This window comes from Henckelia pumila, chromosome 4 (assembly GCF_033568475.1).
Source record: "Henckelia pumila isolate YLH828 chromosome 4, ASM3356847v2, whole genome shotgun sequence".
In the NCBI taxonomy this organism is placed as follows: Eukaryota; Viridiplantae; Streptophyta; class Magnoliopsida; order Lamiales; family Gesneriaceae; genus Henckelia; species Henckelia pumila.
In genome coordinates, this window is record NC_133123.1 from 41567487 (window position 1) to 41639575 (window position 72089).

A 72089-nucleotide genomic window follows, 5' to 3' on the forward strand; every position below is an offset into this window, starting at 1 on the left:
TTTCTTTTCTAGAACCCGAAGTGTGTTCTAGATTTATGATTTTATTTTGAAGATCTTTTAGGTTTTCAAAAATTTCTTCTTGTTTCTTAAGGATTTTTTCAATTTGTCGAGGTATTTCATACAGCTGATTGCTGTAATATTGTACCGTATTTTGAATTTCTCTAAGATCTCCGGAGAGTTTAGAGGAATCTGGGGTAATCTCTAAAAATTCAGAGTTAGAAATCATTTTTTCTTTATCTCTTCAAAATTAAGAGCATTAATCACAACCTGTTGTAAGTAATCTTCTGTGAATAGATTAACTTGTTTATAGGAAATTTGAATAAAATCCTCTTGATTCAAACCTTCGTTTGAAGTCATCTTTTGAAAAAAATCTTATTCTCAACAAAGAAAATCATGAATTAACGAATAATATTATGTTTGAATAATTAACCTAAGGCTTTGATATCATTTTTACGGATAATTCTTTGTACCATGAATAAGCACAAAATCTTCAGATTTTAGCGTAAAGTCTTTAGATTTTAAGCATAAAAAAGCATAAATCCAGCACAAGAATTAAACAATTAAATATTCAAGTTTTGTGGTCCTAGGGAGCTATTGCAAAGAATCTTATGAGTAGGGAGATAGGGCAAAGTCAAGTTTGGGTTTAGGGATTTATCACCAATTTGCTCTTGTTTCTTTATGAATTAAAAAAAAATAAACAAATATTTTCCTGATAAAAACTGAAAATAATTTTAAGTTTTGTTTGGAAATTTAAAGCAAATTTGTCCCCGAGGATAAATTTTCAAGAAATAAAGTTCCAACGATGATCGATTTTGACGAATCACATGTAGCGACAAACTCTATGATTACGATCGAGTTGGGACAAGCCATGAAAATCAACGTCTATATCTAATGACCATTCCGCGCGCCTAATATTACAGTAAATATTAATGCCCCCAATTCCAAGTGAGACTTCATTTGCAATTGGGAAATGTGAGAAAATACTCATTACAAGACCAATTGAAGTTATAATAACGTTAGACATTTCTTGAAATAGACAGATAACAATGAATAAATGTGAATTCTAAATGCCTAAAAAATAAAATAAAATAATAATAATAATAAATTTGGAAAGAAGAGCCACTGCAGATGTCTGCTAATAAACTTGTTCTGATCAGAAGCCACCAACCTTCCCTTTTATCCTTTCGCCTATCTGCTCTTATCCACCATTCTTTCATGTTCCCCAAACACTGCCTTATTTTATTCTACAGCCATGCAAACTGCAAATGGGGATTTATAAATTATTATTATTATGAAATCTGACAGCTATTAAAGTTCCAAATGTAAAATGACAAATTTTTTTTTACATCCATTGATTCCATAAGCTATTCACATGGTCATGTTAGGCCCTTTTTGCACCATGTGATTCCAGATTAAGATTCTTCTTCTTAGCACATGATCATATACAAATATTATAAATATATTTAGAGAGTATTTTGATATGGTAAACACCAGCCGTAGTTATCTATGTGATTATCGATTGGAGTACTGTCCATCTATTGGATGTACATGACGTCACTTCAACGGATACTCATCATAGGTATGTGTACGTGTGTGTAAACTTGCAATACCTAAATGTAAATACACCTTTTGAAATGTGTTTTGGACGTACATATGAGCCAAATTATGATATTTAGATATGAATCTTGAAAATATTATGATTGGCCACACAAATTAGTTGATTTTTACCTGCATTAGGAGGAGGAATAGATGTGGGCTTGGACATGAGAGGTATTGGGCCTGATGCTGTCTGTGAAAACATATGGGCCGGAAGGCCCAATGTGTGTGATTGCTGGAAATGGTAGAGAGGGTACATGGGCATATATGTGTTCCCACCAATCATGGCCTGACCTGCTGGATACACTTGAGAGAATTGCCCATTCATGTAGGTCCCACCATGGAATCCTAATTTCTGCACCCAAAAATAATAATAAAAACAAACATCAAACAATAAATAAATAATATTAATAAATAAGAACAACTATATAGTATATGTTGATGAGATTGAGATATTTGACATCCATTATTCCATATTCATTTGCACCGTCTATACACTACATAATAAAAATATATTAGAAATTACCATGGATATATAAATACGCTAATGCGAGTGTACGTGATAAACTTGAAATTGTTCTATATAAACTAACTTATTCTTCGATCCAAATGCAATCTCAACAAATTTGCATGTACAATATTTGTAAATATGCATGTAGAAATTTAGCGGTTGAATTTTGAATTGTTCTTTTAAGAATTTTGAGATAAATACATTATGTGTACATACACATATACTTACATGGTTGTAGTTGTAATCGGCGGTTGCGACGTAGGTCGGGGTGTAGCCATAGTAAGGGATGGCTTGGTGCTGGTGCGAAAATGGCGAAGCCATGGCTTGGGCCCTTGTGGGATAGTACCATTGCACCTGATTTCCTTGTGCATATGGTACCGTGACTCTCGATCCAATGTTTGGTCCTTCAAAATTAACTAAAACAGAAAAAGCAAAATTAATAATAATAACTATATAATAAATAATCTTGCTGTTTTTATTTAATGCAAAATATTTTTATTGATTAATTTACCCAAAGAAATTTATTAAATGAGTCAATATTTCACAATTGAAGATTTTAATTATTGAGTGTGCATGTGACGTAATAAAATACCCAAGATATACAAATCCAATTTACTGTGCGATTAATATATAATTATCGTTATGACAACTCACCTTATGGTGGCAAATCCCATTAAATATGATATTCTCTTCTTAAAGTTGCTATTTTGGCATGACACATAGTTTTGAAATAAATTTTTTTAAATAAAAAACAATAATCAATACAGTAAAATGTATGATTTATTTAGATTTAAAAACATCTATATTGACAAATCGTTTAAAAACTTAATGAATTGTATACGTATCCGTAGGGCTGACATACCGGATCAAAATACCGAGTTTTTGGCATACCGTACCGACATTTTTTCGATATACCTATTTTTTTTTTTCAATATCTATACGATATCAATATGAATTTTTTCCGTACCAAAATTTTAGAATTTCTGTATCGGTATCGGTATGAATTTTTTTCATATCAATATTTTTGATACGATATATCGAAAAATCACGCCTATACGTATGTGTACGTGTATTTATGAAATCAACATATGGCATTGTTTACCAGCTTGTTGAGGCGGAGGAGGAGGGGGAGGAGGATTCGTGGCGGCGGCGGCGGCGTTGGTGGCCGACTTGGGACGCTTGGCGCCGAGCGCAGCCAGGTTGCAGTTGGCTCGCCGCCCGTTGATGATCGGCGCGGCGTCTTCGCAGGCCTTCCGAGCCGCCTCCGCATCCTTAAAAGTCACCTATATACACATTTGCACGACACAAAACGTGAGCATTAATTTTACGTAGAAACACTTTGTAATAATTAAATAGGATCATATATATATATATATATATATATATTGGAGGGGTACGTACGAAGCCGTAGCCTTTGGATCTGCCGGTGAGCTTGTCGGAGATGATGACGGCTTCAAGAATCTCCCCATACTTGTGGAAGTGATCTCTCATGGCTTCTTTGGGAGTCTCCCACGCCAGCCCTCCGACGAAAACTTTAGTCAACGTCGTATCAACGACGTTGCCGTTGTTGATGTTGTTGTTGTTAACGACCATCATCATCGTCATCGCCGTCGTGTCGTCTCAGGAAACAACCGGATTTATTGGAAGTGTAGGAATGAGAAAGATAAGTGTATGGAAAATGGATAGATATAAGGGTATAGATATATATGTATGTAATGTGGGGATTTATGTTTTTTAAGGGAATATAATAAAGGGTGACAGAAGGGCAGACAGATGGATTCTGTTCAATCTGGGGTTGAGGCCAACATCTAACCCCAACGTGCTACCTTAATGCTTTCTTTTCTTTTCTATTTTCTATTTTTATTTTTTTTAAATGTGCCAACAAATTAATTAATTAATACTAAATATGTACATGTAGTTGGGTTGATACAAAAAGTTTAGTCGGTGTTTGGGTTAAGTTAAGTTGTAGTGTCAATTTAAGTGGTTCGTTGTGGTAGAAATTTGACTTATCGGGTACGGTTCGGATTCAAGAATCCGTTTTAGAGTTATTTGTTTGAAAGAATATTATGGATTTTAAATGATTATCATAATAAATGCTTTGAAACGATTTATATATCGGGAAAAGATATTAATTGGGTCCATGATTCGTAAATTATTCAAAACTACAATTTGAACGGATTTATATTAATTATTTAAGGATTCGATATTTTAACTACAATTTTACATAAACATTGTGGGAAAATAATAATAAAAGTGTTTCAGCAGCACATATTAGTAATATCACGCATCAGTTTTTACGGTAAAACTTATAATTTTATTGTAAATGAGATAAATCGTCCATTACATGGTTACCAAACCAAAACAGAAAATTCTCTAACTCTCAAAAAAGGAAGAAACGGAAGAAAGGGCAAAAAAAAAATAAACAATATTAATGTGCGCGATCATATTCGTCGTTCTTCTATTATGTGTTAGCTTTATGCTTGAGCGGCCTGCAATAAGGGTCTTGACTTCTTCAGCTAAGGCTCTAATGTAGCTAAAATTCTCTCCTGATTTGGCGACTGTTTGCACCGTCAAAAAAGAATCAGAATGTGTTTTGATCAAATAATTGTTACTTTGTGATTTCGATCTTTTATGTTTTCACATTTCAGTTTTAGTATTTCATCTTGTGATTTTTGGCAGTCTTTTTCATCGACAATGTTGATGTAACAATATATGTACGTCCGCTAGCTCCGCATCAACGCTACATTTGTACTTTATTAATGTCACGTCGAAAAAAAAGATTAAAATATCAAACAAAAAACATAACCAATTAAAATTGAAATATTATAACATAAAAAACCGAAATCGCAAATTGACAAACATACGAAATCAAAAAAGCAATTTTCCCCAATATTTATGTAAAATGCATGTAAAAAATATTTATGTAAAATAAATAAATAATTACATGTGTTAAGAAAATAATTTTTCTTCTACTCATTGGAGTAGGTTTCCGTTTTTAATAATTTTTAAATCAAGTTGATTTGTGTTTTCAAGTATCAGTTTCTTAACTGAGAATAACTTTTCGCCTTATTTTTTAAAAATAAAATTAATAATAACTTGTTGTTTATTTTCATGTGTTTACATTTTTTATTTTTTGTAACTTTATGAGTAACAAGTTTGTTCGGGTAAATAACATTTAGCATCAATAAAAAAAAAACCAAACAAACACGTTATTTTAACACAAAATGTCTCACGAAGTTATCTAACGGGTCAATTTTTAAAGACGGATATCTTATTTTAACTTAATTTTAAAAAAAATATTAATTTTTATGTCAAAAATATCATTTTTATTGTAAATAAATGTGGTATCACCTCGTCCAACGAAAATATCCACTCTCTTTCTTTATATAAAAGTAACGATATTGTGTTTAAAAAAAAAAGGATATTTTAAAAGCAAACTTTTTAAAATTGGTTAATAACTGATCACATGATGGTAGCTAGAGTCTAGTTATTATGATGATGATGATGATATTATGATGACGAAGACGACTGACTTGGTGCCTGGTGGTCTAATATGAAATACAATTATGGGTCTGGGCCTTAAATGTGTCAATGATACCAAGTTCCCAGCCCATTAACTAAACTAAATAAAAAATAATAATATAGTTTTTTTAAAATTTTTATATAAAATTCCACCCTCCCTCTAATTATTTATTATTAATATCTTATTATAAAATTTTATTCTGACATAAATAATACTACTGGTGTAAGGGGTAGCCTGCTTTTTGATCCTCCATGCTTTGTCTCCTTTTTTTTTATCCCTCCGGAATGTAACGTGGCCAGCTGTTTCCCAAGCAGTGGCAATCTTGTCAATTCACCACACCCCACTTTGACCGTTGACCAGGGTTATAATTTTACTCCAACAATGTGTAATAAATTCAATAATCATGCAAAGGTTCTTGTCTGTCATTAGACATATGCGTGGGTGTTAGCTGGAAACCCTCCTGGCTTAGGTTGGCAAACACTAAAGTGATCGAGGTTTTACAAAGGTCATGTGTTCTTGCATATTGATTTCGATTCCGCTATCTCTCGCTGACATGCATAGACCCCGAACGCTTCGAAAAAATCAGTTCTCATGATTTCCGGCATGTCGAAATACAACGATATCAAATTCTTTTTTAAGGGATCATCAAAATTCAAGAGGCATGACAGAAACACCATGCGCAGTTCATCCGAAAATTAGAAGAGGGGAGATTGGATTATTTTGTGCAGATCATATATTATCGATCTAAAAGTCTATACCTTTTCATTTTGCTCATTTAAACTATAGTTTTTGCTATGTTATTAAATTTTTAATTTTATAAGACACCATTTTGGCTCATAGATGAATGATGAACGATGTATAATATATGGATGATAATCAATATACTTAATTAGATGAGATAATGATGTATGTTTGAATCTTTTTGTAAAACTAGAACCAATAATTAGTACAAAATAATGATAATTAATCAATTAGTGTCTTATCTTTCACACCAAGCGGTGCGTCAATGTATTATAATATCATGACTTATAACTCATAGCTTATCGATTTTAGTTTATATTATTGATTTATATTTGATTGCATATCCACAAATTTAGTTTTGTAAATTATGCTTTCATGGGGGAAAAAATGAATACAACCTATTGTTTGGCCCGAAAATTTTTTAAATTTGAACTCAGACCCAAAAAAATTTGTGATAAACGGTCATGCGACTCATGCTTATGTATAATCGTGCATCTATCATATCGTATATATGTAAATTAAATTTCTCTTTTATTTTTCGTAATCAGTCATTTAATTATTTGGAATTTCTGATAAATATTACATATTTACATATGAGTGCAGCATTCTGCATGCATGTAACGTGGAATTACATATGAGAGAGACGAAATAGTACTATATATATTTTAATAAATTATATGACGTTCCATAAATTTGAAAAAAAAAAATTTAATAATAATTGAAAACAATATTTTATGAAAATTTATATCTATTTTTTCTAAAAAAATATTTATCATAAAATGTAAAGATAAAAGGAAGGAGAGCTCGTGCGGGCAAGAAATGATGGGAAGGACGTGAGAATGCGTGTTGTACAACTGTACATATATATCTTTGTATCCTCAAATCATGCCTCCCTCTCACATTGCCACGTGACTCACCGTAGATACACACGTGATTTCCACGTTGGCATATCATGCAAATTGACTTCTTTTTTTCAATTTAAACCAAAATTGATATAATTTAGAAGAAAAGTTTGTTACACGAATTTATAATATGTAATTATTTTGTTGATAAAATATTAAAGTTTGTGAATATCTCGTGAACTATCAAACAAAATAATTTGAGATTGAGTTTGATTTGAATAAAATTCTAACATACGAGTTTTTTCGACTTGAATTCGATGATTTCAAATGCAAACTATGTATATATCGAAACGGTTCAATTACTTTATACACAGTCTAAATGAATTTAATTAGAATTAAAGATTTCATCTACTAGTATAAGTTGCAAATGGTATCTAGAGATGCTTGATATAGAGGTTGTTGAAATCTTGTTTAAGATCAACTATGACCCAAACGAAATTGAATGCACTAGTACTGATGATTTCGATTGAGAATGAGTTTCTAGACAATTTTTTAATTATGGAAGATTGATTGATGATTTGGAGTTAAAAATGTAACATGATCAGTTTTTTTATAGTTAATTGTAATTGAAGTTATTTTCTATTTTTATGATATAATGATACATTGATACTGACTATTAACAATGTGAAATATAATGTTTTTCATTTATATATATATATATATATATATATATATATATATATCAGTTTATATGTTCAATCAATAAAATTATCTTTATTATATCGATTTTGTTTTATTTTTATATGAATATAAAGGGAAAGGAAACCAATCGTTGAAGCACATAGCAGGCCATTTACCCAAAACATAAATGGATATCGCTTAGGCCATGTGTGTGATATAGTCCAAAGTAGGCCTAATTAATAATGATAAGGTCCAATATGAATGAACTCCGTGATTTAATTGCTCTCGCTTAGATTGAAAATTTAATTCCAAAATTGGGTTTAGAAGGAAAATTTTCTAATTATTCAAGTGTTAACGGAAAATTTCCGTTTTTAATGGTCATGTAAATTGATCTGTTTTAAATTTTAGTCATGTAATTTATCTAAATTTGGATAAATTAATTTTGTTTTAGTTTGGTTATTTTTAAAAAATGAATAGGCGTGAAAAACATTGTGTTCAATCAAAATAATAGAACACAAATTTTCAACTGGTTTATAAATTCAAATTTCAAAAGCGCTTGATAAATGATATAATGGAGAGAGTTCAAATTTACGTTATGTTTTTCGTTTTATAATGGAAAATTTGTCCATCTTTAATTCATCTATAAAATGTAAAAGAATGATGAATGATATACACAAATTTATTGTTTGTTTATCTATCATGTACAATTTCAAATTCCATTCAAATTAAACAATCAAAATTTGAACATGTAAATTGATTTGTATGAAAAGTAGTAATAAGACAGTGTGCGAAGGTGATTGTGTATTTTTCCTTCACAAATCGTAAATGGATTGCAAGTCACATTTAAAAAAAAATGAAAATCGATTTTTAAATTGTTTCTTTAGATAATTAATATTATGTCAAAAACAATATTTGGTGTACAAATTGATCACTGAAATTGATATGGTATATCAGCTCGAATGTTTGATCTGATTCTTGGCTTGAATAAAGAATACGCACTACAAGAAAAATGCACTAACACAACACCTAAAAGACAACGCTTTTAGTAAAAAGTGTTGTAATTTTTTGAAATTTGTCGTTATATGTTTTTCATTTATGAAAGACAACGCTTTATTTACAAAGCGTTGTGCAATAGACTTTTTTTGGGGTCAAAGACAACGCTTTAAAAAGCGTTGTCTATTAGCGTTTTTTTTCCATGTATAACAACACTTTTTAAATAGTGTTGTAGAAAATCTATTATTTTTATTTAAAATAAATCATAAAATAAATAATATTACCCAAATCCCCAAATCAAACCCTTCCCGATTCCTTCTCTTCTCGCATCTGATCCCTAGCCTTTCTCCTTTCTCTCTTTCAATTGAAAATCCCATGTCGATTTTTGCTCGATTCTTAGACGAATTTTGAAGTGATCTCCGACAAGCCTTCTCCAAGAGCTTCTTCTTACCCTTCCTTCCTCGAAACTATTCTCGCTTGGCCGTCCGTCGGGATACCGAAATATGCTTTCTAGGACTTGAATATAGAGAAAAGCTTCTAGCAATCGATTTCCTCGGCTTCTTTTATTTTTTGAGGGAACAACCACCAGTGGAAGAGCTCTAATTTTCTTCCAAATTGGGTTTATATGCGTATACCCTCAAGGGACTCACCTCCAAGAGTCGCGAATCCTACGCAAGTGCTGGTATAATCGCCGAGCAGGTAAATGCTTTCACAAGTTACTAAGCTTTTAAATGGGGTGAAATGTATTTTTCGATTCTTTTGGCATCGCAGCTGCTTTGCTAACTTAACGCATGTGCAGTCGATTGCGCAAATTAGGACGGTTTATTCTTATGTGGGTGAGACGAAGGCCTTGAGTTCGTATTCAGATTTGATACAAAATACATTCATCCCGGGTTTTACTGTGCAACCAGTCGTAGTCCGTTATCCCCATGTACACTTTGATCAGTCCTGGTATTAATATTCCTTGTCCTTTTGCAGTATCATTCTCTGGTTGTGTCTTGTTTCTCACAGTCCATACATGAACAAGATGTTTCATTTTTGTTCAGGGGAAATATTACACTTGCAAAATTAATGTTCAGAATGTTTACGCAGTTCGAGAATTTCATGGAGGTATGCTTGAAGAGTATCCCTCTGTACCCTCTTCATTTATTCAAACTTCTTATACAATATGAGATATGCTATATACGAGGTGGGGCTGTTCTGGCTTTTTGTACACTAACATGCTGAGCTTCGTTGCAAATTTCCTGTGTTGAGACTCTCTGAAACAAAATCTGGTTTAAACTTACTATTCTGCCTGTAATATTTTCATCACAGAACTCAGAAGTTTACTAAGCCCCAGCCCTCTATTACCTTTTATTTGTGGATGAAATTCTTAATCTTTGGCACACAAGATCTACGGATATCTTGTTTAAAATGCATGAAGACATCTTGTGCTTTTTACTTATTGGTTAAATCATAAAAGTCTCTGGCGTAAATTACTCTTGCAAAGCAGTGAGATAAATTCTATTTGTGTTTAAAATTTGCACTTACAGCCGACTTGCCCATAAAGATGTTCTTTGTATCTATGTGTTTAATTTGTCAATGCATGAAATTATCTAAAAATTTTAGCAATATAAGTAAAACATATCAGATTTAATTTATGATAAATATGTGATCATGTATATTTTCTTCCTTAATTTTTGTACAACCTCGTAAAAAATTTTAAACTCTCAAGTTGCTTTAAATATATTAAATATAACTGTACCACAAAAAGCGTATTGGTGGGTGTTATGGCTATGAATGTTAGAACACTGTTTGATTGACTAATCCTTCGAATTAGAAAGGGTGAAGGGTCAAATGGCTTGGAATTCAGATTTGGGTTCATCCTTGAAATCAGTTTAATTTGATTTTTAAGGCATTCATAAGATGTCTTGAGTTTTTATTAACTCCAATTCTTCATCCGATTTGTACTTTTTCTTGATATCGATATTATTTCGATAGCCAATGGCCGGTGAACATAATTTCCTTATCGGAGATTCATCTTTAATTTCATCACTCATCAGTTAGGTTTTGTACCTTCCTTCTAATTAAATTTTTTTTTGCATGAAAACGAGATTTATGGTTTTGGATTAGGTATTCTGCACAGCACCATCGTTGGATTACAATCTTAGGTCTATCGTTTAATTTCATCACTCATCAGTTAGGTCTAATCATTGCACAGCACCATCGTTCTATAAAATACATAAATCTAATTACAATCCTTAATTAGTGTGTCTAATCCTGTGCTAACAAAATCTCTTGCATTCTAGGGAAATATTGGAACCTTTCCTATTCTAAGTATGCAGATTCGCTGAGGTTAGAGCGCTTCAAACTATCTTGGCTACTCAAAAGTATTGCTTGACTTCTGTTGCTGGTAACCCAAACTTTTTTTTTCTTTTCTCCCCCTCCAAGTTCAATTTTTTTTTTCTGATTTGGATTTATTAATTAGGTTCTGAGATTTGGTTTAATTTTTACTTTTGAACTTCTGCGGTGTGCTTGTTGTGTGATTCCGTTCATTAAAGGTCTCAAAGTCTAGGCTTCCACTTCCTATATTTCCCTTTTTCAGTATTTGTTGTGTTCTCGATATATATATGGCATCGGAATCTTTTTAATTGTGGAACCATTTTTGTTAAGAGTTTGATTTTACTGTTTTGCACTAGTTTGATGTGTTGCTGGTTACTCCCTACTTCTTTTTTTTTTTCGTCTGAGTTAAATCTAAGACTCGGATTTCTCTTTGTCTCCTTCTCAAAATTTTTCTGGAGGTTAACTCAAAACTTGTACACCTTATTTACATGTTATAACGTACTTGAATGAGTTTTTATCACTTCAGAGAACAAATTCAAGGGATCTGAATAGGAAAGGCTGTCCAGTGTAATTTATGCCTTTGGCTGTTCATCTGGAAGGAAAATTTTGGTTTATTTATTTATTCATAAAGTATTAATTCAGATAATTATTTACTGTGTCTTCCTTGCTTTAAAAATAAGTCTAGCTCTAACTTATGTGTTTAGTAGTTCAAGGGTCCAGTAATCCTCAATGATCACTGATTGGTAAGTGCATTGTGCATAGTTTTCTCAAAGCATGGAATGTTAAATGATTTCCACAAAGTTAAATTTTTACGTTCAAGTTTCGAGGCTGGTCACTGCATATTAGTTAATGGTTTGCTTGGATTTAACAAAGAATTTTCTAGATATACATTACTTTACCAGCTGTGAGTTGTCAAGCTGTTGATTATCATCAGCTTGAAAATATACATATTAACATTATATATTTTATTCTCTCTAGTGTTACTTACTAAAAGAATGGACAAAGAATGGATGTCAAATTCTCGGTTATCAAGTGAATATGAGCATGGAGTAGAGTCTTTCTTGCAATTTGCAATAAAAAATGCGGAGGATCGGGAAGCAATATCTTGTCCATGTACAAAATGTGGTAATCTGAAGAAGAAAAATGTAGAGACTATAAGGGCACACATGTATTCTAATGGTATAGATTTGACATATCATACTTGGATATGGCATGGTGAAAGGTCTGCGATGAAGAACTCAAAGAATGATCGTGATCAAGAAAGGGAAGATGTACCAAAGTTTGACACCGAGGAACCAATAGATATGGTACATGCTGCATTTGATAGTTATGCTGATAATCCAACCACATTCAAAAATCTACTTGAAGATGCTGAGAAACCTTATATCCTGGATGCAGTAAATTTACAAGGTTATCTGCAGTTGTGAAATTATTCAACTTGAAAGCCAAATATAGTTGGAGTGACAAAAGTTTCACCGACCTACTCAATTTGTTAGGAGAAATGCTTCCAGATGACAACGAATTGCCTTTATATTTCTACGATGCAAAGAAAAACTTGTGTGCATTAGGGATTACTTATGAGAAAATCCATGCTTGCCCTAATGATTGCATCTTATACCGGAAGGAGTATGAGGATTTTAACAGTTGTCCTACTTGTGGGATGTCAAGGTGGAAGATGGGCCAAAAAGATACGATAAAGGAAGGAGTTCCTGCAAAGGTTCTATGGTACTTCCCTCCAATTCCGAGATTTATACGAATGTTTCGGAATAAGGAGTTTTCCAAGGAGCTGACTTGGCATGCTGATAAAAGAGTTAATGACGGATACTTACGCCATCCAACTGATGCACCTTCTTGGAAATTAGTAGATCACAAGTGGCCAAATTTTGCTGCTGATTCAAGAAATCTTAGATTGGCCATTTCAGCTGACGGGATCAATCCCCATGGTATGATGAGTTCTACATATAGTTGTTGGTCAGTTTTAATGATCACTTACAATCTTCCCCCGTGGTTGTGTATGAAGAGAAAATTTATGATGCTCACAATGTTGATTTCTGGTCCCAAACAACCAGGAAATGATATCGATGTTTACTTAGCACCTCTAATCGATGACTTGAAATTCCTATGGGATACAGGTGTTGAAGCATATGATGCATATAAACAAGAAACCTTCTCACTCAGAGCTGTCTTGCTGTGGACCATCAATGACTTTCCTGCATATGGAAACATGTCAGGATGTATTGTGAAAGGATATCACGTATGTCCAATTTGTGGTGAAGAAACATATTCAACAAGGTTGAAACATAGCAGGAAAATGTCGTACACAGGCCATAGAAGGTTTCTACCTGCAAATCATCCTTATCGAAGGCAAAGAAAGGCATTTAATGGGGACCAAGAGTTCAACCCTGCACCCAAACCATTGAGTGGCGATGAAGTGTTAAAAAAAGTCGATGGAATTCATTGTCATTGGGGAAAAATGAGAAAGAAGATTCAGTCCACGAAAGATGATGTAAAACCATCCTTCAAAAAGAAATCAATTTTCTTTGAACTTGAGTATTGGAAACATCTATATGTTAGACATGTTCTTGATGTGATGCATATAGAAAAGAACGTCTGTGAAAGTCTTCTCGGTATGTTGCTTGACATTTCGGGAAAAACAAAGGATGGAATTGCAGCTAGATTAGACCTTGCTGAAATGAATTTGAGGACAGATTTGGCTCCAGTGATGGGGGAGAAGAAATATTTTCTGCCAGCAGCATGTTATACACTTACAAAAGATGAGAAAAGAAAGATTTTGAATTCTTTGTCTGGAATTCAATTACCTACATGTTACTCATCCAACGTTAAAAATTTTGTTTCGATTACGACTTGAAACTTGTTGGCCTTAAGTCACACGACTACCACACTTTAATGCAGCAATTACTTCCAGTGGCCATACGTGGTGTCTTGCCCAAACATGTCAGAGACTCTATCACTCGTTTGTGCTTCTTCTTCAATGAGCTATGTAATAAAGTGATGGATCCCTCAAAGTTGGATGAGCTGCAGAGAGAGATTGTGATCATATTGTGTTTACTTGAAAAGTATTTTCCACCTTCGTTTTTTGACATAATGATTCATTTAACAGTTCATCTTGTGCGAGAGGAGAAATTATGTGGCCCAGTTTGGTATAGGTACATGTATCCCTTTGAAAGATACATGAAGATTTTGAAAGGTTATGTGCGAAATCGCAATAGATCGACCGGAAGGTTGCATGGCTGAATGTTATATTGCTGAAGAGGCGGTTGAATTTTGCTCAGACTATCTTGGTAGTTTGCACACAATTGGGATCCCTACAATTCATCGACAAATAGAAATTACTAAACCTTTGTCGGCTGCAGTTGTGCAATCCATTACTGAGGATGAGTTGCAACAAGCACATCGTTATGTATTGGAAAATGATGTTGACACTGATCGCTATATCGAGTAATTTCTTCCACTTACTAATATGTTCATTAAGTTTTCTTAAATCTACATGTTAGCTTACTCTTAATAATAATTTGAATAGGGAACACATGTCATATTTGAATGCAAGATTTCCACAAAGGGCTAAGTCCAAGAGGTGGTTACAGGATGAGCATAACCGAACGTTTAGTACCTGGTTTCTTGATCGTGTGAGTTCATTTATTATCACAATTGGCGTACATTTATTATCATGACTGTGCATAAATAATAAGTTATCACATAAATAATATAGGTTGCACGTGTAGATGATCATTCCACTTATCAAGTATCCGAAAGATTAAAGTGGATGGCGCGTGGACCTTCCAAGCAAGTCTTAAAGTACTCTAGTTATTTGATTGATGGGGTTACTTATGCTACAAGAGAGCGTGATGATATGCGAGTTGTTCAAAACTCCGGAGTCAGCTTAGTTGCAAAGACAATGCAAGTTTCTAGTGCAAAGGATAAACATCCTATCGTGTTAGATAAGGTTTTTTATGGAGTAATACAAGAAATATTGGTGGTTGATTACCACAAATTTCAAATTCCGATGTTTAAATGTAATTGGGTGGAGAATAGTAATGGTATCAAGGTAGATGATCTTGGATTCACGTTGGTCAACCTCCATAGAATTGGATACTAATCTGATTCATTTATTTTAGCGAGCCAAGCGAAGCAAGTTTTTTACATTGAAGCTCCTGAAGATCCTTTATGGAGTGTTGTACTTGCGACTCCAAGTAGGGAGTACTTTGAATACACAAAGGGTGAAGAGTTGGAAGAAACTGCAATGCATTATCAGTCTTCTAGCAGAGGGTTAGCACCAATGGATGTTGATGTTGCAGATGACAATGAACCATGCATTCGTGAAGACTGTGATGGGATTTGGGTTGAAAATAATTAAGTACTTAAGTTTCACGTTTGAGATGAGTTTGTAAAAAATTTACATTGATATGTTATTTACGCTTTGAAGATGCTTGTTTGACATTGTTAGTTATGATCAGATATTTTTTGACATTCAGTAATCGAACAATGACAAATTAGTAGTTCTTGGATATTGAGAGTACTTCTATCTTACATGAATTGTTCTTGTTTTTTGTTGTTGCCTATATTTCTTTCTTATTTTTAGACAATGCATTTATTTGTGATTACATAATGAATCTAAAAGTTTACAGGATAGAGTTCGACAACTAGCGAATACTTATCATTGCTTGTATTTGCTGTAGGTTTTGGCTTCTGAAAAGCTGTTGGAGAACAAATATAAAGCTGCCCAACCTTCCAAAGCAGTTCCTGATTAGCGTCTGCTGTTTCAAGGTTTTTTCTGCTTTTTTGGGGCTAAATCTGGTTTGAACTGTAAAGCTTACAGCTTACATTTTGTTCTGAACTTTTTAATACTTTGAAGCAAGCTTTGGTAGATGATCTCAATCCCGTTGGAACTGCTTTCATTTTCCTTGTTTCGGATCATCTTGAGTTGATAAAATGCTTACTTTGTTGGTTTTTGGAATTCTGAACCCGATTCTGTGATTTTTTTCCCGTTTTTAGGTCTATTTCTCGTCTGTTTTATGTATATGTTAATTCGAAAGGATATTTATTTCTTGAGTATGAGAAATTTTTAGGATTTTGCTTTTTAATTTTGTCTTTCTTGTGTTTGATTTGCGTAAACACCTGGGCTTAAGCGATGATCGATTCAGGGAGATGCTTTTGTGAAGCGGTGATTTAGATTTTAGCCTGTCCTATAAATTTGGCTGCAGGTTTCCATACTACTGGCATTCTGTTTTTTAAGTTATGTACACCTTCATGAAAACATGAATAAGTTATGACACAAAGTAGAACTTGTATAATAGTATAATACCTCTTGATGCAGGTTTTTGGCTGTGAACATCTAACGGTGTTCACGAGGCAGACGAGATGATCGTTATAAGTATAATTCAACATACAATTTTGGTATTGGTGGTATTATACTGTTATACAAGTTCTACTTGTTAACTTCAGTCTTGTTAAAACTTTTTGTTAGAATCACTCACTTTGCTAATGGCAGATTAAATTTTTTCCAGAATCAGATTAGTGAAGTTGGTTCTGCCCTCTACAATTACAAACAATAAATATTAGTGAAAGAAGCAAAAATGGGAAAGGGTAAAGAGAAAGTAGAATATACTGCCACTATAGAAGACGCAAAGTTGGGCAAGGGTAAAGAAAAAGTAGAATATGCTGCCACTAGAGAGAGTTGGTGTGGTAACACAGGGTTTGATTCTGCTGACACCGACACCACTAGAACTCCTAGAGGTCGCACAAAAATGGATAGTCTTGCAATACAAAGAGTTAAAGGAATTAAAAAGGATGTTGCATTCAACAAACTGGGACAGCCAGTTGGAGAAGTTGCTATTGGAATGCAGAGTTACATTGGCGTGGTTGCACGGGAAAAGGTCAAGATTTCTTACAAGACATGGAAGCAAGTTCCAATAGATGTTAAAGAATTGATATGGGATTCTGTTAATGTAAGTAATTTATCGTGTATTAAAATATAGGATATATTTAATATTATTATGTTATTAAATCTTTCTAATGTATTCTCGCTTTTGTTATTTGTAGTTGTCATATAATGTTGACGCAAAGTGGAAGAAGGACTGTTTGAGATCAGCAAATAGTAAGTGGCGTCAATACAAAGCCCATCTTACGCAGACGTTTATTTTAGGCAAGCTTGATAAACCTGAGGAGTTGTATGAGCCACCTGCTGGTCATGGTATACCAAAAGATGATTGAAGTGCGTTTGTCATCAGTCGTATGTCTGGAGACTTCATTGTAAAATTCTTTATTATTTATAATTTTTACATAATCAACCAAAAGTCATTCTTTAACTATTATTCAAATTTGATTTGTCGCATATTTGAAATGACTAGAAACTAAGTGGGCAACAAAAAGATAGAAGAAAACAAAACGTATATCCTCATCGGCTTTCACGCAAGGGATAAGCACGATTTGCATCTGAAATAGTAAGTATTTCTTTACAAACCATCCAAATTATTCACATACAATTTATTCACATGTGTTATTGTATTTTTCTTGCTTGTAGGCGGCTGAATTAGGTGACGATGATGACATTAACAGGGCTATTATGTGGAAGAAAGGACGAGCCAACAAAGCAGGAGACTTTGAAGGGGAGGATTTGACGCAAAGAGTACAAAAGATTGTAAGTGAATTCACATTTTAGAAAATCAGCATGCTTTTTGAAATGACAATTGTTTTAGTAATTATTCTTTTAATTTGCATGACAGGATGATTATATCCAACAAAAAAGAGATGGTGTGCTGAGAATTGAAGGGACAAAAGAGGATATCCTTACAAAAGCACTTGAGACCAAAGAATATGATGGGTGTGTGAGGGGGATTGGAGGTCATGTCACTCCAACCTTATATTTCAATGCTGGCAGAACATTGAAGAGCAGTGGAGTTCCCACAGATGTACTCGAGGAGCATGAAAGGAAGTTGATGGAAGCAAATAGAATAATTTCAGAACAAGGTGCACGTTTACAAAGACTTGAGGAAATGATGCATAACATGGGGTGCACACGACATTTTAATGGATGAAAAAGGCAGTTGCTCAGTGAAAAATCAAGTTAACCAAGCCAAGATGGAAGACAATGATTATGAAGATGTGCTGATTTTGAGCAAAGCCGATGCTTTACAGGTATGACAGTAGTTTGAGTCATATTAAATAGATGTAATAAAACTTATTGACATGTCTATTTGTCTTTTTTAGGGTAAATCGGCTGCATTAACTTTGGAATCTAGCACAAATATTGTTGTTTATGGTACAATTATTTGTGTTGATCCTCAAAAGTTGCTTCATGGGGTTCCATTACCAAATAATTGCTACCGAGTCTCTATTGATGTAGTAGTTGATAAATCAGCGCCTTTGCCATTTCCTATTGCAAATGAATGTGAAGTAGTGGGTGATGCTCTTGGAACCCATGTGGCTTGGCCACAACACTTGATAGTGGAGCAAGATAAGGTATATGTGATATTGTAACTTTATTCATTATTCAACCTATCTAACTTGTATGTATTTACAATTAATAGAAGCCTCGAAAGAAGGATTTGGCACCACCCAAAGAGAAACATGTTGCGTCACCTTCTGTCCCAATGTCACTACATATGATGTATTGTTATAGCAAGCATGCTTTGGGTGAAGGAAGATTTATATCACTGCGTTTAGATCGTGAGGTGTTCGATGATGATTGTGTAATTCTTTTGCACTGTGAGGACATTGATGGTTTGTATCATGTTGGGCCAATATCACGCAATTGTGTAATTGCCTATATATGGTAAGTTTTTTGGTTTTAAGCTAAGTAATACATCAACTTCATATTTTTGCTTACATTCATTTTTATTTTATTATATTTACAATGAAAGGTATCTTTACAAAAAAATGTTGGGAGATAACAAGGAAGAAAAATTCAGATTTGTGAATCCACACAGAATCTCGGATATGGGAGAAACTACACACGACAAAAAGAGTAAGCTTGAAAGGTTGAACCAAAGGGCGAGTGCTTTAGCAGATAGACTGAGTGGTGCATCGGTTGATCAACTAGTTTTGGCGTCATGTAATATCGGGTAAGTAAAAATTTAAATATCAATTTGGTTGCTTTATTTTGATTATTTATTGAATTAGAAGCACTAATTATGTTTTTTTTGCGTAGCTATCATTGGATTCTCACTGTTATTCAACCATACAAGGATGTTATTTATGTGTTGGATTCCTTAAGTCACCGCATTCGTGATGATGATTGGAAATATGTAGTGGAAATGTGAGTTCATATTTATTTATTTTTATCAAATATTTATTTCACTCATACAAAAACTCATATATCAAGTGTATTGAAGGGTCTTGCGATTGTTTAACTCAAACAAAGGAAGGAAGGGTAGAAAGAATGCTATGTGGGTAGTAGTACAGGTATGCATAATTTATGTTTAATATATTATGTTTAAATATCTAAATTTGTCACCAAAATTTTTTCTCTACTACCATAGGGTCCTTGGCAGCCAGATGCAAAACAATGTGGTCTTTATGTGATGAGATATATGAGACAAATTATTCAAGAAGTTGAGAATATCGAGAACGTTTCACTACGATCAATAGTAATATTTCTTAACTCAAATAATTACAACTAAATTGTTTTAAATTTGAAAAGTTATTGTTATATGATTTTTTATTAACATAATATATGTGACAGTTCTCAAAAGGTGAGTACTCGTTAGAAGAAATTAAAGAGGTGCTTTCAGAGTTGACAGAATGTATACAAGAACACGTTTATGAATAGGTATGCACATGTATTTTGTGTCCTGAATAATGCAACCGCTATCATAATGCATGGATGCATTGAATTAATTAAAGCCTCGAGTGCATGGAGTACATGCGTGAATTTGATGGTTTGGGCCTTGCAACTACTGTCCATATTTTTTTTTCGAGCAGACAGTAGGCGAGGCCTTCTGAAACTGGTTCGAATGTGTGTTGTTTACGTTATTTTCATGCTTCTTTTTACTTTGCGTCTGTGATTCCCTTAGCGGTTCCTAGTGCGATATACTCCCAGTTCAAATGCTTCCTAGATTTCTCCTCAGAGGTGAATAAAAACTTGTCTAAAGAACTGTTTCTCATAAACTCATATACTAATAGCCTATGCCTCCCTTCTGAGCAGAATCCTATCAATCTCATCAGATTCAAATGGTGGGTGCTACTGATCGTCGCCACCTCCATTCTGAACTGTTTCTCACCTTGCTCGATCCCGTCCAACTGCTTGACTGCCACAACAGTTCTATTAGCAAGAACCCCTGCTATCCATTTGATCGATTAAGTAAAAATTCTGTGAAGGGCAACCACATACAGGGGATGAATCATTGTAACTGCATATCCCCATATTTCCACAGAATCCAAAAACTTGACACTGATCACTCACAGCAGCCCACCTCATAGTTGAAGTTCCACTACCTTTTAGGTTTATTCCCCTTAAAAAGAAGGTTAACTGACTTAATTCATCTTCTCATTGTCTCATGTTGCGTTCTAGATTGCATCTGCATGATTCAAAATTGTTAAAAATCGATGCATATCATGAATCCGAATAGTCAAAATGATCTGGATCTACTGACTTAATTCTGTTCCAGAAATTAAAGTTAAGACTTCAAGTTGAGATTGTTTGTGTAAACACCTTGCGGAGTGCTGGAAAAAGTATTCGTAGTATGGAACAAGATAATGCGTTGGCACATTAATTACTGAAATTTTCTAGCTGTCTTTATCACAAGGTGAGTGACAGTGACCTCTTTGATAGTATCTTTAAATGATAATGGGTTTGGTTGCAAGCGGATTTAAGTTTCTGGAAATTGAAATTTTCTGTCATTATGAGGTTTACATTTGTTAGTCTATTTTCTGTTTCATGATGTTTGATATGCTTCCACTGTGTTATCATTTATAAATTTATGGTTAGATTTATGGTTTGATATGATGTGTTATATTTAACATGTGTTATCTAATGTTGTATTTCAGAAGTCTGGTTCTTACTGGTGGCGGAGATCGTCTGGTTCTTGCTGATGGAGGAGATCGTCGCTAACTGTGGTCGCATTCAGAAAAATTACATTGTTAGGAACAATTTTCTTTCAATATTGCAGCACCATCTTTGTGGGGATAGCTAGCGTTAAATGCTTGTTGATACCTTGCAATTTCAATATATTGCAGCACAATGACTCTATACTTTTTTATGAGAATATTTTGCCACAGATTTGCAATTTCATGTATTTTAATAGTATTATTTATATAGAAATTTAAATTTGAAAAAAAAAATAAAAAACAACGTTCTTAACGACAACGTTTTTTATTGGTTATTTTGGCACAAATTAACAACAAAGCACAATGATTTTTTATGCAACCTCTTCCAAGCACAATGCTTTTTTACACGGAGAAAGTGTTGTCGTAGCTTCAATCCACAACGTTTTATATGCATTGTGATTTCTACAAACAACAACGCTTTTGCAGCGTTGTCTTTTATACAATCTACAACGCTTTTAAGCGTTGTGGTATACTAGAAAATACAACGCTTAAAAGCGTTGTAGATTGTATAAAAGACAACGCTGCAAAAGCGTTGTTGTTTGTAGAAATCACAACGCATATAAAGCGTTGTGGATTGAAGCTATGACAACGCTTCCTTAGTGTACTAAAGCGTTGTAATTTCAAAATACCACAACGCTTTTAATAGATACGACAACGATACCACAACGCTTTTTAAGCGTTGTTTTTTTCGAAAACCACAACGCTTTTTCCGCGTTGTGATTGAGCGTGGTTTTTTACAACACTGGCTACGACACCGCTTTTTCAGGGGCATTAACAACGCGGAAAAAGCGTTGTCTTTGGCCTTTTTTCTTGTAGCGACGAAAGCTTTGAGAACACATGTATATATGCTTAGAATGATTATTCAAAACTTCCATGAGGTTAGGCATGTAACTGCGTACTCTTCGAGTATTTATAAGAGAGAATGTGCCACGTTATAAAATTTATCCGGAGCATAATTGTACCAAATATATCCGACAATCTAACAAAATGCGCGTGCCACGTGTCTTTGTTTTTTTTTCCAAATTTAGTACTGACGGCGCGGGGCAATTGGAACAAAGCTAGATACGGAATTAATGTATTTATTCTCTTTTTATTTTCTCCAACAAACTAGATTGATCTTGAATTGATAGTGTAAGTTGTTCTGATAAGGAATTGATCTGGTCCGGATGATTTCAACTAGTTTGGTAACAAAGATTGATCCGAAAAGTCATACTAATTTCTTTTTAGCAAAACTTGGTCCAATTGAAATGCTAATCTGATAAGAGGTTCCTTATGATAAGTGTATTTTATACACTTAATTTATATATGATTTTAATTGTTAATTATTTGTTTCTAGCAGATTTATGTGAGTGTTTTGTTGTTTTTGTGGTTGTAGGAATTTATGGAAGTTATGTGGAAAAAAAAGAGGAAAATAAGAATTTAGAAGAGAGTTGAGGAAGAAAAGAAAATAAAGAGAAAATAATAAAATAAAGGAAAAAGAAAAGAAGGAAATAAACGTACAGAGAAGAAAAGAGAAGAAAAGAAGAGAAGGAACAGTGATGGGCTTTCAAATTGGGCCAAATTTTAGCGCTTCTTTTTAGCGCTCAATTAAGCGTTATCGCGCTGCTGCTGTGTGTGAAGAATTGGAATTGCGAATTGAAGGCGCGCCCGCGCCGTTCCTAGCGCGCCCGCTCCGTTGCTGTTTGGAATGTTTTTATTATTTCGGGCAATTATTCTACTGGGATTTTGAGTGGGCTTTTTCATGCGATATAAAAGGATTTCTTATCAGACCAATTTAGGGGAGCCGCCACACATCACGTGCATATCAGAGAAAGATTTTGATCGTGATTTCTGAAAGAGGAATTTTGGAGCTTTAACTTGAAGAACGAAAACGGAGTTCGATAGACCGGACACGGCGTCGACGACGGATTTGATTTCTTACTTTTATTTTATTCTGAATATGTTTGGATTTTTGAACATGTTTTGTGTTGGGATCGGTTCAGAGGGTAGAGGGGGGTGAATACACTATGAAACTTTTCTTCTTTCTTTTCAAAATGATCAAGTGAAGTTTAGTTCACTTAATCTGTTTTCTCAACTTCTAAAACGGTTTGAACAACTTAAATAGTGCGGAAATAGTTCAGAGGTTTTAGTGATGCAAAGATTATAACACGATGTATGAGCAATATGTAAGATAAGTAGCAGTAAAGACTAAGGCACGATTTATGAAAGTTCGAAGGCTTAATCCTTCTACGTCTCCCCTTCTTCCACTTAGGAAGGAATTCACTAGAAGACTTTGGTTATTACAACGTCTTGCAATACACCCACTTCAGACTTAGGACTTATCCAATGCCTAATCCGAAACTCCTAGATTTACACAGATAAGATTCTCAGTTCTTATCAGACTGGTGGAAGCTTTCAGAGTAGCTTCAAGTCTCTTCAATAATGAGTACAGTCCGGTTGAGCTTCTCAAACTGCAGAGCGGTCGAGAGGCTTGGAAACCCTAGGATGATCCTTGAAGATCAGATATGTAAACTGTAGGCGAGGGTTTATTTGAGCAGCAAGTGAATGATCTTGTAAGTGTGCTCAAGTATTGCTTCAGTATATCAGATAAGGACTTCTGATAGTATTCAAGTGATTGAGTTGATTGAAATTTTTCGTGTTGCTTGTCTGCTCTTCACTTCTTGAGCAATCTTCCCTTTATATAGGTCAATCATCAACGTCTTTATTTTTAACGTTCTGATGCTGCATTGAATGCACATTTAATGCTTCATAAATGCATTGATGATTCTGCATGAAGATCGTACACTTCTTTAAATGCAGACAACTTCCAGGATCCAAAACTGGTATAAACGGTCGAATGCTTTATCTGTAGCCATTCTGCGTTTTTGCCATTTTAGTGCAACCTGTTGTCTCGATGCAAGAGTCAACAGATCTTCTGATACGCCGGTTCTGCTTTTGATAAAGATTTTGCAATGAACGTCTTGTCATAAGTACTTGTCTTGAGATATCTTGATAAGCAGTTGGCATTCTACCGGTAGATAGATTTATCCTCTGCTGGTTTGAATAACCAGTCGATAGGCTTGTGACTGCAACCGGTCGAGAGACAAAGGCGGTTGACAAGCTTCCGGTAGATAACTTGAAGGGTTTAGACGGTTGCGGTAGGAGTTGTAGTAGATTCCTGAAATACAAAAGATTGGCAGCACATTCCTATACAATGAGTTGTTGTTTGTTATCACCAAAATGTCGGATTCAATAATTTCCCCCTTTTTGGTGATGACAAAACTTAAGTGCTCCAAAAAACACTATGAAAGCATTAAAATGAACTTCATTGAGAGAATGAATTTCATTAATTACAATAAGCATTCTTATTACACCTACTGAAGAAAAACAAAATGAGATACAGCTGCGATAAGTAAAGAAGAGACAAGTTGTTCATCTTTTGAACCAACTGGCTCCTCCTGACCTATCGCCTTCTCTTCTTCTTCTGTCGGCTTCTTCCTCACGTCTTCTTGCCTCTGCTGCTCTTCGTTGCTCTTCTTCCCCCTTTTTGGCATCACCTTGGTTGAGTCGAAGGATGATCTCAGTGAGTTGAGTGCCAAGGCAGGCTTGCATAGTATCAATTTTTGCATCTAGTTGAGCAAGTAGAGTAGCTTGCATAGTGTCCATTCGATCATTCAACTGCCTATGAAGGCGGTTTTCGGACCTGACAACTTGTTCGGAGACGGTAGAGAGCGTTTTGATTTGAGTGCGATGATGGGCAGTGATCTCTTTGGACAGATGAGCAAGGTCTCGAGACACGGTCTCAAAATGCCGAATCATCGTCTGGCGTGAATTGTCAACCGATAAGGATGAGTTTATGATGTCTTGTGAAAAGGATCGAACTGTTTGCATGAGCTCATGAAGCCTATTTATCAAAGTGTGATCCAGAGCTGCGGCCATGGCTTCAATTAATGAGTCATCAGTCTGAAGCATTTGACTCTGTGTGTCATTCCTTGGTGAAACCGGGCCAGACTCAAGATGATGTGGTGCTGGTGATCTGACTGGGGAGCTAGCTGATGGACCTTCCAATAGTGGTACAGTTGGAGATGTAAGAGTCTCGACTGCAGCCAAGATGGTTGGTGGAGTAGCAGGATCATTACTCGGTTCATCCATTATGAGATCTTCCACAAACTTTTCAGTAGATGGAGACGGTTGAAGTGCTGGGTCAGCATCAGTCACTGGCTGTTCTGGAGGTGCAAGTGATACAATAGTGCTTGGTATCTCTGTTGGGGGCACTACTGCTTCACTGCTGCAAGGAGCCTCTGTCACAGAGGTGACAGGAATCTCTTGTGCAATCACTTCGAAAGAATCTTGTGGACGACTGGGAGAGGTGTGAGCGGTCGCCGCTGGAGATGAGTGAGCAGTCACAGCTGCTTCCGATTGAGTTACTGCTAGGACTGCGGTTGAGGCGGGGTCGACCGATGAAGATGCTCCCACAATCGATCCTAGAGCGGATGACTGAAACAGGTCAGCAGTGATGAGACCGATCAGAATCCCATCTGAAAGAGTAAGAGCAGAGACGTCTTCTTCACCCTGATCTTGGGTAAGAAAAGTCTTCATCATCACCTGTGCTTCCAGTCCATAAGCCTGTAAACAAGCTGCTGAAGCTGTCGTTTTGACGTTGTTAAGAGCTTGGAAGTGCTGAAGTAGTTGAGTGATTTGACGTAGACTATTCTGTAGTCCAGTCAAAATCACAAAGTCATCGGTGGCGGTAGGACTCTTGGATTTGAAGTTCTTGACACGCTCATTAATCAGCAGAGATAACAGGCTTCCTCGAAGCTTCAAGTCGATGAGCTGTCTTCTTCCCAGAGCCTCCACGATGTCTTTAGTGTCAGCAAAAAGAAGCATCTTCTACTCAATAACGTTCAGAGCTTTCCACTTAGGAAATATTTGAGCAAGCGTCAGGTGAGTACGGGAATGATGCCATCTGTCAAAGCGTTGTAGGTGACGCTTGACAGTGCGGAGAACGTGAGAGATGATCAAGTTGAGCTCTACAGTAGCTGCTGGTTGAGCCTTAGGTGAGTAGATCATCACACCTTTCCCTTTTTCCTTGGGATCAGCGAGAGTGACCTTTGGAGTTGATGAGGCACCTTCCCTGATTATCACACCCTTGGTAGGACGTGGAGCAGTAGTAGCAGCATTGGTAGTAGTCTCAACCGTTGGCAGAATTGGTGTTGGAACGGTAGGAGCAAGTCCAGAAAGGGACTTTAATTTCTTGTGCTGCCTCTTCTTCTCGCCTGCAGGCGTGGATGACACGGCTGCTTTGGAGACAGAAGGAGATGACTTGCTGAAGGCTTGAATCAGTGGAACGTTCTCACGTGATTCGTCTTCAGAGTCAGACTCTATGATAAGTTGACGCTTGGCAGATTTCTTGGTATGGGCTGGTTTGGCCGCTACCGGAACTGTTGAAAGCGGTTGAGTGACAGCAACAACACTTGCGGTTGAAGGCAGAGTGTCGACCGCAACCTCTTTCTTGTTCAGAAACTTGAAGATTGTAGACTTGTTGAGCCATTTGGTGGGATGCAGAGGCTCAGTCTTGGAGAAGTCTACTCCAAGAACACTCAAGATGTGGCAAATTTGCAAAGCAAATCCCTCGGATTGCCCTTTTCCCCTGATCATTTCACATAAAGTAGTGAACAATATGTCTGACCAGTTGATGTTGATTTTGGAGGCGATACAAGCCATGTATTGGAATTTCTCCATCGTCACTTTGTCGTACGATCCAGCCTTGGCAAGAAGATTCTTGGCCACGATGTTGGTCAATAGCCTGAATGGAGCTTTAAGAGATGTCTTCTGAGCCGGCAGTTTGATCGGAGCATCAGTGGTTGAGAATTCCTTCAACCAATATGAGCAGTTACCATCGGGAAGATCCGCGCATTTTGTCAAACCCCTGGAGGGCAGATCAAATGTGCTGGCGAAGAACTTTTGATTGAAGGAGTAGGACTCTGTCCGGATCAAGCATTTGACAGTCCCATGCTCGATTTGAGCGGTTGCAAAGAACTCCTTTAAGACAGGCAGATCGCAGATGGCGCTGCTTCCCAAAAATTTCTTCAGTCCAGAGGCTTCAAGCATGGTGAAGACCTCAGTGATTCCTGCATTGTTTGCCTCAATAACGGAATCAAAGTTGATTGCAAGGCAAGTCTTCTGGATCGACATGATAGCTGTAGATAAGAACTCGAGCAGAGAGTAAGAAAAAGCTTGATAGTAATACGATAGAACTTTTAATGCAATATGAAAGCTTTAGCAACGGTGAAAGGTTGATATTCGAGTGTAAAGAGGTATATAAAGGAACCTATGGGCCATAGGATGACGTCATGAAAAGTATTTTTGAAATTCAAAAAGTTTTGAAGAGTATAATCACCGCGCCCAATTAATGTCATTTGGTTCAAAGCACAAAGATGCTAGTACGGAGCCTGTCAGAGGCTAGCTAAAGGCGGATGATATGCCAATATTTATGGCAATGTAACAGCTAAGCTATTAACGTCATACTAGCAATCATTCCCCCTAAAAACATGCATACTAACTTAGATCTACTAAGCCAAGAATATTTCGAAAATATGAAAACTTAGCGTCCGGTAAAGGCTTGGTGAATATGTCTGCTGCTTGCTGATCGGTGGAGATGTATTCCAGCCTGATTTCCTTCTTTAAGACATGATCTCGGATAAAGTGATGCCTGACATCAATGTGCTTTGTTCTAGAGTGCATCACTGGATTGTGAGTGATGGCTATGTCACTTGTATTGTCACAGTAGATTGGAGCTTCACTCGACCGGATTCCATAATCATTAAGCTGCTATTGAATCCATAGTATTTGAGCACAACAGCTGCCAGCAGCAAGGTATTCTGCTTCGGCGGTCGAGGTAGCAATTGATGTCTGCTTCTTACTTGACCACGAAATTAGTCTATCTCCAAGGAATTGACATGTGCCACTTGTACTTTTGCGATCAATTCTACAACCTGCATAATCTGCATCTGAATAGCCAATAAGATTAAGATTTGAATCTTTGGGATACCAAAGACCCACATTAGTAGTTCCTTTAATATATTTAATTATTCGTTTGGCGGCAATGAAATGAGATTGCTTAGGTGCTGCTTGAAATCTAGCACATAAACAAACTGAATACATGATATCCGGTCGACTGGCAGTCAAATAAAGCAATGAGCCAATAAGGCCTCGATACATTGTTACCTCGACCGGGATTTCCCCTTCATCTTTATCAAGCATGATTGATGTACTCATGGGGGTAGATACAGTTGAGCACTGTTCCATTCCAAACTTCTTTACCAATTCCTTGGCATACTTGGATTGATTGATAAATATTCCAGTTTCAAGTTGCTTCACTTGCAATCCAAGAAAGAAATTTAGTTCGCCCATCATGCTCATTTCAAATTTCTCCTGCATCATCTTAGAGAACTTTGAGCACAACTTGGGGTTAGTTGACCCAAATATAATGTCATCAACATAAATTTGTACTAGTAACACATGATCACCTTTTACAAATTTAAACAAGGTCTTATCGACCGTTCCAATTTGGAAATCATGTTCCAGTAAAAATTTTAGTAATGTATCATACCATGCACGCGGTGCTTGTTTTAATCCATAGAGGGCTTTGTCAAGTTTATAGATATATTGAGGATGAGTAGGATTGACAAAACCTGGTGGTTGTTCAACGTACACCTCTTCTTGAAGTAGACCATTGAGGAATGCAGACTTGACATCCATTTGATAAACTTTAAAGTCCTTGAAAGCTGCATAGGCAAGAAAGATGCGGATTGCTTCTAGTCTTGCAACTGGCGCAAAGGATTCCTCAAAGTCTATGCCTTCTTCTTGTCTGAATCCTTGTGCAACAAGTCGAGCTTTGTTACGCACAACAGTGCCATGTTCATCGAGCTTGTTACGAAACACCCATCTAGTTCAAATCACATTTTGATTTTCCGGTCGAGGAACTAGATGCCAGACATTTTTGCGGGTGAATTGATTCAACTCTTCTTGCATAGCTTCAATCCAGCTGGCATCTGATAGAGCTTCATCTATCTTCTTTGGCTCTACCTGAGATATGAAAGCTGCATGCAAGAATTCATTAATCATTTGACCACGTGTTTTTCGAGGAGCAGAAGGGTCACCTATGACCAACCCAGGTGGATGATCTTTGTTCCACCTAAAATAATTTCCTAAAGGGTTGTCATCAATTGGTTGAAGAACGTCCTCGATTACTGGATCATCATTGGCAGGAGGATCGTTATCAACCGGTGGATCCTCTTCTGGCCTTGTTTGATCACACACGGTAGAGGGAACTGGATCATCCTTCTTTGGAGGATATGGATCACTGTCACTCTCTTCCTGTAGATTTGTGTTTTCCAGTCTATGACTCAGATCATTTATGCTCCCTTGAGTTTGTTCTGTACAGAGAGTAGATTCATCAAAAACAACATGAATGGTTTCTTCGACCGTTAGTGATCTTTGATTGAACACTCGATAAGCTCTGCTAACGGCTGAGTAACCAATAAAAGTTCCTTCGTCTGCTTTGGCATCGAAAGCTGTCAAATGATTTTTGCCATTGTTGTGGATAAAGCATTTGCACCCAAAAATTTTGAAGTAAGAAATATCAGGTTTTGTGCCATTCCAGATCTCATATGGAGTTTTGTTAAATCGTTTATTAATCATAGATCTGTTTTGAGTATAACAAGCTATGTTAACTGCTTCTTCCCAAAGCCTTTGAGAAACATTTGAATCAGCAATTATAGTTCTAGCTGCTTCTTTTAAAGTACGGTTCCTTCTTTCAGCCACCCCATTTTGCTGTGGGGATCTAGTAGCTGACAGCTCATGCTTGATTCCCTGATCATCTAGATAAGTCATAAGAGTGGTGTTTAAAAACTCAGTCCCTCTATCACTCCTGATTCTATCTATCACAGTAGATTGTTCATTTTGCAAGCGTTTAAAAAGCTTAATCAGGTGAGGTGCAGTTTGATCTTTTGAAGAGAGAAAGATGACCCAAGTAAATCGAGAAAAGTCATCTATAACAACAAGAGCATATCTCATTCCCCCTAAGCTTCTTACTGGTATAGGACCAAATAGGTCCATGTGAAGTAAATCTAAGCATTTGGAAGAAGACATACACCCTTTATTTTTAAAGGTTGCTCTCACCTGCTTTCCTAGTTGACAAGCAGGACAAACTTTGTCTTTTATAAAATCTCCTTCAGGCAGACCAGAAACCAAATCATGCTTCCTCAAGTTAGAGATGGACTTAAAATTTAGATGATTTAACCGCTTATGCCACAACCAATGTTTATCATGATGAGCAGTAAGACAAGTAGGTGAAGAAGTATGTGAGCAAGACCAGTTTACCTTGTAGGTGTTTAGGTCTCTTACACCGGTCATAAGAGTCTCACCTTTGTCATTTTTGATAATGCAAGTGTGTTTGTGAAACTCGACCGAATGATCATTGTCACATAGTTGACTAATACTTATCAAATTATAGCACAGTTTGTCAACAAGCAACACATCTTTAATAATGATGTTACCATGGATAATCTTACCCTTACCCACGGTTTTACCTTTGGAGTTGTCTCCAAAGCTGATCTTTGGTCCTTTGCACAGCACGACTTCTGTTAGAAGTTCTGGATTCCCTGTCATGTGCCGTGAGCAACCACTATCTAAGTACCAGGTAGTGTCCTTGATAGAAGTGGTCTTCTCGCCCGTTTGGACTTTTAGTACCTGCAAAAAGTGAAGAACTTTTGGTACCCATATCTAGTAGGGTCCAGGTCGGATTAGCCCTTTCGGGACCCACACCTGGAACACCCTTACAGGTTTGCCCGTGTGTGTGTCCAGAAATCTGTGCGGTCGATAAGCAGTAAATGTGTGTGCTTGTGAGGTTCCTATGTGCTGCTTGCCTTTTTGATCTTTATCAGTTAGCCTGTACCTCTTTTGAACTGGCCTGCAATTAAAGTACTGGTAAGGCTTCTCCTTTGACCATCTTCTCTTAGAGTAGTTAGACTCATTCCATGGCCTTTTGAAATTAGATTGGTTTCCCTTTCTTCTTTCATTAGGTTTTGGTTTAATCCAAGTTCCTCTTTGATTAGAGATCTGGGGATCCACATATCCCAGCCCTCTATGCTTAGAGCTTCGTTCGTTAGATACTTTCTGATTTTTGTCAAGGCTGCACTCATCATGTTCATATATCGTGCTGGACCTGACAAATCTTATTTTGTTAAGATTGCCTTTGTCCAGGCTTGACTGAATACAAGATTCCATAAACTGTTCATTTGTTCCAAACCCTAGACCGGTTTTGTCATGTGCCGGTCTTTGGATTTCTTGAATCTTGTCAATGGTTACAGAAGATTTATTCCAAGCCTTAGTTGTTTCAAGTAATTTTTTGTTCTCAGTCAAGGTTTCTTGGAACACTCTTTTCAAGGTGTCATTCTCAGTAGCCAGCAGACTTAGCTTGACCTTAAGACCATCAAGCTCTTTTCGCTGCATGCAGCTTGACTCGCTTGACTTATCTTTTAGGTCAGCTCTTTCTGCCTTTACCTCCTCGAATTCCTTGGATAATGCTTTGTATTCATTAGTCATTTCGTGTAAAGCAGTAACTAGATCACTGTGAGTAAATTCAGGTGAACCAAAGTCAAATACCTCCTCAGCTTCTTCTTCGATGTCAGCCATAAGGCATTCCACCTTTTCATCATCGCTGTCATCTGAAGAGCTTCCGGTATTGGGGTTGTCAGAGTCAGACTCAGCCCACTTGCTTTTGCTTTCGTCTGATACTAGAACCCTTTGGTTTCTTTCTTTTCTAAACGTCCTCTTGTCCTCCTTGCCCCTTCTTCTTTCGAAAACTTGCTTCTGATCATTGCTCTTAGGCTTGGTGCAATCTGCAATGAAGTGGCCTGGCTTGCCACAGTTAAAACAAGTAGGACCATCGTCTGTATGGTCCGATTTATGATAATTTTTAAATTTAGAATTGTTTTTACGCATAAATCTACCAAATTTCTTGACAAAGAGTGTCATGGCTTCGTTGCTGATTTGCTCAGCTGATCTCTTTGGAGCTTCCTCGACCGGTGGACGCATCACCGTTGAGGTTAAGGCCTTGGTTGGTTGAGAGGTAGATGGTTCATCTTCTGTCCTCATGTTGAGCTCGAACTCGTAGGCTTTGAGATCTGCAAAGAGATCATGCAGTTCAACCTTGCTTAAGTCTTTTGACTCCCTCATAGCCACTGTCTTGATCTCCCATTCTTTGGGCAAAGCTCTCATAACCTTCACAGCAATTTCACGGTTAGTATAAGTTTTTCATAAAGCAATAAGATCACAAATGATACTACTGAACCGTTCATCAAATTCAGCCATGGTTTCCCCTGGCTTCATTTTGGCATTGTCATATTTTTGAATGGCCATGGTGAGCTTGTTTTCCTTAGTCTGGTCATTTCCTTCACACAGCTGAGTGAGCTTCTCCCAAATCTCCTTTGCTGTGGAGCATGACTTGATTTTGCTGAACATGTTCTTGTCCAGTGTTTTGTATAGGATGTCCCGGGCCACATTGTCAAGATTGGCCTTCTTTTTGTCCTCAGTAGTCCACTCAGCTCTTGGTTTCTCAATCATTTGTCCTGCGCCATCGGTTAGAGCTGGGTCGACCTTCATGATTTTGATAGGACCGTCTGTTATGACATATAGCATGTCATCGTCCTGTGCTGCATGAAGTGCCTGCATGCGAATTTTCCAGTCATCATAATCTTCTTTAGAAAACATAGGAATTTTGTTGAAAGAAGTCATGATTTTAAAACTTTAGATCAGCAGTTGAGAAAGGAACCCGCTCTGATACCACTTGTTGGGATCGGTTCAGAGGGTAGAGGGGGGGTGAATACACTCTGAAACTTTTCTTCTTTCTTTTCAAAATGATCAAGTGAAGTTTAGTTCACTTAATCTGTTTTCTCAACTTCTAAAATGGTTTGAACAACTTAAATAGTGCGGAAATAGTTCAGAGGTTTTAGTGATGCAAAGATTATAACACGATGTATGAGCAATATGTAAGATAAGTAGCAGTAAAGACTAAGGCACGATTTATGGAAGTTCGAAGGCTTAATCCTTCTACGTCTCCCCTTCTTCCACTTAGGAAGAAATTCACTAGAAGACTTTGGTTATTACAACGTCTTGCAATACACCCACTTCAGACTTAGGACTTATCCAATTCCTAATCCGAAACTCCTAGATTTACACAGATAAGATTCTCAGTTCTTATCAGACTGGTGGAAGCTTTCAGAGTAGCTTCAAGTCTCTTCAATAATGAGTACAGTTCGGTTGAGCTTCTCAAACTGCAGAGCGGTCGAGAGGCTTGGAAACCCTAGGATGATCCTTGAAGATCAGATATGTAAACTGTAGGCGAGGGTTTATTTGAGCAGCAAGTGAATGATCTTGTAAGTGTGCTCAAGTATTGCTTCAGTATATCAGATGAGGACTTCTGATAGTATTCAAGTGATTGAGTTTATTGAAATTTTTCGTGTTGCTTGTCTGCTCTTCACTTCTTGAGCAATCTTCCCTTTATATAGGTCAATCATCAACGTCTTTATTTTTAACGTTCTGATGCTGCATTGAATGCACATTTAATGCTTCATAAATGCATTGATGATTCTGCATGAAGATCGTACACTTCTTTAAATGCAGACAACTTCCAGGGTCCAAAACTGGTATAAACGGTCGAATGCTTTATCTGTAGCCATTCTGCGTTTTTGCCATTTTAGTGCAACCTGTTGTCTCGATGCAAGAGTCAACAGATCTTCTGATACGCCGGTTCTGCTTTTGATAAAGATTTTGCAATGAACGTCTTGTCATAAGTACTTGTCTTGAGATATCTTGATAAGCAGTTGGCATTCTATCGGTAGATAGATTTATCCTCTGCTGGTTTGAATAACCAGTCGATAGGCTTGTGACTGCAACCGGTCGAGAGACAAAGGCGGTTGACAAGCTTCCGGTAGATAACTTGAAGGGTTTAGACGGTTGCGGTAGGAGTTGTAGTAGATTCCTGAAATACAAAAGATTGGCAGCACATTCCTATACAATGAGTTGTTGTTTGTTATCACCAAAATGTCGGATTCAACATTTTGTTTTATTCAGAATTTTATTATGAACTAAATTTTTAGAGTCTAGAGGTCGGATGGAACCTGGTGTAGACACTTTCATTAATTTTTGATTTTATTGAATTGAGTTTCTTATAGATTAATTGTTTTTTCTAGAATTGATTGTCTTTTCAATTATCTGATCAATAATTGATTTGTTATATTTATTTGAAATCATTGCTCGGGAGAGGGGATTTTGAATAGGACATTAGAAAATACACTGTTAATTATTTATACAGCTCGGGAGAGTGTATAATTTTAACAGAGCTTTCAAAAAGAACATTGTTTTGTGATAGATCACTGCGATAAATTCTTAATAGGGATATTGGAATTTAATTGTAGTTGATAATCATTATTTGTTGCTCGGAAGAGGGAAATAATAAACTTAAGTGTTCTTGGCTATTAATTGATTGGAATTCATGAAACTAAATTAATTAGGATTGACTGTTGTTGAAATCAGGTGAAATCTATACCTCTAGACCATTTTTCTCTGATTGATTTTATCTGAAAGTTGTGTGCGTGCTAATCAAAAATATCTTGCTATTTTATTTTCTGCAAATTTCTAAGATTTTGATTTTCTAGATAAAGTTTGGACTATTTTAATTACAAGTACTAATTATTTTCATTTCACTCCCTGTGGGATCGATATCTTATTTTATCACTTTATTAAAACTTGACACTCGTACGCCTGCGAGGAATTTTCACAACAAGTTTTTGGCGCCGTTGTCGGGGAGTAAATTTTGATTATTTTTTAGTCTTGTTACCAATTAGTCTAGATTTTAATTTAGAGTTATTTTATTTTATTTTAAGTTACTAATTGATTTCTTCTTATTTTTAATTGCAGTTTATGCGACGATCTCAAAGTGCGAATTATTTACTGTTTGATCCGGAGATCGAGCGCACTGCACGTGCTTTAAGAAGAGTTAGAAGAGAAGAAATTGAGAGAATGGTTGAACAAGAAGCACAACAAGCTCCCCTGGTGCCAATTAGAGATCACTTCCGGTCGACGATCTAGGCTCACTATTCTGGAATCGCTCGAGGAACCATCAATGCGAATAATTTTGAGCTAAAGCCGGCTTTGATCAATATGGTTCAACAGAACCAATTTAATGGGAGCGCCACTGCTGATCCTCACCTACACCTACGCACCTTCTTGGAGATAACTGATACGGTAAAAATTAATGGTGTGTCTGAGGATATTATTCGCTTACGCTTGTTTCCTTTTTCTCTCAGGGATCAAGCCAGAAGTTGGTTGCAATCACTGCCGCTAGAAAGCATCACTACTTGGGAGGGGATGGCAGAAAAATTTCTTGCGAAATATTTTCCACCTGCCAAAACCACCCAACTGAAGATCGAGATCAGCACATTCAGGCAGATGGATTCTGAACAGCTCTACGAGGCGTGGGAAAGGTATAAAGAATTATTAAGACGTTGTCTTAACCACAATTTTGCAGATTGGGAACAGATCGAGTGGTTTTACAACGGACTGAATGCGCCTATGAGAATGAATGTGGACTCTGCGGTTGGAGGTACCATTTTTGCTAAGGACCATGTGCAGGCCTATGATATGCTGGAGCAGATGACGGTCAATAGTTTTCAATGGCCATCTGAGCATATGGGGGTAAAGAATCCAGTTGGAGTGTATGCAGTGGATCCTCTTACATCCATCACTGCTCAATTATCTGCACTGACTACACAGGTAGCTGCGTTGAATAAAGTGAGTGTTGCAGAACCAGCAGGTGTGTTGGGTGCTATGGATGAATCTCACTATCATGAACAAGCCCAGTACATCAATCAAAGAGGTTATGGAGGCTATCGAGGTAACCCTGTCCCTAATACTTACCATCCTAGCTTGCGAAATCATGAAAAAAAATTTTATGCTAACAATCATAATGTGTTGAATCCTTCGGGGTTCATGACAAATAAGAGTGAGGGTAAGCCGTCTTTGGAGGATGTGGTTAGTACTTTTGTGCATGAATCAGGTAAGAGGATGGCCATAACTGAGTCTCGCCTTGACAGCTTGGAGACGCACATGGCCAACATGGGCGCGGTGTTGCAATCCATGGAGACTAGCATGGGCAGTTGGCAAACGCACTGAAAGACAACAACCGCGGCCAGTTCCCTAGCAATACTGAGGTGAATCCTAAGGAACAGTGCAATGCCATAGAGTATAGAAGGGGAAAAGAAGTTGGAGTCCAAGAACCTGCTGTTGAAGAGGAGAAATCTGAGGAAAAAGTCGAAGAGAAGGAATCAAAACCTGAGCCAAAACCGATGTACAAGCCTCCACTTCCCTACCCGCAGAGGTTCAAGAAGAAAGCATTGGATGAACAGTTCTCCAAATTTTTGGAGTTTTTCAAGAAAATTCACATCAACATCCCCTTTGCTGATGCTTTGGAGCAAATGCCAAATTATGCAAAATTCATCAAGGAGATGATGTCCAAGAAAAGGAGACTGCTAGAGAACGAGGTGGTGAATCTAACTGAAGAGTGCAGTGCGGTGCTACAAACGAAAATGCCACAAAAGCTGAAAGATCCAGGAAGTTTTACTATTCCTTGTTCTATTGGTGGTTCTTATTTTACTACTGCACTATGTGATTTAGGGGCTAGTATTAATGTAATGTCGTTGTCTATTTACAGGGCCTTGAATTTGGGAGAGATGAAATCGACTATGATTTCATTGCAATTAGCGGATAGAAGCATCACATATCCATTGGGTATTGTTGAAGATGTGCTAGTCAAAGTGGATAAATTCATATTCCCAGTGGATTTTGTAATTTTGGACATTGACGCAGATCATGGTGCTCCACTTATCTTTGGAAGACCATTCTTGGCCACAGCGGATGCAAAAATTGAAGTGAAGAAGGGGGAATTGTCGATGGGTTTGGAGTGCGAACGAGTTATTTTTAAATTCTTCATGAAGACACCTAGCCCACCAATTGAAGAATTGTGCTTAATTGAACCAGTTGTGAAGTTGGAGAGCTGTCCAAGAGCCGATATTGAGGTTGAATCCAAGAGTAAAGCACCAAATTTATCGACAAAGAAAACCGCGAAGAAGAAGAAAGCAAAATTTAAAAGGCGGTTCTTGGAATTGATTTAGCGAGTTAAAGAGAAAGGGAAGATCTAACACCGGTGAAAGTCGGGCTGACGACTCTAAACCAAGCGCTACTTGGGAGGCAACCCGAGCATTTTATTTTCTTTGATTTTATTTGCTTTTATTTTCAGTTTAATTTATTTTTTTTAGACATTTTTAAGTATTTTTATTTTCAATTTTTTGAGCTTAATTTTTCTTAATTTTCAAAAATTTGCAGGCTCCAGAAATCTCAAATTCGAGCAAGCGGCGCACCCGCCCCATTCTCGGAGCGCCCGCGCCTTACCTGGACGAAATTGGAGTTTTTTTGCAACTTAAAGGCGCGCCCACGCCTCCAATTCGTTGCACTAATTTACGACGAGCGCAACAACAAGCGCTATCGCGCATCACATCCGCGCAACGAACAGCGCTATCGCGCAAGCCCAAGAGCTGCTCAACCTAGCGCGATAGCGCCTCCCAAGCCACCATCAGCGCAGACCTTAGCGCTAACGTGCGTCTCCACCTCCTCCATCAGCGCTCTTCAAAGCGCTAACGCGCATCTCCAGCCCTCTCCATTAGCACCTCCTCCATGCGCAGCATATAGCGCTATCGCGCCACCCCACATCACCATCAGCGCAGCTTCTCCTCATCCCCTTCACTTTGCGCACACAGCTCACCATCAGCGCAAAAGTCAGTGCAAACGTGCAGCCAGCTGCTTAACCATGCACAGATTTCAAGCGCAAACAATCCTAATCTGAAGTTTTCCATGCGCTAACAACCGTCCAAGCTGCACTCTACATTATGCGCGATCGAGTCTCATCAGCAGCCTTCTCTACACCATGTGCCAACTTATTCGTCAATGGCACCATTTTTGTGCACCATCAAAACTCCGGAACAACGCATGATGTCTCGCACTCTTCCTTATTTTCCCATACATTAAGCGAGATATATTGTATTGCATGGTTTGGGTTCCAATTTTTGTGTTTTAATCGAGTGCATGTATTTTTTTCAGGTTAAATTGGATGCTAAATCGCTCTCTAATGGTCTTGCGTTTGCGAATTATTTTGATGGAGTTGATATTAGTAACCTCAAGTACTGATGCTCGATGCTAAGGTACAAGTCCCTTGATCTTTTTATTTATTTTTAATCATTAGGGACAATGATTATATTAAGTTTGGGGGGGTGAATTAATGTTTGAATCGTTTGGTTGGAAGTTGAGTAGTTAAGTTTTGTTGTGTGCTTCATAGATAAATTTTTGTTGAATTTAGTAGTGTAGTTGAGAGTTGAGTTGAAAAGAAGTCAAGAAAGAAATGGATGCATGGCTGAAAAATATTTTTGTGCTATAACTGATATCCATGATTGTCTACCTATCTGACAAATATTTTTGAAAAAAATGGAACCAATTAGATGAACAATTTCCTATATATTCGGTGATTAATGCTTGAATCTGATTTTTGAGACATACAGACATAGATATGATTGAGGCATTGTTTGAAACTTTTGGGTCTGATTTTCATTGAAATAATTTATCCCTAGTTGCTATTTGAGCCTACACGTATATTAGTACATTGAGGTATGAGAAAATCTGAAATTTGTTGGAAAATCATCGTTAACTGCTGATGATTATTTTTTTCTGCACTGATTGAATTTGTATTATTTGATTGTGGATTGATACTTCTCTAGAACTAGTTCGAACACTCTTCGAGGCGAAATACGGGCAATACTGTGATTAGAAATGATTAGGCGATTTTTTTGAATTCGTTTGAGTCTTTCAAGCTACCTATTTATGCATGTATCCTTAGTACCTTGTTTGAGCTTTATTGAAAATCGAATGGCATGCGTGTAAACGTGTGATTAAACCCCCATTCGTCATTTTTTCAAGGTCCTACATTGACTATCTGAATAGCTTATACACTAATTCCTACCTTTAAGGAAGTAATTTAAATGCTAAAATTTTTTATGCTCCTAGTGTTATTTGTGAAAAATGGAATGGTGTGGTGGATGATTTGAAAAGATGAAAAGAGGTAGTAGAAAAAAGAGTTGAAAAAAAAATTGTGAAAAAAAGTGTGAAAAGTTGAAAAAATCAATGAAGTGAAAAAAAGAATGTGAAATTGTGAATGAAAATGAGTCGTAATTTGAGCATAAATAAATTACTCCATATTTGAATTCTTATCCTTTATTTGTAGCCATAAGTCAGGCCTTACTTTATAAGCTGATTAAGTCCTATTGACCGAGTCTCAGTTGCCCAATATACTAGTGGAGAAGAGTTGCGAGAATTTAGCCTATGGACTGTTGATTGATACTTTTAATGATTATGAATTTGTGATCGAAACACGCAAACACTATTATTCGTTGCATTTACCTATTTGTGAGTGTTTTTGATAAATATTCCTATTTTTGATCTTATGCTACCTTAAAAAGTCCTCATGATCTATGAATGTTTGAATTGAATTTGGACAAGGGCGTTTTGAACGTGAGTTGCGGAGATTGTAAGTTTATGCGGTTATTTTGTTATGACTGAAACTTTCAAGTGTTAGTTGGGTGTGATATGATTGTATTTGAAAATTTTTTGAAATCATTGCTGATGCCATTGCTCTATAATATTTCTTGGCTATTCTTGTGGGTTTGAGAGTATGAGTTTTTAGAATTTATTGTTTTGAATAGTTTTGCTCGGGACTAGCAAAAGTCTAAGTTTGGGGGTATTTGATAAATCTATTTTATACACTTAATTTATATATAATTTTAATTGTTAATTCTTTGTTTCGATCAGATTTATGTGGGTGTTTTGTTATTTTTGTGGTTGTAGAAATTTATGGAAGTTATGTGAAAAAGAAGAGGAAAATAAGAATTTAGAAGAGAGTTGAGGAAGAAAAGAAAATAAAGAGAAAAGAATAAAAGAAAGGAAAAAGAAAAGAAGGAAATAAACGTACAGAAAAGAAAAGAGAAGAAAAGAAGAGAAGGAATAGTGATGGGCTTTCAAATTGGGCCAAATTTTAGCGCTTCTTTTTTGCGCTCAATTAAGCGCTATCGCGCTGCTGTGTGTGTGAAGAATTGGAATTGCGAATTGAAGGCGCCCCCGCGCCGTTCCTAGCGCACCCGCTCCGTTGCTGTTTGGAATGTTTTTATTATTTCGGGCAATTATTCTACTGGGCTTTTGAGTGGGCTTTTTCATGCGATATAAAAAGATTTCTTATCAGACCAATTTAGGGGAGCCGCCACACATCACGTGCATATCAGAGAAAGATTTTGATCGTGATTTCTGAAAGAGGAATTCTGGAGCTTTAACTTGAAGAACGAAAACGGAGTTCGATAGACCGGACACGGCGTCGACGACGGATTTGATTTCTTACTTTTATTTTATTCTGAATATGTTTGGATTTTTGAACATGTTTTGTTTTATTCAGAATTTTATTATGAACTAAATATTTAGAGTCTAGAGGTCGGATGGAACCTGGTGTAGACATTTTCATGAATTTTTGATTTTATTGAATTGAGTTTCTTCTAGATTAATTGTTTTTTCTAGAATTGATTGTCTTTTCAATTATCTGATCAATAATTGATTTGTTATATTTATTTGAAATTATTGCTCGGGAGAGGGGATTTTGAATAGGACATTAGAAAATACACTGTTAATTATTTATACAGCTCGGGAGAGTGTATAATTTTAACAGAGCTTTCAAAAATAACATTGTTTTGTGATAGATCACTGCGATAAATTCTTAATAGTGATATTGGAATTTAATTGTAGTTGATAAACATTATTTGTTGCTCGGGAGAGAGAAATAATAAACTTAAGTGTTCTTGGCTATTAATTGATTGGAATTCATGAAACTAAATTAATTAGGATTGATTGTTGTTGAAATCAGGTAAAATCTATACCTCTAGACCATTTTTCTCTGATTGATTTTATCTGAAAGTTGTGTGCGTGCTAATCAAAAATATCTTGCTATTTTATTTTCTGCAAATTTCTGAGATTTTGATTTTCTAGATAAAGTTTGGACTATTTTAATTACAAGCACTAATTATTTTCATTTTACTCCCTGTGAGATCGATATCTGATTTTATCACTTTATTAAAACTTGACACTCGTACGCTTGCGAGGAATTTTCACAACACCTGATCACCTTAGTCTTTGTACAGATCAATTATTAAAACCATTTATGCAATTTCATCGATTAAGTCCTTGGTTATGTTCAGAATTCCCAACTGATCTACTTATAGAAGTTTTGATCCGGTTCGAGTAATTTGCTTATAGAATCGTCATCACCAAATTTTAAATTATATTGTATCCCGTTGGTGACTCCATGTTATAATTAATGACACTAGCAAGTGTCATCCCACTTTTACCGACATCATTATATGAGACACTTCTACGAAGTGTCACTATATATAATTAACAAAAGATGTCACTATATGTAATATATAAGGGCATATTTAAATGCATAAAAAAGTAATATATATTTTATTTCATTGATTATCCAAATATGATATTTGTCTCGCAAAATTACGTGTGAGAGAGTTTTATGACAAGAGTTTTTGTATTCTTAAAATACATCTTATTTTTGTTAGAATGGAAAGAAAGTTGTCTTGAAATAGGGTTATGATTAGGGGTGGTTCGGTATGATATACAGCGGTATTCAACGAATACTATATACCGTACCAAAAATTTCAGTATACCAAAATATCGGTATACCAAAATTTCAGTATGACATAAATCCATATTGTTCTTACCGAAAAATTTCGGTATACCGAAATTCGGTACGGTATCGATATGATACCGTGTATACCGACATTTTAAATATTTTTTTAAACTATTTTTTTAAAAAAAATATCGGTATATGTGGTATCATACCGATACCGTGTATACCGACTTTTTTATATTTTTTTCGGTATACCGAAATATCGAAATTTTGCAAATCATATACCGATACCGATACCAAAATGTTTGGTACGGTATAAAATTTTCGGTATATACTATTTTTTTTCAGTACGATATAAGCGGTATTTCGATATTTTTTCTCAGCCTAGTTATAAAGTCATGAATGGTCAATAATTCTAACAAGCTCAATAAACCCTGGAAAGGGTTGATGGAATCGGCCATAGGGAGAGAAAATTGGCTGACGGGTGGGTTCAATACGAAGCAAATCCGTGATTTAATTGATTGTGTTTAGATTGAAAATATAATTCGAATTAAATTTTAGTCATGTAACTTAATTATCTAAATTTAAAGGAGAAGTTACAAATTATTTATCTACAAACAAAATCAAGATTATTTATCCACAAGTGGTGATGTGGCTCGAAAGGGAGAACCATGCACGTACGACACGATCGAGACTGATGAGGAGGATCTTGGAACTGAAAAAAGCTCGCGGATGAAACCAATAATTAGTTTTTTAAAGATTATTTCATCAAGATGTTGAAACAAATAATCTGTAGTTATAACATGATCCGTCAAATAAAGAATCAACAATCAATTTTATTTTTATTTTTATTTTTATTTTTATTTTTATTTTTGGAAAGGTTGTAGGCCCCATATTTAACTCTTGAAGGAACCGAATATTATTCTGCAATACGAAAACGTAAATCAACTATGTATATATAAATGGTTAGCTCGATCATCCTACTCATGGCATTTTATTAATGCTCTAATAACTCTTAAGTATAAATTTTTTTAATGATATAAAAACGCATTGTTCCACGGGAAAAAGAGTTTTCATTGTCGCAACTAAGTTGAAGTGCTTAAATGCGCAAAAAATGCAAAACCAAAGAAGGGAGATAACAATATTTTTGGTTTTGTTATTTGTATTTTTTTTATTTTTGTTCCTATTCATGGTTAATTTGTTTTGACAGTCATTTAAGTTCTACGGGTGGTTTTTCGGTATACTTTACTACAAATATTGGTATGAAAAAATTCATACCGATACCGATAGTAAAATTCCAAAACTTTGGTACGAAAAAAATCCATATTGATATCGTATACATAACGAAAAAAAATTCGATATACCGAAAAAATGTCTGTATATCGAAAAAATTTCGGTACGATATGCCAAAATTTCGTTATTTCGATACGTTATGTCAGCCCTACATTTAACGCATGTTTTTTTCCATTTTTTTCATGTTATGGTGAATTTTCATATGTAGTCCTTTAACTTGTATATTGTTTTTAGTTTTTATCCTTTAACTTGTATATGCTTTCATTTTTGGTTTTTTTATGACCCGAAAACACGGTAAACTCTGGAAAAAATATACCAAAAATAAAAATAGCACAAAGAACAAAAAATGAAAATAATATACAAGTTATAGGACTAAAAATATAAATTCACAATAATAAAAATAAAATTAAAAAAATATGCAAATTACATGACTTAAAATCAAATTAACCATTAACATGACCATAAAAACAAAAAAATAAGAATAACAAGACCAAAAATATGTTTAACTCTGTAACAGTAACAATAATGTGCTTGGGGACGTGGCTTTTGTACGTCTCATGCAACACAAAAGAGTTTGAATCTCATGAGCCACTTTAGACTTCTCGAAACTATCAAAATAAAACCTCAAAACAAAAAGAAAAAGAAGGTAACATAACAAAATGAAAGTAACCATAAAAAAAGGGGACATGCACGCACTTGCTTTTTAATTCTCACTACGCGGTTTATATATTTATCAAAGACTGCGCCGATTTTAAATCTTTCCTAGTGTTTATCTAATCTTATATTTTTTTTATTATTATGTGTGTGTTTCTTATTTCTAGAACTTTATAACATATATTAGTATTTATAACATATATATATAGTTTCGATTTAAGAAAAGTTTATATACTCCATCTATTTCAAATATATAGCTTTGTTTGTTCTCACACATATTAAAAATATAATCCGCAAAAACAAAGTTTACAAACAAACTTTTGATTTTATCCTTATTAATTAATTTTTTTAAAATGGTTGCACGTTTTCCAATATTGCTTGATTAATTGAGGTATATTAGAAAGAAAAAATGTTATTCTATAAATAATATATTTGAGATAAATGAAAAAAAATATTTAAAAAAAGATATCTATATAATTGGAACGGGTAGACTATAGAGTATAACTTTGACAATTTTTGTTTTATTTTAGGAAGAATTAATTAAACTTTTGTGAACAATTTTTCATTTTTGAGAAAATGGCAGTATTAAATTATTAATGTCATAGAACCAATTACACGAGAAATTAGAATAATTATGAAAGTAATAATATTATATATATATATATATATATATATATATATATATATATATTTTTAAATTTTAACGAAAATTATTTATTAACAATTTTGGAAAGAAGAGCCCCTTTAATCTGTGCAAGGTGCTTTATTAGGGGAAAGAGGGTGCATTTTGAGAAAAAGAGCCTCAATCAACCGAACTAAAGGTGAAGACAACATCCTTTAATCCATGGATATACTCTCCAATAAATAACAATAAGTGAAGAATCTGAAATTTTTTTTACCCAGTTTTAAATTTGCACCAATTTTGAAGAGTGAATTCATGGAAAAGAAAAAGAAAGAATCTCATTTTAAAGTTTAAAAATTTCTTATATATATCGCATTGCTAAAACAGTTCTTAATAAATATGTGCAAAGATGCAAAAGAAGTCCACAAGCATATTGTTATATTCCTTGACTAACATAAAAACAAAATTCTTCTCGACAAAAATAAGTATTTCCTGTAATATTTTTGCAAATAGACACAATAACTCACAAATTTTCTATAAACACTGCTTCTTCATGATTTCAAATTTGGATGATAAAACTTAACAAATGAACAAAACATGCAGTTTCAAGAAATCACCTATATATATATATATATAATCCCATCAAATCCTCACACTCTTGTGGGTGGTAATCTTGAATTCCCAGCTCTCCTGCAAAATTGCACAAGTACCATTTTTAACATATATATCAAGCAAGAAACCAACCACAACATATACCGCGACAAGCCAATTTACACGACCAATTTTACTAATCATGATGTCGATTACCATACGACACTGTTTGGTTCATGAATTGGATGATGATGGATTAATAATATAAGGATTTTAAATCAATATATTTGGATTAGACAATGGTGCATGACACTAATCCTTGGAAAAACTTAAGCCAAGCATACAGCAAACGGTGCCGTAAATATAGCTTATGACATATATATATATATAGTTTCGCGCCCCATCGGATTTCTACCGATCACATGCATTAACATATGTTCAACAACCGAAATAAAAACTTGTTTACCTGTTGTGAATGGGGTCTGGTCCATTGGGCACTCTTCTCCGGCCGACGCGATTGAGCTTAAAACTCTGATGCAGTGAAGTACTCCACTTGGTTAATGTAGCTAGTTTCACAAGGCTTAAACCTCTTGTTGAATATGGGATACTGGTAATAGTAGAATCTGTTGTATTTTTGCGTTGAGATAAAGTCGGCAGAAGCAAAAAACAAAGAAAAATAATGGATAGAGCAGCAACCAGAACTCTTCTGTCACTTCCCATTATCTCAATCTTACTGATCATTCCGCTAAATAAAAATTTAATTTCAAACGTCTCCAAGATTGGAGAGTATAATAAGAGACGAAAGAATAATGGAGACTGATGAAGTTTATATATATATATATATATGGCTTGCCCTTCGGCATACCGCCAAAGAAAAGTATGCTAGCTCTTCCTTTAAAATAAAGGACTCAATATTAGTAATGGACACACGCAACATGTATATATGCGTTTCTTTTGGTAAATGTTTTGAGGTAGAAAATTTTTAATTAATTAACTCGGTAAATAGAAGAATGTTATAAGTACAATAAGTTGTACAAATTAGGTTACAAAATACATTCAAAATTACAAACTATCTTAAATGTACATTTGAAAGAATTTTTCCACATAAAGTGCAATGATAATCTTTAATTTGTAACCCGAGTATGTCTTTTGTGAGATGGTCTCACATATCTTTATCTGTGAGACGGGTTAACTCTACCTATATTTATAATAAAAATTAATATTTTTAACATAAAAAGTAATATATTTTCATGAGTGGCGACCCAATTAAAAAATCTGTCTCATGAAATTGACTCGTGACACCATCTCACAAGAGTTTTTGTATTGTAGCAATGTGTAATTCTCATTGTACATGTGACATAATTCAACAAGTTATATTGATCCTGTAAATCAAAATTCTTCATCAACAAAATGATTCATAATATTTCGATACTTAACGCGAATAAATTATAAATAACAGATAGTCAATGAGTGATGTTATCTTACTATCTACACACACCCCTTCACCTTATATATAACTATGAATTCCCTAATTTGTTTTAATATATAAATGTTTAAAATTATGCTCAACCCCTTAAATAGTTGTTGGTTTTAATTAAAGTTTGGGTCCAATCTGGAATGAATAGGATAGCATAGTACTCACTGATAAAGTTGAGAGTCTCCCAATGGCTTTATATATATTGATTGGCCCACCTAAGAATTTCTCCTTTAATTAGTTTGGCGTGTGCAATTTTATGAACAAAACTTATGGACCTCACTAGCTTCCTATTTACTAAATAAATTAAATCCTACAACTTACTTTAAAGAAAGGACCATTCAATGTTTTTGTGCATAAATAGGGAGATAATAACTTGTACTAAAAGCTTGTTACATATCAATTACAAGCGATAGTTGTAACCTACTTCACCCGTTGATTGCATAAGGGATCTATACTTTTAACTTATTTGTTGATTGAATAATTGTTAGAGCATGTTCAATGGTGTGAGAATGTTGGTCATGTGATGAAATTGGTAACTTACTTGAATGTTTATGTCAGCGATGATAACTTCATCTCATATTGATTTTGCGATGGTGAGATGATGTTGAAATATTAATTTTTTTATTTCATTAAATGTATAGATAATTAAACACAAAATAAAATTGTATATGATCCACAAAAATTAAAATTACACATAAGTAAATTTTAAAAAATATTATTAAAAATAACACATAATTAAAAAAAACCATAAATGATTAATCATTCATCTCCAATTTTCACCACCATGAATTTAATTTTTTTAATTTTATATTATTTTTAAAATATCAAAACGATCGGATTAAATCTGGTCATTCATCTTGAACAACCAGATTTAATTTATTCGTTGAAAAATTTTACAAAATGAAAAAAGAGCCGGGGGCACTTCACCACACGAAAGGATTCCGCGCAGAGCCCGCCTAGTTTATCGCACAAGGATGACTCTTCGTACGATTTACTCGCCCCTTGAAATCAAATGGACGAGGAAGCTTGCCCACTTACTTGCTGGGCTTCCTCGCCCATTGGGCATGCCCTTATGATTTCTTTGGAGATGTTTAGTACGTGAAAAGTATTTCGCAGAAACCATGTAATTAATAAGCTTTAAAAACATCCTTTTTTATGTGGGTAGAATCATTGAAATGTGACACTTGAGCTGATCTTGTGCGATTTAAAAGATTTTTGACACATCATCACCATCAACTAAAACAGACTCCGACACTATTTTTGTCTCTATTATAATCAAGTACAATTCAACATTATTATGAACGCAGATCATGAGACTGTTAAGATATAGTAGTAGTAAGTATATAAGATAAGATGAAAACTGCATCATCTTAATAGTAGTAATTTTTAAATGAGTTTATTTGGCATGAAAATTTAGTATGAGATTTGACGGCATGATTTTAATCTCTTAATAAATGGAAACATATCGAAACACGATTTTATTTTATTTTTAAAAAAATCAAAATTTGGGGAGGGGCTCAACTTCTCCCATATACATTCAAAGTGCTTGCATGGAAGCAGCTTGAGGAAGATTGAGAGACAACAAAACAACTACATATATGTTGACAAGATAAAAACCAAAATCACAATTAAGAAAAGAGATAAATAATAAATACAAGATCAAAATTACAATATTCCATAGATTTAAATATGAATAGATGAGCATAAAAAAAGATAATTGGACGAGTTTTTCAACTTTAAATTAAGTTGTAATGGATCGGAGAAGTTACCATTTATCCCCCAACTCTTAGATTTCAAAATATATACCATATAAAAAAAAAAGGGGGGGGATCAAGATTCTCCCGGCCACATACATATATATCGCGCATGATCCACGAACGACCCCAAATCTCAACAAAAAAAAAAAACCCATTAGACAAAAAATAAAATTTTCAGAAAAAAGATGATGAAGGTGCAGCAGCAGCCTGTAGCTAGAGCTTGCGCACCCCTGTTGGAAACACCTTGCCCGGCGCTGACCGACGATGAATTCATGGTGTTCCACTCCTTAGACCGCGAACTCTACGGGCGGCTAGCCCTCTCCCTGCGTCGCGAGCCGGCCGTGTCCATGAAAGTGATTGCATTCTGGATGTGGCTCGAAAGAGAGAGCCACGACACGAGATTGATCAGGAGGATCCTGTTCCTTCCGCCGGAGGAACTCAACAAGCTCGCCGACGAAACCATGACGTGTCTCGATTGCGTGGAGGATATTGGATCTAATTCGCTGCTGGGGGATCATGATCATGAGATTTCTCTGTTGCCCAATCTTCTGAATTATTGGTTTAGGTTGTTATTTAGCCTCCGGAGTTTGCATGAGAGACGGGTGGGAGTGCTTCGTGGGGTTCACTGCATTCTCAATACGGTTTGTGTCCGGGCTTTTAAGGACATCATGCACAAGCTGGTTTTCCATCAGAATCCCGCCACGCACGCCCCCGCAGCGACCGGCGGTGGAACCAGCCTGAAAGAACATACGCCCGATATCCAAGCTGGTTCTCGTACACAGCCACTACTATCGTAAATTACTGCTGATGGTTCGAGAGTTTTTTTTTAACAAAATTTTTAAAAGATGAAAAGTGTTTCCAAAAAACTCTCTCAAACACTAAATATAATTTTGTTTTTACATAGGCTTGTTTTGATTTAGGGATGATTTGTTATCTTGGTAAACTGTGTTTGTATTATTATAAATATAAATATAGAAAAGAAATATTTCTAAAGTTAAAAAATCTTAAAATACATCTCAATTTTTTTCTTGGAATATTTGGTACTGGCAAAATCAAATTACAAATTCTTCAAAGTGATACACTGATACTGTAATGCATCAAACAGAAATGAAACTAGATGGCTAATAAACTTGTGTATATATATACAAGAAATCTAATTCAAAATCGTATCTTATCTCCAAAGACCGTTGGCTCTATAAAGATGTAATCTTGGACTGGAAAAGGATGCCATAGAGAGAGATTAGGATTTCAGCTCCTATAAGTACGATGATCAACCATTCAAGAAAATCTGATTTCCTGTTCTGCAGAATCTCCTGAAGGAACCGAATGTTATGCTGCAATGGGAAAAACAACAAAATCAACTACGAACGTAGTCGTACCGCCAGTGGTGACATCGCATGCAATGACATGCCAGGGATGTAGAAAGCTTCCGATAAAAAATTTTCCAAAATATTGTTTAGTCTCGTGTGGTTGAATGAGAAGTCTTTTCAAAAACAAATTTAAAGATGATTTAAAAGACATGATTTTGAAGTAATACCTCCACAAATTTCAACTTGAAATCAAGGCTTGCAAATCTTTGGGTTAATTCAAATTCATCGCGGAGGAACTCCCAAATCTGAGCATACTTGGCATCCTTCCACGCAATATCCGATCTGGGAACAAGTAAATAACTTCACGTCAGCGGCTAAAGCCATAGAACACCCGAAACAGGCAGATCGTGAAACACAGAAGTGTATTTAAAAAGAAATCAGCAAACTACTCTAATAGTCTGTGTACATGTTATCTTAAAATATATCAGAGAACTGAAGTAAAATCTATAGATAGAAAGGTGTGTCATGTTTCCATAGAGTGGATGATATTTATAAACTGCAATTACTTGAGAGAGAAAAAAGGATACAAACAAATTAATCTGTGCATTTATCCACAAAAGAAAGAATACTGACATAGATTGCTACTCCAAAATCCTAATCTCACCAGCTAACGCGGCTTGATTTCATGCATTAACAAAACACATCTTTCAGAAATTTTCTACATAGCTTCTCAGTCAGACATTGTTGTTTAGCTTCTCATTCCTCCCTCGCAAATTCTCAAGAAGAGTAGCTTCAAAAACAAGTTCTAAAAATGTGTTGCCTACTGGAGGAGGTCGGTGTACCCAACTCTCACTAAGCATTTTGAATATTACCTTTCGAAAAGTCCTAGCTTAAGAATTACATCAGCCAGATTGGAATTTGCCTTTCCAACCAACTGAAAGAGCTTTTTTCTTTTCATAGTAAACGTTCCAGTTTTCTCCATCCCCCTATTGATGTCAGTAAATTCTGCAACCATTCCATCAACCTGAACCATCACAGACAGAGATTCTCAAAATCAAGGAGCACTGTCATAAAATTTTGAAGTTAAAACCAACCTGGCGGACGTAGTAATCAAGAGCAATACTTTGGCCAAGAACACTACCAATTGTGCGAATCCCATCAATGTTTAGGTACTGAAGCATTATGTAATCAAGTCCACCTTGCATCCAGGTGCTCAAAGTTGGTTTTTCTCTCACCTCATATTCTATTTTTCGATCAAAACCAGAAACTCAGGACATTGATCGAAACATATACATAGAAGAAGACAACGCAACAGAAAGATAAGACAAATTATTATCATGCATAACATTAAATGATGTCCATGATTACCAGTTGATGCATAACGTACTTGATTTCAAAAGCATCAATTAGATGAAATCAGTAAAGCAGACAAGGCAGTAATGATTTGAATTTCGAAACAAATGTTGGTTTAAATTTGAACTAAAGCTAGAAACTTTTTATCTTTGGCGTTAATGCATAGGACGGGTACATTAGTTATACAAATATGTCAATTACTTTTTAAAGACTAGGTCAAATATCGCACCCTAAGCCTTTACTCATGTAAATTGTTCTTTGTCAACTGACTCGACTTCTCATTTCTATTGGCAGGGAAAAACCAAGTTGGTCAGAAGGCTAAGCATAATACAGAGTATGTATAATCAAGTAAATTGTTATTTGTCAACAGACTCGACTTTTTGTTTCTATTGGCAGGGAAAAACCAAGTTGGTAAGAAGGCCATGCATAATACAGAAAATGTATTATATTGGCATAACCTACGAATAATTCGAAATTGGAATAAACTTATCTTGCATGCGTTCTAATGGAACACATTAAATCAAACACAATGAATCAACAAACCTCAGATAACCCATCTAGCATAATTAAATTCTTAAACCATAGCATCAAACTAACACAAAATAAAGAATATAAGCGCAAAAACAATTGATGCATTTTGCAGTATGATTTCAAATGGGCTTACCATCCTTTCTCATCTCAGGAAGCAATCCTGAAGCGTGTCTTTCGACAATTTTCAGATACCCATCAACTTCATGATCACTGACATTGAATAGGACAATTGACCCATACTGAAAAACTACCATGTAACAGCAATCGTTTCCACCTAAACTAGAACCCAAGCCCTGAGATGACAACAGTGCAAAATACAATTAAAAAGGAGCTAAGCATAATACGAATCCCAAAGTTATCTGCTCTAAAAGAAAAATGGGCATGATACTGAAAATGCTGACTTGACTTCACTTCAAATAAAAGGGAAGCCCAAGTTACCTGCACTCAATATTGTATATAAAGGAGGTTAATCTAAAATCGAAACCATGTTTATGTCCTCTTCAAAATCAAGTTGCTAGTTTCATAACAGAACTGGGGAAAGGTTATGAGGGGAGTGTCTAAAAATACATCCTATCCTCCCTCTCCTTGCTTCACCTTGATGACACTCGAATGCTATCACAAGAAATCGTTTCATGTTATGATGTTAAGCATCATGCTATTGCAACAAAGTACCATTTGTTAAGCTATATTATCCTTCATTCAGCCATATTCTTGTAGCAGTAATTCAATTTACACGAATTGATGCCGAAGAATGTCGATAGATAAAAAACACATATTAACCACAATAAAATGCAGACAGAGAATGACTTCAACTTACATGAGGGTCAGATTTTAGATCACCAAATCTCAGAACCACATAATTAGTCATTCGAGATGAAGGGGTAATAAAATTCTGCTTATTCTGATCCACCAAGGTCCTTAAATCCACGCTGCCTCCACAAACACACAAACCATAATCTCACAAAATTAGAGTAAATACTGATTCTTTACGTTTTTACAAAAACTAGTAAAACCAAAAAAAAAAAAAAACCAAAAAAAAAAAACCTAGTGGAGAAGAAAAAAGCCCTGACTGCAATACGAGCCTTGAAACCCTCAGTCACATCATCATCATCCTCCTCCAATCCCACCTCAGCCACTCCAGCACCCATCTCGGAGCTCGAAATGGCGTCATTCCAGTCAATCATGTTGGCAGCCGACGAAGAAATCGACGAGATGCATTTGGAAACTGCGAGCCCGGGATTCCTCTGCAGAAACGAAACCTCGCGAGAGGGACTCAACGAGAGAGCAGACTGGGATGAACACAACTCCCGGCGGAAGATAATTGAGCAGGAGATCATGGGTTGGGGTTTTCGGAAGAAAGGGGAAAACTTTAGCGGGGAGTTGAGAGTGGGCAATGTAAAAATAGCCTTTCCCCGGGAGGTGAGAACAGTAAACCTCATCTTCCGAACAGCTCCGCCTCCGCCGCAGCTATTCGTGCTTAGCTCTCTCTCCGGAGCAGATTGTTTGTTATCTGCAGCTACTTGCTTTCCAAGATTCTAAAACTTTTGTGTTGCATATTTTTAAAATGATTTATTTATGTAGTTTTATTATCACGATTAATAAATTATTTTTGAAGAAAATTATTTTTATTAACTAGCTTTTTTACTTGAAAATATATTATTTATTTATATTTTTATAATATAAATCTGTGGGAATTCATAGTATAGATGTTTAGATAAATCGCAAGTTATAAAATAAAAAAAAATAGGAAGAAGATCTAAAATTGAGAGTTAAGTTTTACAAATTTATTAGTATCATTATTTTATTTCCATTTAGAACTCAAATCTCATAAAATCCTACTAATTTTGTAAATATTTCGTCTAATTAACGAAATCCTACCAATTTTGTAAAAAATTCATCTAATTAAATAAATGCAACTGGATCAAATCTCATCAAATATTATCTCATTTTAAAATTTCATATTTCCAAACACTAAAATGACATTTTCAATTCCAAATCACAATGTTGAGAAATACAACGAAGGATTACACTAAACTGAATAGCATCGTTTCATGTGGTTAACTCAATAAATTAATTAATATCTTAAAATATCTTTGGGTGAGCAGGGATCGTTTTCTACCATAATCATATTTAGGGCTGGCATATCGTATCGAAATATCAAAATTTTGGCATACCGTACCAAAATTTTTTCGATATACATACATTTTTTCGATATACCGAGTTTTTTTCGGTATCTATACGGTATCAATATTGATTTTTTTCGTACCAAAGTTTCGGAATTTTACTATCGGTATCGGTATGAATTTTTTTCATACCAATATTTGTAGTAATGTATACCGAATAACCACCCCTAAATTCATACTCCTGATTATATAGACCAAGTTTTTTTTTATCCCAAATGTATAGACATACACCATATTTAGTACTTCCTTCGTTCCAATTATATTGTTCACGTTTCTTTTTTTGTTTGTCTCAAATATATAGTCATATATCATATTTAGTAATATTTTTTACATTTTTTTACTAATATACCCCTATTAACTACATCTTGAAAATTGTGCAATCATTTTTTAATACATTAAATAGGGATAAAATAGGAAGTCTATATAAAATTTATTTTTCCAATAACTTTTTCTTAATTTGTGTGAAAAAGAAAAGAGGACAATATATATGGGACAGATGGAGTAATAGTTTTTTGTATTTCTTTATTATATACTTCTATTAACTACATCTTGAAAATTGTGCAATCATTTTTTGAATGCATTAAATAGAAAAAAAAATAGAGTGTATACATAATTTTTTTCCCAATAATTTTTTCTTAATTTGTGTGAAAAAAATTAAAACTAAATTGACGGAGGGAGTATTGATTTACATCAAAGTCATTAAGGAATACGAAGGATTACCGGCCACGAGGTGGTCACAATTCATGGTATCACGCCCAAATTAATCACATTCAATAAATTAAAACGTAATAGCGCGAGTAAAGATAGTTTCCACCAGGAACTCATATTAATTATACCAAAAATTTAAAAACTACAAATAAAATATGTTTATATTTAAAATTATTTCAATCCTAATTCAATTTTTTTTTTATTTTCTCTTGTAATTTTAAGTTATTTTTCCTATTTAAAATTATTTCAATCCTAATTCAATTTTTTTTTTATTTTCTCTTGTAATTTTAAGTTATTTTTCCTAACATAGATCTGACATTTCATATGATATTATATCGATATCCTAGTAAAAATGATTACCAAAATTTAAAATACACAAAACTAAAATTTAATAATATAAAAAAACAAAATCACTAACAAACACGCTATGAGAATTGTAAATTTCCCTTTCGTTAAACTAGTTGATTTTAAAAATTTTGTCGCGCAATGGAATGTAAAACGGTGATAAAATTATTTACGATACGATTTACTATAACCATGTCAATATTTATACAAATGGTAAGATATTGGATTATACATTGCACTTATCATTACACAATTATTCTATATTATATATTTTTTAAAATATTTTTTCAAAAAAAAAGTGAAAGGTTAATTTTATAATTTCAAATTGAATGTTTGATTCAATGTGTATATGTAGCATTATCTAACCATTTATGCATATCTTCGAGATTATTTACAATGTCATTTATAATTAACTATGGTGAACATTAATTGTGAGCATCTCTGACTCTATGAGCATTGATTGAGGTGACATGCGCCTAATTGATTTGGATGTATGAGATGCCAACTCAATCGGTGTTCATATAAGTGCTCAAATAAATATTCATCATATCTCTTACATAATCATACCTTTTGCAAAATATAATTCGATTTTGTTCACAGTTTTTTATTTCATACATTTTGTATTTTTCTGTCATTCCCATGAAATGTTATTTGATAAAAAAAGCTTATATATACACACTCACAATCTTAGGTGGATCAAATCTAATCGGAGATTTGTTTCACATAATTAATAGATAGCCTCATATGAATTTTTTGTGTTTTTTAACTAGAACAATGATTTAGTTTCAGAGGGAAAAAAAAGATTATTTTAAGAGGGTCAGATAAGTTCTTAGTAAAAAAACTTGAATTTTTTAGATTCAATTCTTTTATTTCCGAACAAGAGATGGACTTTTTTAAAAAAGTTATATAATTATACTTTTAAAATATATCTTTATATAAACAAGGGAACATTATGGCATTATGCAAATGATTATATCGTGTGAAGTAATATTATTCCCGGCTATTTAGGGCCAATATTATTTCCACTTCAATTTATACATACTGTTCACTCTATTTCATGCAAAAATAAAAATAAAAAAATTATTGAACCATATCAGTTCCTACAGGCTACATCACATCCAAAGAACTCTCTATGCAAGAAAATCATCGGATTTAAACGAATCCATCTACACATGTTTTTCACTTTTCTCGATGTGTCATAAAATCTACGTATCGAGGCAAGTGCAAATAAAATGGTGGCTATATATATGATGCATGTGAATAGTAAGACGATCTAGGTTCTGATTTAAATTTACATAACTATACTATATTATATATTTTTATGTTTATATTAATGCAATATTATGATGGTTAAATCTATTTATTAGAAAACCTTTTTTTTTTGTGTGACATATTGCATTCTGATTTTTTTATTTTGACTAAATACTACTCATAACTATATTTCTTTCCGATGACTCGTTTAGTAATTTTTATTCATATTTTTCTCAACTAATGGTTTTGATATATTATTTTCTTCTCCCTATATTGCTTGGCCAAATTGCCATGTTCAATTCCAACAAATTGTTGAGAAATTTCATACAAAAGTCACAATCCAAGTTATCCATAGCATTAAATTCTTCAAAACAAACCAAAATCAAAGTCCACTTACAAATAGCAGATTTATGTGGAAATAGTTGCAAATTTCCACCATGGATGAATTTACTTATAGTAACAGACACAAAATGCAGAGAATTATTTTTACCAGCTATACATGATTTCTTGTGTTCTGACATATTATTCTACACTTATGTTCCTCGAGAAACATACCAGGGTGCGGGAGTCTAACTGGAATAGTCGCGGTCTGTGTCGTTAGCACAGGTCACTGAAGGTTGTTGACCTTAGTTGCTGGAAGCTGCGCCCTGGATGTCGAGGAGACGAGGGAATTCGAATTTGGAGTTGCATTGGTAGAGAATCCTGATGATGCTGCAGAAGATAAAACTGGCACTGGACCGGTCATGATGCTGGCACTTTGCATTTTCCATGGCCAGTTTGGGTATGGAGGCGAGGTAACGGCCCCATTAATTATACCGGTGTATCTTTCCTGCAAATTAAATTAAAACATTAAAACAGATTGTTGTAAAACTATAAATTAGTATCTCATACAAGTTTTCTTGGTAATCAGAATGTAAAGAACGTGCGAGTATCTTCAATAAGATCGGTAACAAGAACTTGGTCAATGGACAAGATATGAGCAAGTTATTAAGGGAAGCTAGAGTCAGAAGTGTATCGTGGTGTGAGTCCCAGGATGATTGGATGAACATTTTGTTGATTTCAAGCTCGATTAATACATTGAGCATGCTTGTGCACTTTATGCTTCTTTGACTGAACTAATTAATGTGGGAAAAACTTCTTCTGATCAAGAACATTGTTGCTTGCTCTCTATTTATAAAGTTACTAAATATTTTGTGGAGGCGATGCTCATAATTCGATCAAGTCCAGAGCTGAAAAATAATAGAAGAGAAAATTCACCTTGTTATTTGGGGCAAAACCAGAGTACAAGCCAGCCCACATGGGGGAATACTTGGATGCAACTAATCCATGAGGGGAAACGAGGGGTGTTTCAACCTGTGAATTCGTGGAAAGGGTATTATATTAAGCACAATGGACAAGCTTTTTTTTTTTTTTTTTGAGGGGACAATGGACAAGCTTTAAGAAGCTTTCTATTGGTTTAGGAACATATACGACAAGACAATGAATCCCAATGAATCCCGGGTACGCGGGTGTGACAAAAGGATTAATTGTTTCTTGCCCAGTGTTAGTAAAATATTCCAATTTGTTCAAAAAGTTGAATGCAGGTGACGAAAATTGAGTGTAAATAACATCACTCTTCAAACAATATATCAAAGGTCAAACCGTTTTTACCCTTGTCCCATTGCAAGGAAAGTCCAACTTCCTTTTAATGTCATCCCCACACGGACCATTTGAGGCCAAAGACATTCCAAGATTAAGATCAAGATTGTTGTCGATACCTAAAAACATCAGCAGTAAATCCTTTTACACTGAGTTTGTTTTCTGTTCATGTTTACGCGATATAAACAATGGCAAAGCAAGTAGAGTAAGGACGAAATTAGCAAAACAGTTTATAGTTTATACTCATACCTGCATCACTGTGACTGATGTTTCTGTCTGTCTCATAGATACTCGGCTCAAAGTTGGTTAACGCTTCAGTGCCATTGCATTTGATGGCTGCTTTATCATAAGCCCTGGAAGAGAAAATAAGATGGAGGATTGTTGGATGAGATCAATCTAATAAATTGGTCCTACTCTATACTAAGTCTTAAGTGGTATGAATCATGATCACAAGAACCTTGCAGCTTCGACTTCGCTGTCGAATAACCCAAGATACATATACCTGCAACAAACCATTTTAAATTTTGCATATAAATGGGGATCCTTATCGCCATTCGAATTAACTATCCTAAACTTTGAGCTTCAGAACCTATCTGAGATCAATCACTGCCCAGAAGAACCATCACAGCACCCGGTACAATGTAAAAGTTTGAAAAAGATGTATACCTTTTCCCGAGGAATTGGCCCATTCGTGCCTCCCAGCGACCACATTTGTGAAGGGTTACACCTCTGTACTTTGAGCTCCCTCGAGAGAACCCATTGCTTCGGCGGCGAAGAATGTGAACAAACTCTTCTTTTGTCAAGTCTTTCATCTGCAAAAAAGTAAACTAAATAAGATTCATTAATTGGAACTTAAAAATCACCAGTAACCAGAAGCAAACCTGTTTCATGTCCTCTTCATAATCGCCTAGTTTGAAATTGATATCAGCATCAACCCCACGAAACTTGATTGCAGCACGATCATATGCTCTGGATGATGACAATCGATAAGAAGTCAATGTTACAATATGTCCACAAATCTCAAATGCGCAATCGAAGTTTTTACCTTGCTGCTGCATGAGCCGTGTCAAATCCTCCTGAAACAAGAAATCCAACAAAATTAATATGAGACTGCCGCAGAGAAACTAAAATAATTTGCAAAACCAAATTCCACTTCCATGAACTCTGCGAGTATATAAATCATGTAATGCAAGTAGTTTAATTTCTTACCCAAATAGACTTGTTTACCGCAATCCCTGACCACAAATACCAGAAATAAAATTAAAATCACAATAGAAAAGGCACTCCATTATAAACATAAAGAACTACATGATGACATTAAATCAGAATATGTTTTGTGAAATGCTAGCTATTCGTAAGGATAATTGAACTGTTTGAATCTTGTAAGTCAAACTCATCACCAATTCTAATTTCGAGCTTATGCAGGTGTATCGAAATTCATCGACGATGTTATCAATCCAGCCCATATAAAGTTACAAAGTACTGTTAAGTGCCATAATCCATTGGTCATGCATTATAGGTAGCAACAATTCAGCCGCTGTATCGCATAGGGAGCTATCTAATAATGTTCAGCTGTGTCACATATGCAGTCACGATTCATTTATGGTGCCACACCAGTGATCATGATTCTATATGATGTTGTACCACATAATCAACAAAAAGATCCATCAACAAACAACTTGCACACCGATGGATATACAACTCTCTTACTCCTCCAAAAGAAAACCCAAGATGTATACCAATATTGCCAACTGATCATCATCCACGGATACCAGTGCCAAATTCATATAACACAAGAACACGGAAGAAACACAACATAATATTTGGATTTGCAAGAGCTTGGTGTCAAATAAATTATGAAAAGATGATAATCAAACATACCAAAATACAACCACAATTTCTTTAGCTATACAAATTAACACGATACCCCTCACTTATACTCGAAAGTACACAAAACATGCATGCAACAGAAATATTGCCAGATGTGATATAATTTCGAGGTTCGATTATGGGTACCAAATGTGCGATTCCCATCTCCCAGTTCTCCGGTAGAAAGTAACCCCTCGATACTGAGAGCTCCGGGACCGGGGACCACGCCTGCTCTTCCTCGCCTGTGGCTGCTGCTGCGCCGGAAACTGCGCCTTGCAAAATCCCATGTCCACTCCGCCTGAAACCTCCGGCACCGACAAGTCCAGCCAATACTTAGGCCTAGAAGCCTCCGTTTCCGGCGCTGAAGACGAGGCGGCGCACACGGGAAAAAGCTGCAGCTCCGTGTTGTACGCGGTGACGTCATCGTCCGCGTCATCCTCGATCTCGATCACGTTCTTGTCGAGAATCGAGAAATTGAGGGTGGGCAGCAGCTTTCCTCGTGTGAAGCTGTTGGAGTCCAGCTCATCGGCGGCTCCATTGTCTGTAGACGAGGTGGTGGTGGAGGTAACCGAATCTGCGGCGGTTTCCAGGGTCTCCCGGCGGTGGACTTCGGCGGAGCTCACGGAAATCGCCGCCGGGGCATTCAGATCCAACATTGCACAACCCACTACCAGAAAAAATCCTCGAATCAAGTTTCTTGACGAAACAGCAACTTCACATGGCAGATAGGAACAGTACTGAGAGAATAATGGATCGGAGCTCTTTATATACACCAAAAAAAAAGGGCAAAAAGCAAGAACCCACAAGCTATATATACAGGATTTGTACGTATATATCACCAGTGGAGTTCATTTCACTCGGAGAAATTTGAAGAATCTCCATCTTTAAAGGAGGAAAACAAAAGTGAAGAAGAAGCAGGAGGAGGAATAAGGAGATATTGAATGATTGGGGTAAGTGAAAGTAACTGTATAATATTTTTATACATTAAATTAATTAATTGAAAACATATAAATTATTCTGTTTTAATGAATTTAGAACTTAATAATTTAATAAAATTTCAGAAAAGGGAAAATAAATAAACACACCCAAATAATAATTCTTTTTATGCCTCCTTAGTAATTTTATAGAGTATGCATTAATGTTTTGATTTTTAAAAACATATAAAATTTTGTTCTCAATTATAATTAATTCATATTGAAATAATTATGATTTGTTTACAAGTGCGACTTGTCTGCTATCTTACCCGATTTGGTCATTTCATTTGTTTCCACTTATATATTCTTTGCTATTTCTATGAGTGAGTAGTACGCATGGCCGCAGCTTTTTTTATATTGTTTAGATTTAGAAAATTATTTTTAAGAAAATAACTATATTAAAAGATAATTGTGTACGGTTGAAAAACTTCTTTATTTTTTTTATTTAAATCAAAATTAACAGGAAAAATGCATTTAAATCAAGAATGAATTGTGAATAAATCTCTAAATCTAAACCTAATTTTTTTATAAATCACTACAATAAAAATTCTTTCTTAAAACTCCCTAGGACCATCAAACTTGATCAAATCCAATGTTTAATTCTTGTACCCAATTTATGCATTTATGTACTTCATTTATGCTATTTTGTGCTCAATTATGGTACTTGAATCATCCGCAAAATTGGTATCAGAGCTTTAGGTTAATTATTCAAACTTTATATTATTCGTTAATTCATATTTTTCTTTGTTGAGAAGAAGATTTTCTACCAAAGATGACTTCAAACGAAGGTTTGAATCAAGAGGATTTTATTCATATAAAATCCTATAAACAAGTTAATCTACTCATAATAGATTACTTACAACAAGTTGTGATTAATGCTCTTAATTTTGAAGGGAGTAAGAAAGATAATCTCTAACTCTAAATTTTTAGAGATTACCCCAGATTCCTCTAAACTCTCCAGAGATCTTATAGAAATTCAAAAGATGGTACAATATTACAGCAATCAGCTGTATGAAATACCTCGGCAAATTGAAGAAATCCTTAAAAAACAAGAAGAAATTCTTGGAACTCTAAAGGATCTTCAAAATAAAATCATAAATCTAGAACACACTTCTGGTTCTAGAAAAAAAAATACAGGAGGAAGGTTACCACTCTCGTTTGGTACTGAACCTTTATTACATCAGAAAGGTAAAACCAAAATGGTTCAAAAACTTTTAACCGATGATGAAAGGATGATTAATCTTATAAAAACAGTATCAGAGAAAAACATTATCTGATGACTACTTTAGAAATATTAAATCTCGAGGATCTACAAGATCTTGCGGATTCTTTTGCGAATCTCAAAGTAGTAGATCTAAAAATAAATTCCCCTGAGGGTGAACAACTCATAGGAAATCCCCCAAGATATGTGGTTAAAATAGAAGAACCACATAGTGAGTTCCAGGTTGGAGAAAATTCACATCCAGCAGGAACCAGATCAAGAAGGAGTAAAATCTCACTCCATAAAACTCCTTACGGAAAAACTGTTTTAGATCCAATACATTCTTACGGGGTTATGTTAAACCTTAATATTTTGGACTTCAAAAACAGAGAAGATCTTATAGATGATTGGACGTCAGTTATGAGAATTGTAGCAGGGACATTAGATCTCAATAAAGAAGGATTCATTAAACTTCTAGAAATGAGTCTAATGGGATCTGTCAAGAATGCATGGGAGATGACTATGCCAGATACGAAGGAATCAATCTTAGCAGGATAATCCCTCAGCGAGATTGGAGAAAGAATGGTCACCCTATTTAAAGCACAATTCATAGGGATAGACTATTTCAATAATCAAGATACAGAGAAAAAGAGAAGATATACTCAAGCTCTGTATAGCCTCGAGTTACATGATATCTGTTTAGTTGATGAATACATTATGTTATTCACCAAATACAGATGAAATTCAGGAGTCGTGAAAAATATAGCTATTCAGCTATTTTTCGCAAAAATGTCAAGTCCCTGGAGAGAAATGCTGATTAAATAATACGTTCCAGGTCATCTTAATACATTGGCAAGACGCACGTCCTTTTTGAAAGAAAAATTGGCAGAATGGTGCCATATGGCAGCATTACAGAAGAACTACAAGAAAATAAGGGGTATAAATAAACGTACACCTTTATGTTGTAGAGAAAATTATATTCCAACGATCATTGGAAACAGATCACAGGAATTTAAAAGGAAAAAATTCAGAAATAATCCCTATAATAAAAGAATGAGAAGTTCTTGGAAACCAAGAACATTTTGGTCCAAACAAAAGGCCAGATCTTATAGATCAGGAAGAAGAAGTGGACCTACAAGAACATCCCCAGTAACAAGCTCATCACAAAGCAGGGGAAGAACACCATCAAGAAGAACTTTCAGAAGAACTCATACAAGAGCAAGTGAAAGTTTCAAGGATTGCAACTGCTGGACATGTGGAGCAAGAGGACATATATCTACAAATTGTCCAGAAAACGAGAAAAAAAGAGTTAAACTCTTTGAAGCAATACCAGATATGGATGATGCGGTCTTCTTTCAAGATCTAGTCCAAGTATATCAATTTGAGGATATCCCCTCAGATGAAAGCATATACGAAGAAGAGATATTGTTTAGTCAAGAAGATTCTGATGATGAATCAGAATCAGAATCAGAATAAAGAATAAGTGTTTCGGCAGGAAACACATGAAAGTTTGGCTGGATTCTTTAGCCAAACCACGATATCTCATAATATGGTCCAAAGGATTATGAGAGAAAATCCAATGTTACAAAAATACCAGGGATTTTCGGCAGGACAAGTAGGAAGAGTCTTAGGCAACTTAGGGCTTAGACAAAGAAGACATAATTTGATTTACAAAGTATCCAGAAGGGAAATGGAAATTCCCATGGAGTTAACAAGTAATCAAATAGAGATGCAGTTAATTTTTTTTGAAGAAATAAGAGAGGAATTGCAAAAGTTGAAAAGTGAGGTAGCAAGGACGATGTCTTGGATTCATATTGGAGCAATCCAAATAATGATTAAGGCAACTTTTAAAGAAGGAATAGATTCACCTATAGATATCGTAGTATGCGATAAAAGAATGGGGAATATTCAAGATGCTGTCCTGGGTACTATCTCAGGAAATATTTGTGCAGGAAAAATTGTAGGAGTTATTTATCCAAGAATAGCCTACAATTTAGCTGACAGGAACTTTAGTCGAGCCTTGACGTTGCATCAAAACATCAAGGAAAAAAGACTAATGAAGGAAGGTAATAGGCCATATTCTATTACATATCAAATTTCATATGCTCTTTCTAATACTCACCATTCTGAATTATTTATTAGAAATGAGTTCATTGAAATTCCAGAGATCTTTGGGAAAGTTGCTCATGCGATATACCCAGAAAGAATCGAGTTTCCTATAATTCAGGAAACAGACATTCAAATTCAAGACAGACCGGTTCTATACAGAGACCTTAAAATAGAACCTCGAAGGTTATCTTTCCAAGAAAACCGAATGACAAGTAGGAGATGGGACAAATCTCCTATTCAAGAAATTCCACCAGAAGAAAAAGAGTTTTCTATAATAGGAAAACTTAGATCTCTAGAAGGATGGAAAGAAGTAAAAATAGTATTCAAAATTACAAGTCATCGGAACCAGTTTTCTTGTAACTCGATTTACTATTTGGAACAACAGGAAAAAGGAACTTACCAAGGATTGATAAATATTGAAGAATTGGAAGTTCAAATCTGTGGAATTTCAGGAAAAGAAGTGGATCAGCTCATTCTTGGCCTAGAGTTTCTGGAAGACCATAAACCATGAAAACGCCTTGAAAAAGGAATAGAGTTCATGGCAAAAGAAAAGACTTGGAGGATTCAATAAGAATTCTATGAAATGGAAACCAAGAGAATTGGATAAGGGACAATCTCTTAATCAGATTCGAAAACTCTGTTATAAACAGAGGAAGAAGCAATTGTTGAAATTAGTAAGTCATGAACATGATTTACTAGAACGCATTGAAGAGGTAGAAAGGAGTAACCATACTCTACCTTCTGAAGCCTTAGGAAGACTAAAGGAGAATAGTCTTAATCGGATTACTGAGTTACAACACATGCTGTTAAAAATGGCAGGGCCATTTAGTAATCACTTTAAAAAATGACAACAAGTCCATTTTCCATATACATTCCGATAGGGATGTTGTATGAACAATATAAGGCTGAATACTTTGCAGCTTATATTGATTCGGGAGCAGAAATTTGTATAGCAAAAAGAGGAGTCTTCCCTGAAGAATGTGAAGAAGAATTACCAAAAATTGCTGGACGAGATTTCTCTAGAAGAATTTTAATTCTTTGTAAAGGAATAAAACATGCAGAGATCCTTATGGGAGGAGCAGGTCAGACACCTTGGTACAAGGTAAAGACACCACCAATCTATTTTCATGATACAGGAGCTGATATCCTGTTGGAAAATAACTTCTTACAAATGTTTAAGAAGTACACACAAGACAATGAGTCAAGAAGGCTTATGTTCACTACAATTTGTGATCATAAAATTATCGTTCAAAGACTCAAGGTTGCTTTTTATCGACAATTGCCGATAATATTTCGCAGCCAGCGTGGTGATAAAGGACAACTTTTTCACCCAAAAATGAAAGATCCAAGAAGGTTTGGAGAAACCATGTTGAAAATAACAACAGAACAAGAACTCCAAACAGAGGATATGAAGCTTCTCAAGGTAACTCTACATCACAGAGATATAGAGTTAGAAAATAAGGTATCCCTTGAAGATGTCAAAAAAAGTCTCAAAGAAAGTTATAACGAACATCCTTTGGCATGGTGGGATAGAAATCAACTCAAAGCCAGTCTTACTCTAAAGGAAGGCAAAGAGTATGAATTCGTCAGATATAAGCCTATCCCGATGAACTCAACAGATCAAAGGGATATGAGAATGATTATCAAGGAACATTTGGACATTGGTCTAATCAAAGAAGGATTTTCACCATATAGCAGCCCAGGATTTTTGGTCAGAAATCATGGTAAAATAAAAAGAGGAAAACTCAGGTTAGTTATTAATTACCAAGGCATTAATAAAATCCTGGAGTTTGATGGGTACTTCATACCCAGTAGAGAACATCTAATTAGCTGTGTATGAAATGCTAGAGTGTTCTCAAAATTTGATTGTAAGTCTGGATTCTACCAGATAAGAATGGAAGAAGGCAGTAAGAAATTCACAGTCTTCTCTACTCCACAAGGACACTATATTTGGGAAGTTATGCCTATGGGATTGGCTAATGCACCCCAGATATTTCAAATAAAGATGGATAATCTTTTTAAGGATTATTTCAACTTTATGTTTGTTTATAATGATGATATTCTTATAGCATCAAAAAACATCGACGAACACGCTAAACATTTAGAGATTTTCTCTAAAATTTGCAAACAAGAGGGATTGGTCTTATCTGAAAAGAAAGCAGTCATAGCAACAAGGAAAATTGAATTCCTTGGTATTGAGATTGATGAATCCGGAATAATTCTACAACCCCATATTGTGGAAAAGGTAAAGAATTTTCCAGATAAACTCAAAGACGTAAAACAACTCCAGAGCTTTCTTGGAGTAGTTAATTTTGCAGGGATGTTCATTAACAACCTAGCAATGTACAGAAAGGTGTTCAGTCCTTTGTTAAAAAAGGATGCTAAGTTTATATGGACCGATGACCATACTAAAGGGGTAAACCAATTAAAGGAGATATGTAAGAATCTCCCAAAAATGGCTATACCCGTAGATAAAGATGATCTGGTGTTATTCACGGATGCCAGTGACGAATGGTGGGCAGCAGTTCTTACCAAGAACACCCCAGATGGAGAAATACCATGCAGATACTGTATTGGTCTTTTTTCAGAATCAGAGGTCATCAGATGACATATCAACGAGAAGAAATTTTATGCAGTTAAAAGTGCTTTCGAAAAATGGCTATTATTTTTACTTGCTAAAAAATTCACACTCAAGATTGATAACACCCAGGTAAAAGTTTTCCTAAGAAATAAGATTGAATCTAAACCTGAGAAAGCTAGGTTATTAAGATGTCAAGCATTATGTCAAAATTATATTTTTGATATTGTTATTATTAAATCTCATGAAAATATTCTTGCAAATTTCTTAACAAGAGATGGAAGGCAGTGACGTGGATTCCATCATGAAAATGCAGAGGCATCTCAGGGAACACCTTGGGTTGCTTCAAACCGAATTCAACTAGTTAGCCATTAATCCTGAAATGGGCGGCAGGTTACAACAAGCTGATTGAATCAAAGTATCTAATTGAATTACAGGATGTATGCAGGCTCAAACACAACTTTGGGCTGCTATTCAAGGTCCAATTATGAAGGCTATAGAGAAACCATTGGTTTCTCATAAACAAGATATGCTAAAACCATTGGTTTTACAAAAACAAGAAATACAACCACCGGTTGTGAAACAAGATGTTGAGGGATCTAAAACTCAAGAAACAAGTGTGAATCTATCATCAGCCTTTGATAATTTGGATGAAGCAACAATTGATGAGGATAACTCATCAAGTCAACCCTCCGCCTCTGGGGTAAAGTAAGAAGAGATCAATCTTAGGCCCAACACAGACAAGGACAAATCTAAGATCGATACTAACCCAGCTATTATTTCTCCATTTCAGGTTTATCAACAGAGGTGGGAGAAATTAAGTACAAGAAGTGAAATTAACCCTAACACTTGCAGGGTTGATGTAGCAGGGATATATCCAAGGGTTTGACTAAAAAACAATGTCAATCCTAAGGATGTAAAGCTCTGGTATGAATTTGGGGCTTTGGCCTCAGTTTATACAACGTCACCAAGCTTTCCGAAGATATCGCAGTTACCAAAATGGATTCAGGAAGAAGTCCAAGAAACATGGGCAAATAACGACCATTTGTCCAGAGGAGATGTGCTTGAATTATATTTCTTTAGTGCAGCTCCAGAACCAACCGGGAAAGGATCACACGAGCCCTTTCATTTCATCAAGCTGAGGAGACCTGACATGAATAATCAAAAATTCATCAAGGATCCCCTATCTTAAGAAATACCATTAGTGTCCACTTTTGGAGAAGATGAAATTTCAACCAGAAGGGCATGGGGTATTTGGGTTTGTCTCACCGAGATGGACAAGGTCAAGTTTTTGTTCAAATTTTATCAGAATTCTGTGAACGGATCATTCCTGTTAAACACAATGACATGAAAAACTACGGCTTTTGCGGAAGAACTCTTCGAAAAGAAGAGAAACTTTTTGTGGAACAACAAGCTGCCGGGGAGTAAAGAGACTCGCCGAAAATTTTGTAACATGTCTCATATCGGAAGATGGTCAAAAAACATCTGCCCAGAGTGTCCAAACCAGAAGAAGCCAGAATTCGGAAAAAACTTCAGACCCCGAACGGATCGAAAAGAATTTTCTGAGACAAGCAAAGGTGGACAGGGACCACCAAAGATGCATTTTTTCAGGGGACCACTGCAAAAGCAGAAGATGCCCCGACAACAATAAAAAAGGCATGTGAGGAAGATAGAGCCAAAAGAAAAAGGACAGCATGTGACTCCTCCACCAAAAGATGCCATCAATAATGGCATAACAGGACAAGGTGGATAACGGTGACTCATCCACTAGCTAAAGATTCCATTAATAATGGCATAAAAGAACAAGACAAAATGACTGTAAGATTCCCTGAAGTTTCTCGGTGAAACGAGTGGAACCTCAGCTATAAATACAAGCGTTCAAGGAAGCTGAAGACATCGAGCATTCCCTTCAGTTTTCTTACAAATAAATTGTTGTAATATTTCTCTTTCTATTGTAATAAGTTTTCTGTTTACGTATTTCAAGAACAAAGCTACTATGAGTAGCTAAACAAGTTGTCTTCTCCTCTTCAAAGGAGTTGATTTATGTAATAATATTATGTCTGAATAATTTTTCTAAAGTCTCTTGTTCTTTCATGCTCATATTTTATAATTAAATTCATATACCATACGCCTTAAGGTAGAAAACGAATTAAGGCTGTGCTGGATGTCGTTGAAGGAGCTTGTGCAGAAACCATCTGTTGCGACTGCGTGGTTGGAGTGTGAGGAGCACTTCGTAAAACTCGGCTGGTATGACCCGACGACACTATGGTCAAAGAGGTATTTGAATTTAATTCATCTTACGGAAGCATGTTGGACCCTAATCCAGAAAATATCGGCTGGAAACCTTGCGTAACCGATAGTTCTGCTTGGCCTGAACGGGTTCGATAGGTAAAACAATGCCACGTACAAAGGATTAAATGCTAAACACTTTGTTAAGACAAATTTGGGGACCACTAGGGAGTTGAAACAAAGAAATTTGAGTGTAGGGAGTTAAGAGAAAGAAATATTTGGGTTTGGAGATTTTAAAATAATTTTCCCTTAAATCAAATGCTTTTCAAAATGACAAGTATTTGCTCAACTTGCGTTTGTAATATTCTCAAAAAAAAATTATTAATTTTTAATATTTTTTTAAAAATTAGCTTATGCGAATTTTAGTTGAGATTACGAGGATAAGTAAAATTTTGATTTATATTATGATTGATTTTTCTAAAAAAAATACGATTAGAAATATTTTCATTTGATTCGAATATCCGAAAATTTAAACTGAATTTCATGAAGAAATGTAAGAAATTACATACAAAGTATATATATATATATATATATATATATATATATATTTATTTATTTATTTATTTTTTTCCTAACTATTGGGGTTGGGAAATTCATATCCATAGTAGTTAAACTACCAATATAAGCACGTAACATCATGGATCTTGAGGTTTCGCTGACATATATATGATATATCTATTCTTTAAAAAAGTGAAACATCAAATTCTTCATGAGAAATGTTTTGAAAATATAATACTACAGTAACTATATTGTTTTTAATAACACAAGATTTCTAATTTCAACTAGTTTATCCGTGAACGTTTTGCGCACTTGTATAATATTTAAGTAATATCATAGTTCTAAAAATTATCGAGAGACTAACTGTAATTTTAAATATCTACATTTAAAAAAAAACAAAAACAAAAGCGTGATCTCGATATGATATAAGGGCAATTTTAGCCAAAAACAAATGGTGTCTTCTTTTGTCTAATATGCAAATTTTTTATATATAGTATAGAATGAACACATTGACAATAATATTTGTTTAATGATTTTCGTTTAATTTTTAACATAAATATATATAGTTTTAAATCATATTCACTACTATATGTAATTCATACACAAAATAGTGTGAATTGAATATGGTGAAGAAAATGTAGATACAAACTCTTTTGAGTGATAACAAAAACTGTTTTAAAATGATAATATTTTTGAAATAATCTTCATCTTGAAATTGTTTCTAATAATAATAATAATAATAATAATAATAATAATAATAATAATAATAATAATAATAATAATAATAATAAAACCAGAAAAAGGTGAAACCAAAAATATATTTTAAAAAAATGGATATTAATGCTATTCATTTTATTTTATTAGTCGAAAGAAGCTCAAATATGAAATCAATTATCAATTATTGAGTTCAAGAAAATATTTTGGTGTATTTTATTCTTTAGCATTAATTTTTTATTTGGGATAATACATAAAATTATCTATGTAATCCACCTTGCTAAGCAATGAAGAACAAGGGGTAAAAAAAATAAAAATAAAAAAAAATATCGAGGGGTCAGTAAAGTTATACATATATCTATTTATATGGTAGAAAATATTGCACAAAATGGAGCAAATGATTTAAATTATAATTTTTTATGCATTAAGAAGCTTAGGAAAAAAATGGACACCATCATTTTTTCCTGCATATGCTAATAACGAAAAATGGTCCTCTGATTAGAATCGCAGTATATATGTTAATAACCAAAAATGGAGCAAATCTTTTAAATAAAAAAAATTGAGGCACCGCAGTAGTTTTTAAATATCATGTCAACATTCACACGATTGAAATTCAAATTTAAATATTTACATGACAAAACACAAAACAGAAAAACGTAGACGACCATTTTGACTATTTTCCTTAATTAAGTGTGTATTTCATTATTTGTGCAGCAAAAAATGTTAAATAACATGGAGCACAGAACTTTATCCCCTAAAAACAGATATTTTAGACATTCCCAAGCATGGTTTAATTTCTCTTGATAGGCTGTTTGAATGAGATATCACAATACAAGCACACCACAGAGAGCGCTAGCTCTATACATGGAGGACCACTAGTGCAGCCTAATGATAGTTATTTTTATATATTATATGGTCCCATAACCAAAAAATCAAAAATACTATGATTTGGAATTTGCCAAATAAATATCTGTTCGAAACACAAATGCACCTACCCTTTAAAGGAGTAGATGGCACCATTAATATATAACCTTCCAGGATAAAATAATAAATATTCATTCTTAAATATAATGTTAGGATGAATCGTTTATCATTAATGTATAAAGTTATAGTTGTTAGTCAAAGCACAACTTTATTTTCTTATATTTGTGATAACGCAAATGGCCGAGTTGTTGAGCTCATGAGTCCAAAGAGAGACGTGTCTTACTACTGGTGTTGTCTGATCATATCCCTTCGAAAGCAGTCTTTATCATTTACTTACTGTCGGTCATGTCTCCAGCAGAGACAGTATTACCCGTTAAGATTTGGTGTCCCTCTTTTACATCTCACCTAACCAACCAAAGCAAACAACGCAATGTTAATAACTTGATGTATTAAAGCTTTCTAGGATGTTATCTATTTACAGTACTACTCTCACTCATACACACTTAACTCAACATATAATAACAATAATTTTTTATTATTTTTCTTCCCAAAATGGAATACAACCAAAATATATATGCACACAATTAAATAGGCAATCCAACCAAGGCCGGTTGTAATGGATAATTAATTTCATCATATTTTTACGGGCACTACCATAATGATATATTTAAGCATAGTGATTTATCAATATCTTTGGGATTCACTTAAAATATAGTAGAACTCATATGTATTGATAAATGTCAACCCTTGAATCTGTTGTTTAGTTCAACCTACCTTAGGGCATTACCCTAATAGTCGATCTAACAACCTATGATTTGTCATGTCAGTACAATAATATTAATTATGTATATGTTTTGAGATATAGATCATCAAATGTATGATTTGTGTATTACCCTAAGAATAGAGTCTCATTAACTTGAATCTGCATAAAGACAGTGTCTGTACAGGTAGGATATCCCACTTACCGATTGTAATTAACAATTTTTTTTTTGGACGTGAATCTAACCTTAAAAAAATATTTAAATGATACCATGTGTTTAAATATTTTTTGTTCCATAACAATTTTTTGTAATTGAATCAGTGCATTAAAGACCATACATAAAACGGAGATAGTCAATAATA

General features: G+C 35.0%; 5 protein-coding genes across 6 annotated transcripts; 2 read left to right on the forward strand and 3 right to left on the reverse strand.

Moving 5' to 3' along the window:
- Nucleotides 1-973: 973 nt before the first annotated feature.
- On the reverse strand, nucleotides 974-3794 carry LOC140866634 (probable RNA-binding protein ARP1). The gene is made up of 5 exons (XM_073271662.1): nucleotides 3509-3794; nucleotides 3210-3390; nucleotides 2336-2523; nucleotides 1729-1951; nucleotides 974-1259 (listed from the first exon to the last, which is right to left on the reverse strand). Exons 1-5 carry the CDS (start codon nucleotides 3710-3712, stop codon nucleotides 1240-1242), a joined length of 816 nt encoding a protein of 271 aa, XP_073127763.1. The 5' UTR covers nucleotides 3713-3794; the 3' UTR covers nucleotides 974-1239.
- An 8410-nt stretch (nucleotides 3795-12204) lies between these two features.
- Nucleotides 12205-15978, forward strand: LOC140860926 (uncharacterized). The gene is made up of 8 exons (XM_073263923.1): nucleotides 12205-12619; nucleotides 12706-14048; nucleotides 14123-14417; nucleotides 14503-14668; nucleotides 14751-14856; nucleotides 14940-15243; nucleotides 15346-15569; nucleotides 15907-15978. Exons 1-8 carry the CDS (start codon nucleotides 12205-12207, stop codon nucleotides 15976-15978), a joined length of 2925 nt encoding a protein of 974 aa, XP_073120024.1.
- A 2287-nt stretch (nucleotides 15979-18265) lies between these two features.
- LOC140860927 (uncharacterized) lies at nucleotides 18266-21278 on the forward strand. The gene is made up of 6 exons (XM_073263925.1): nucleotides 18266-18364; nucleotides 18437-18688; nucleotides 18757-19001; nucleotides 19090-19290; nucleotides 19377-19484; nucleotides 21215-21278. The coding sequence occupies exons 1-6, from the start codon at nucleotides 18308-18310 to the stop codon at nucleotides 21276-21278; spliced, it is 927 nt and encodes a 308-aa protein (XP_073120026.1). The 5' UTR covers nucleotides 18266-18307.
- Nucleotides 21279-49458: 28180 nt separating this feature from the next.
- Nucleotides 49459-53216, reverse strand: LOC140864990 (protein RETARDED ROOT GROWTH-LIKE). Its single transcript, XM_073269464.1, has 7 exons — nucleotides 52731-53216; nucleotides 52504-52615; nucleotides 51820-51979; nucleotides 50897-51045; nucleotides 50675-50826; nucleotides 50030-50144; nucleotides 49459-49826 (listed from the first exon to the last, which is right to left on the reverse strand). The coding sequence occupies exons 1-7, from the start codon at nucleotides 53123-53125 to the stop codon at nucleotides 49686-49688; spliced, it is 1224 nt and encodes a 407-aa protein (XP_073125565.1). The 5' UTR covers nucleotides 53126-53216; the 3' UTR covers nucleotides 49459-49685.
- Nucleotides 53217-56548: 3332 nt separating this feature from the next.
- Nucleotides 56549-60608, reverse strand: LOC140864574 (APETALA2-like protein 3). 2 transcript variants are annotated; one of them, XM_073268838.1, is made up of 10 exons: nucleotides 59828-60608; nucleotides 59021-59046; nucleotides 58857-58887; nucleotides 58693-58780; nucleotides 58478-58623; nucleotides 58269-58313; nucleotides 58061-58164; nucleotides 57824-57930; nucleotides 57431-57526; nucleotides 56549-57002 (listed from the first exon to the last, which is right to left on the reverse strand). In XM_073268838.1, the coding sequence occupies exons 1-10, from the start codon at nucleotides 60334-60336 to the stop codon at nucleotides 56781-56783; spliced, it is 1374 nt and encodes a 457-aa protein (XP_073124939.1). In that variant the 5' UTR covers nucleotides 60337-60608; the 3' UTR covers nucleotides 56549-56780. The 2 variants fall into 2 exon arrangements, with proteins under 2 accessions (XP_073124939.1, XP_073124941.1); XM_073268840.1 differs by lacking the exon at nucleotides 58269-58313.
- Between the last annotated feature and the right edge of the window lie 11481 nt (nucleotides 60609-72089).

What these genes read in the sequence shown, in the direction of transcription:
- LOC140864990 (XM_073269464.1), bottom strand. Translation starts at nt 53,125, where the DNA reads ATGAGGTTTACTGTTCTCACCTCCCGGGGAAAGGCTATTTTTACATTG. An exon ending in TCCTGAGATGAGAAAGGATG is followed by an intron (nt 51,046 to 51,819) that starts GTAAGCCCATTT and finishes ATCGAAAAATAG; the next exon opens with AATATGAGGTGAGAGAAAAA. An exon ending in TTGATTACTACGTCCGCCAG is followed by an intron (nt 50,827 to 50,896) that starts GTTGGTTTTAAC and finishes GTGATGGTTCAG; the next exon opens with GTTGATGGAATGGTTGCAGA.
- LOC140864574 (XM_073268838.1), bottom strand. Translation starts at nt 60,336, where the DNA reads ATGTTGGATCTGAATGCCCCGGCGGCGATTTCCGTGAGCTCCGCCGAA. An exon ending in ACGGCTCATGCAGCAGCAAG is followed by an intron (nt 58,781 to 58,856) that starts GTAAAAACTTCG and finishes GTCATCATCCAG; the next exon opens with AGCATATGATCGTGCTGCAA. An exon ending in CATCAGTCACAGTGATGCAG is followed by an intron (nt 57,931 to 58,060) that starts GTATGAGTATAA and finishes TGATGTTTTTAG; the next exon opens with GTATCGACAACAATCTTGAT.
- LOC140860927 (XM_073263925.1), top strand. Translation starts at nt 18,308, where the DNA reads ATGGAAGACAATGATTATGAAGATGTGCTGATTTTGAGCAAAGCCGAT. An exon ending in GCAAAGCCGATGCTTTACAG is followed by an intron (nt 18,365 to 18,436) that starts GTATGACAGTAG and finishes TGTCTTTTTTAG; the next exon opens with GGTAAATCGGCTGCATTAAC. An exon ending in TGATAGTGGAGCAAGATAAG is followed by an intron (nt 18,689 to 18,756) that starts GTATATGTGATA and finishes TACAATTAATAG; the next exon opens with AAGCCTCGAAAGAAGGATTT.
- LOC140860926 (XM_073263923.1), top strand. Translation starts at nt 12,205, where the DNA reads ATGGACAAAGAATGGATGTCAAATTCTCGGTTATCAAGTGAATATGAG. An exon ending in ATACATGAAGATTTTGAAAG is followed by an intron (nt 14,418 to 14,502) that starts GTTATGTGCGAA and finishes AATTTTGCTCAG; the next exon opens with ACTATCTTGGTAGTTTGCAC. An exon ending in TCAAATTCCGATGTTTAAAT is followed by an intron (nt 15,244 to 15,345) that starts GTAATTGGGTGG and finishes CATTTATTTTAG; the next exon opens with CGAGCCAAGCGAAGCAAGTT.
- LOC140866634 (XM_073271662.1), bottom strand. Translation starts at nt 3,712, where the DNA reads ATGACGATGATGATGGTCGTTAACAACAACAACATCAACAACGGCAAC. An exon ending in CCGATTACAACTACAACCAT is followed by an intron (nt 1,952 to 2,335) that starts GTAAGTATATGT and finishes TTTTGGGTGCAG; the next exon opens with AAATTAGGATTCCATGGTGG. An exon ending in TATTCCTCCTCCTAATGCAG is followed by an intron (nt 1,260 to 1,728) that starts GTAAAAATCAAC and finishes CCCCATTTGCAG; the next exon opens with TTTGCATGGCTGTAGAATAA.